Here is a 69,199-nt window from a genome sequence, read left to right on the forward strand (position 1 = left end):
GCCGTTACTGACAATCAAGGAATCATAAACAACCCCCCACCCCCTTTCCTTCAGGCATGATGGAGCATAATGTATACCGAGCATATGCATTTGAATTTTTTAATATAGCGTGTATATGAACGAAACGCCAATAGATTATGTGTAATATGCGTCGGGCCTATAACTCGCGTTCTAGGAATTACTGCTATACACTCCAAAAACATACTTATATTCATGACGGTACTAACACGACAATGTATGAATGGAAAAATATAACGTTCCCACATCCGGAACGATAGATACCTGATGTTGAATGGGCCATAGTAATGTCGATATAGCTATAATATTAAAAACATTATAGCCCTGCAAAGAAGGTGAGCGACTCCATAGGCGTACTGGCAGAGAGTGGTATAAGATGGGCAAACTGCGTGGCACAGAATGTTTTTAGAGGTTTTCATTCTACATAGTAGGGATGGGCAAAACTCACTAAATTACTATTCAATAGTCACTGGGAACTATTCGATTACTAATTGAATATTTTTTTTTATGGGTTTGTTTTTACTTAACTCAATCAGCGCCAGACCCGAGGATAGTCGGGTTAACTCGCCAACCGTTCAGCGCCAGACCCGAGTATAGTCGGGTTTTCATCGTTATTTCTTTTATTCGATATTTCTATTCATTTCAGGCACACGGACCTCAGGGTTACCATATGGAATCACTTTGAGATCGCTAGAGTGCAATACCGGCCGCATCCTGCTAGGTGGCAGTATCGCCCCCCCTCCGAAACCTTTTTTTCACACCCGGTGTTACGTTTAATTACCTCCGGGCGCAGTTTTTTGGGTCAGGCGAGTCTAGCGGTTCACCCGATCACATTGAAACGCGTCCAATGCCCCCGATGCATGTGTTGTGGTGGTTATGTTGGCGACACGATGGACACCAATACTGGAAATCACGATAAGACAATTGGAATATTCTTTTGGGGATACCTCCGCGTAAAGGTAAGGACTATATGACATCAATCCTGCTTTGATCCAACCATGTTTTCACATCGATCGCAACAATCATGTAACATACTCCAAAACGTATGCCGTTGGTGACGATCAAAGCATCAAAAAACGACCCCCCCTTTCATACATTCATGATGAAACATAATACCTATTATATGCATTTGATTTGGAAATAGTAGTGTGTCCAGGCAAGAAACACCAACGCTTATAGCAGAATTCATGTAGCGCCCTATAACTCAGCTTTTCAGGAATGATCCCGGATCACTCCTAAACTATACAATATTCACCACTGTGTTACACGCGAACGTATACATGAAAACATTTATTATTTTTCACATGTTGAGCGGAGAATAGTTGATGTCAAATGAGCTAGTATTGCCTCCATATCCATAATATAGTGTTGAGATCAGAGGCTCTGTGTAGGATTGTTAGTAACTGTCTAACTGTACATATGGCTGTTTACACTAGTAACTGTTTACCTGCATATATAATTGTCTCCACCAGTGACTGTCTAGTTGCATATATATCTGTTCCCACTAGAGGGCGCTCTAGGCGGAGCCACCCAGGTACTCCACCTTATGGCGAGTATAAAAGCAAAGGTATACTCCCACTTCGTTCTCTCCCCCAATGTCTCTCAGTAAGAGAAGACCATGTATGTTACTGCTGCTCGTTCCATGTGAATAAAAAGAAACCACGCCAGTTCAGGCTCAAGATAGAAACCATGCCTCTTGACCACATTATTGTCGCCCTATAGCCGAATTCTGTTAACATATAGAATATAGATATAGCCATGCAAACACCGCCACACATCCCTATCTCTTAGAGCGTTGGCGCAGTAGGAACTAGGAACAAAGATGGCTAGACCCGCCGGCGCTGAAAGAGTTAACTATAGCGAACAAGCTAGCGCGTATTTCAGGAACAAAAGCATTCATTCTGAACGCTACATCACTGATGCTTGAAATGTGTGGGCTTTGTTTTTATTTTCTGTTCTCCCATGCTACCAGGCTAGCTAGCAAGCTGTACCCAGAATGCCGTTCAGCGGTGTAACAGTTAATAGGGTCCCCTCTCAATACACTACACATTGTAGGTGCCGGTAAAAACAACGGGAAATATATTCTTTGAGACAAAACGGTATTTACATAAACTAATCGATTGTTTATAATTGAATGACTATTCAAATATTTAAAAATCTATGCCCATTCCTACCACACAGTGATTAAGAATAGAATAATCTGTCATCTTTGAGGTTGTGAGTAGTACTTGACAGTGAAGTGGTACCTGAACAATAAGCCAAATTGCAAACTGTTGGAGCTACAAGTTTATAGACATAGTAGTTTCCAAAACAGGCTTTGGCGTGGATGATATTGGACCATCTGCAGCAATTGCTGTCCCAGGATGCACAGACACTGCACTGGACAATCCCATCTATCGGCCTGGGGTTGGGCTTTGTGATCCACATAGTAGCCTGGGTCCCACACCGGGACTCTGCCACACAGCTCTCTGGAATCTGAGCGTTGCCATTGCGTAGGAACATCCGATACCAGCCTTGCCATTGGACAGATTGATCGCAATTACTGCTGTATCCTGTATTATCGGTGGCACGCCAGTCGTCATCCAATATGCTGTGGTGCTGGCAGGGGTCCGCACAGCGAAGAGAACCCTTGACGCTGATACAGTCCTGCCCTAAGGGACAATTCACACCAGCACACTGGAACTGAACGGACCGGGAGGCGGGATTGGAGGAGCCCAGACTGGAGACCAGAGGCACACGGCAGTCGAAGGAGCCGGGGGTGTTCACACAGGTCTGAGGCTGGGCACAGTGTGGTTCGGGGAGAGAACACTCGTCCACATCCACACATCCCTCCTCTGAGGACCAGCGGTAACCGCGGCTACAGCAGTCGTTGTTGTCACCACAGAGGTTCACGTCGTAGCAGTGGACGCCGTCACCCACGAAGCCCTCTTCACAGACACAGTACGGGGATTGTCTGGCGAAGGTGCCACCTTCCTGCGGGTAGACTTGCGAGTCCAGGCAGCTGGCTTGGTCATGGCACGCCTCACAGCTGGTGACTCTTGAACCTATGGAAAATAGAATAGAATGTAGAATTGTACATTACTATGGGCTTGATGATGATAATAAATAATCAACATAAATCACCAATTGCCTATATGCATCGAGTGTCAGTTGGCTAAATCAACAAACACCACAGTGGCTCAGGAGGTAGAGCAGTCGTCTCCTCCCGGGCAGCGTGTCGAAGTGTCCTTGAGCAAGACACTTAAGCCACCTAATTGCTCCTGATGAGCAGGTTGGCACCTTGCATGGTTGCCTCCGCTATGTGTGAGTGAATGGGTGAATGTGAAGAACAAAATTGTAAAGCGCTTTGGATAAAAGCACTATATAAATGCACCATTTACCATTTACTCCGTAGTACCACCACCACCACTATTACTATCACCACCACCATCACTACTACTACTACTACTACTACTACTACTACGACCACCACTATTACCACTACCACCACCTCTACTACTACTACTACTACTACTACTACTACTACTACTACTACTACTACTACTACTACTACTACTACTACGACCACCACTACTACCACCACTACTACCACCTCTACTACTACTACTACTACGACCACCACTACTACCACTACCACCACTACCACCACCACTACTACCACTAGACGTACCACTAGAATAATACAAATAATATATAGGTATGTAGACGACTACTAGAGGAGCACGACGTGAGGCGGGTGCTCAGGGCAGTGAACCCAAGGAAGGCGGCTGGTCCAGACGGAGTACCTGGGAAGGTGATCAAAGCATGCACTGACGAGCTCTCCTACATCGTCACTGTCAATGTCACTTCAACCTCTCCCTGGCACAAGCACTCATCCCACCCTGCCTTAAATCCGCCACAATTATCCTGGTACCCAAGAAAGCTGCCACAGTCAGCCTCAACGACTATCGCCCAGTAGCACTCACACCTGTCATCATGAAGTGCTTTGAGAGGCTGGTCCTACACCACATCAAGGCCTGACCCCCCCCCCCACCTTAGGCCCACACCAGTTTGCCTACCGGGCAAACCGATCCACAGACGATGCCATAGCTATAGCTCTCCACTCTGCGCTGAGCCACCTGGAACACCGGGGGAGCTATGTCAGAATGCTCTTCATCGACTACAGCTCAGCCTTCAATACAATCATCCCAGACATCCTGGTCACCAAACTGCTGGATTTAGGCCTCCCCACACCCACCTCCTCCTGGATTAAGGACTTTCTGACCAACCGACCCCAGACGGTGAAACTCGGCTCCCACCTCTCCTCCTCCCGCACACTCAGCACCGGCTCTCCCCAGGGCTGTGTGCTGAGCCCCTTGCTGTACTCCCTCTACACCCATGACTGTAGTCCAGCCCACCCGGAGAACATCAGCTCCGGGAACTGCCATCTCCAAAAGTTATCTGATGACTCCTCCATCGTTGGATACATCACCGACGACAATGAGGAGGAGTACAGAGCTGTGGTGGATAGCTTCACAGAGTGGAGCAACGAAAACAACCTACAGCTCAACATCAGCAAGACGAAGGAGATGGTGGTAGACCATCGGCGGAGCAGGTGGAAGCCCCCAACTCCCATCATCATCCGGGGGGTGGAGGTGGAAATGGTGGATAACTACAAATTCCTGGGTGTTCTTATGAACAACAAACTGGACTGGACGGACAACACTGAGTGTAACGTTCGGGGTTCTGTCCTACCTTAGGATGGTATCCTACTGTCTGTCTGGAGTACTTCACATTGTTATTTGGGGTTGCACTGTTGTATGTCACTTCTGATTTGCTGTCTCGCACTGATTGTCTGTCACATCTGGAAGCTGTCACTGGCTGTCATTCTGGCTGTCACTAATTGACACGTTGGTATGTTGAGAATGTGGCCTTATAATGATTACTCTGTTCTCTTGTTCCCTGCTAGAGCTTCACAATTACCTACGAGCAGTACTGCCTGAACGAGTGCTGACCCGACTCTCTTTTGTCTGTTATCTGTTGACGCTAGGCGTCTGTGTATTCTACTACGGCTTGTTCTCATAATAAAGAGAACACAATTTTGAAGAGCAAACACTTCTCCGTCTCTTTTCCTCCACCATTGGAACTCCCACTTACCTGCTATCGTAACACCGATGTCAAACTGCTGCAGATGTTCTACCAGTCTGTGGTGGCTAGTGCCCTCTTCTTCGCTGTGGTATGCTGGGGGGCAACACCAACACAGACAAAATAAATAAACTGGTCAAGAAAGCAAGCTCTGTGGTAGGAGCGGACCTGGGCAGTCTGGAGGTGGTGGCAGAGGGGAGGACGAAGAGGAAGCTGTATGCTATCCTTGAGAACCCTGCCACCCCCTCCATGATGAGCTGACTGCAATGCGGTCCACGTTTAGCCACAGACTTATCCTCCCCTGACATACCACAAAGCACTTCGGGCAGTCCTTTGTGCCGGTAGCAATCAGGCTCCACAACCAGGCAGGGCCAGGACGGGCTAACTGCCATGGACTGGAGGAGTTGGGTTGTGGACTGTAACTAATTAATTAATTAACATCACGATTGGACTTGTTTCTTTTTCTTTTCTTCCATTCACCACTTTTAGCTCTATTTTAGCCCTATTTTAGCCCTATGTATTTGTCCATCTTTGTTTTTAACACATACTAAATAAGTGTATGTTATGTATTAACTGTTTCTATTAACTGTTTTTAAATAGCTGTTCTGTATCGTAGTGGATCCGCTCGGCATCACTCATGCACTCCCTCGCGTACGTGCACGTGCACTGAATAAATTCCACAATGTACCTTTATCCCAGTATTCGTCTGACCACACCCCTCGTTAGCTTACCTACATAAGCAGGTGTGTGGTCACCTGCTCTCCTCCTTCTTGCTTTCACCACAAGGAAGTGCTTGGAGATCCCCACTTGACGTGTTGCTAGTTGAAAGAAGTGAGACGTGTTTACATTGTGCGTAGTTTTTTCTTCTCTCATAACTGTTCAATAAGAAAAAGCTAAGTCATAATGTCTACCTCGGAGAGTAGACCCACTCTTCACCAGCGGTTCTCCATTCCCGCCTCTGTCGTGCGCCTGGTTGCAGGGCTGCTGCCACGCTCTTGGTTGCCAGCCCAGCTCCAGAGACAGCCGATGGATTGTTTGCCTCACCGAAGAGCCGGTGCATCGGTGCCGCTGCTCCGGCGGTGGCCTGATCCCGACTCTGGTTCCTCTGGTTCCGGGGAATCATCCGTCCGTGAGACGCGGCCGGTTCCTTTGGTTCAGGAGGATTTGCGACGCAAACTTGTCGCGTCTGCCCGTTCACGCCGCAAGGTGGTGTCCTGCAGACGCGAGCGGCCTGGGTTTGGGGAATTGCTGGAGTCCAGCGAGGATGCGTCGGTCTCTGCGTGCCCAATGGAAACAGAGGATTACATGGAAGAGGCAGACGGATTCTTGTTTGAAGGCCCTGTGGAGACGAGTATCCCTCCGGTCCAGGTAGCGCTGGAGGGGGGAGAAATGTCTCCTTGGGGCGCCTTGTTCGAGGATGTCGGGGAACCACCTCGGCCTCGTCAGCAGGATGCCCTGCTATCAGCCACATCAGATTGTGGCTCCTCAACCGGTCGTAGCCTGCTGCATGTGAGGGATGCGGGTTCGGTGGACGACGGTCTGCAGGGGGAACTGCGGGCGTTGTTCCCCGAGCTCATGGCGGTAGCCGCCGCTGCAAACGGCGTGCCGCTGCCGCAGCCATTGCCTGCTCCTGTCCCCGATGACCTCATAGGCCATCTCTGGCAGCGTCGCCCGGTGAGAGGGGTGGACGTTGTCTACCCATTTTTCCCCTCAATGGGGGCCTATGTTCGTCGAGGTCAGGTGGTGTCCCACATCATGGGACTTACCCCCGCCTACGTACCAGTTACGAGGGTGTCGGGGTTGGTCGAAGGTATGAGAGAGGGCGTGCCACGGCTTGATAGGCCGATGGCCGCTCTCCTCTGTCCGGATGTGGTGTGGGAGCCGCTATGCAAGCCGGTTCTCCATGGAAGATCGGCTAGGCGATTGGCATTTTGGGGTGACCAGTCATTTATCGCCGGTACACAATCGCTGGCGGCCGCTTCCAACGTCGCACAGCTGGCAAGATTTGTATCGGGGATAATGATGGGCGGCACGGATCTGACTGAGATACAACGTGATCAGATCACCCAGGCGGCCGGAGCTGTACTGCATCTTACTCAGGTGCAGGCCATCGCCTCGGGGAAAGTGCGCGCCCTGGCTACCCTGGTCCAGCGCCACCTTTGGCTGGAGCAGGCTCGAGTGCCGGAGAAGAAGAGAGCCCCTCTTCTAACGGCTGACCTCTCCGATGCTGGACTGTTCGGGAAGGCCCTGCAATTGATGACCTCAACATGCAGAGAGATGGCAGAGGAGCGATCTGTGCTCCAACCCCATTTTCCGCCTCCCGTCCTTGCCGGTGGAGTCAGAAGGCTTCCACGACGTCGAGCTTCCTCCGCCATGCCTACCACTGCCTCCGCCGCCACTGCTGGCCCTTCTAAGAAGGCCAGGAGGAGAGACGGCGTTTCTGCTACTGCCGGCCCATCCACGACCAGAGGAGACGGTAGGGAACGACGTGACCAGCCGCCGATTCACTACCGCCCCTCCGGGGCTCCTCGGGGTGGCAAGACTCGAGCGGCGCGAGGTAGCAGATGCCGCTAAAGTGACTTTTCCCTCTGTCCCCTCTCCTCTACACCCTCCCCGGCCCCTCATTATTGTGTTTTTTGTGCCCTGAAAATAAAAAGTTCCCCGATAAAAGGGGAACTGTATTATTGGCCAAACAAACTGTGTGTTTCTTCAACGAATCATATGATGGGGTTGCGTAAATGTGAATCTGCATTATTACATTGAGAGATGAGTCGTGTTGTTACGGGATTAAGCAAGGTCTGCAAACATACACTCAGTCATTGAAAGGTTCTATTAGCCTGACGCTCCACATGCAGGTAGAAACTGGTGGTATATTCCATTGCTTTAACAAAGTAAATGTGTTCCACGTCACTGTTGTGTTAGTTGCAGTAATACTCGTACACACACGTTCCACGGCCTGGCCGTTACTCTCTGTCAGCGTTGCTATGTACGACATAGGAAGCGGGTGTAGGATTCACACACACACGACTTGTTTTGTTGTAAATCCTGTTCACAGCTGTGGGTAGCGGGCATTGTATTAGCTTTTTGCTATACATTGGCGTTCTAACCAAAGGTCTCAAAATGCTATAGTTGTTTTTGGTGTGTAGGGAAACAGGGTTGTGTGAGGGGGTGCCGGATAAACCCCTCCTTTCCACTTGGTTGGTTTAGGAGATTTTTTCTTATTCTGTTGAGCCAGTCAGGGCCGAGCCGTTCAATGTCTTGGCAGGGAGGGGGGGGGGGGGAGGGTTGTCCTGACACAACTCCTATTACAAACAGGAGTCATGTACAGGGTTTCCCCCCGCCATGGCAATGTTGCTATGGCGACGGCTTCCGTGAGTTACAATCTTTACGTAAGGTTTGTGGTATTAAAGGTGTCGAGTTAGAGCGTAGGGCTTACGGGTCTGCTACGCTCGATTTATGTGTGAACTTGAGTCAGTTGGTCACGTGGCTCACAGTTGACATGTCTTTTTCATAACTACGACTCATGTGGGAAGGCTTCTGGGAAAGTTCGGTCTATACTCTCTGACTACAGGGGTGACTGGATGTAAAAATATAAACAGTTTTTACTCCCAACTGTGCAGTTGGGTTTATACGGTTGATGCTTCTTCTTTATTATTATTATAAAGGGTTGGAGTTGGTTGCATCCCGCCCCTCTTGTCGTTCCCCTGGGCGCCTTGAGGATTCAATGATGAGGTCTAAATAGCCTATTATTGATGTGGATATGCCCGACGCACACATAGTGCTAGCTCGGGATGTTCTATTGGACATTAAGCAACTGACTGGCGCGCCTTGATTGCTTGGGGTTAAAACAGCGTTTTTATAAAGCAATTGGGATGGGGGTTTTTCCTCTTCCGACGACCTGTGTGGTTGTCGACGGATTCTCGTTCATATCAGGGGATGATGACGGAATGGATCTGAACATACGTAGAAGGGTCTCACGCCCTGGGGGTGGGCCACTGGGCACGGTTTGCACCGAACGTCTGAGTGGCGCCTTCTTTTCATGTTTAAGATCAACACGCATATCTGCCCCTTCTCCTGGAGTTGGCATGTCGGCGTGGTTAGGGCATGGGACTGGTTCTGGTCACGCTGGTCCGGATCAGTTGAACCCGTTGTCCGCCGGGGATGCAGATCTGCTGTTCTGGTACCCTGAGGGACTTGGGCTTTTTTCAGGGGGAAAAATGCCAGGTCGGTCCGTGTGTCACAGGGTTAAGCGCTATGGAGCTCTTGTTGGGTACATTGTATTCTACACTGTCGTAATGGCTTACGGCCGTGCCAACCTGTACACGCCCGATCTCGTCAGATCTCGGCCGCCACGCAGGTTGGTCTTGGTTAGTACTTGGTTGGGTGACCTCCTGGGTATACCAAGTACGGGGTGTTTGGGGCTGGTTCTCCATTTCTTTCGCTCTTCTCTTACGCATGGCGAAGAGGGGCCTGTTGGGGTGGTCTTTGTCCTCCTCGGGGGACCCTGTGCTCCCCGTATCGCCCGGCCCGGTCCGAAGTACTGTTTTCGTTGACCCGTAGGCCCGGGATAACCCTGTTGGAAACTGAAACAGGGTACTGCGGTAGTGCCGCAGGTACGTTTTGGAGTTTTTTCCTGAGGGGTTATGGGACCAACCACCGCATAGGGTTACGACTGGGTGGTTGGTTCTCTGGTGTGTCGATGCAGTGTCAACTCCCGGATTGCCCGGTTGAGTGTGCCCCTGCACGTTCATGACGTCTGCCAATTGTGTCAGCCTTCGCTTTGAGGGGGGTTTGTCATGGTGACGACAACGCCAGCATACGCCCCTTCCGCCGGGGCGGCTGTGTTCAGCTGACCCCTCTGGCGCCTGTCTCGTCCGCAGTCTCCACGCTCGGATTAACAGCCTGTTGCCTGGTTTTCCCCGGTGCGCTGACGGTCGTGCTGACTGCCTGTACTGCAGGGTCAGTATGCCAGGCGGTGTACTATTGGGGGGACAGGGCCTGCTCGGCTGAGGGGCCTTTGTCTGAATACGCTGGCGATGTGGGGGGCGGGGTCACTAAGTGACCACCTGGTGGGGTCTTGATGCTGGCATCATGGACTTCTCCGGGCTCCCGTTCCAGGGGGTCCAGTCCCTTGGTGGGTCTGGGCCTTCCTGCGCGCTCCGCTGCTACGGCCTTGCCACGGGGTTGGGTTTGCCCTTGACCCCGTGATTCTGGGGGCAGTAACGAGGTTGTTCCCTCCATTCGTTCCCGGGTGGCATGCGGGTTGTGCGTGTGTGTAGTCGTAGGGTCAGGCCACGGTCTGCTCACCCTGTGCGTTGAGTGGCTTGAGTGCCTCTTCGCACGGTCGGGTCCGTCGCCCTTCCGGGAAACCTCTAATAGGGGGGGGTGCCCTCCATTAGGGGGGGTCGGGGGGGCTCGGCCCTCCCTGTTCTGATGGTTGTGGGGGGCCTTCAGCGGGGTGTATTTGTCGGCCGGTGGCTCCGCTCGGCCTCCCTATGTGCATGAGTGATGCCGAGCGGATCCACTACGATACAGAACGATAGGTTATGACTATAACCAAGTTCTGTTAGTAGTGGTGACGCTCGGCATCCGACGCCGCTGCAGCCCTTGATCTCACCTTGTGGTGAAAGCTTGGGAAGGAGGAGAGCAGGTGACCACACACCTGCTTATGTAGGTAAGCTAACGAGGGGTGTGGTCAGACGAATACTGCGATAAAGGTACATTGTGGAATTTATTCAGTGCGCGTGCACGTACGCGAGGGAGTGCATGAGTGATGCCGAGCGTCACCACTACTAACAGAACTTGGTTATAGTCATAACCTATCCTTATGCTGTGATGGACATCTCAATCTCCCCTCTGGGATAAATAAAGGTTTTCAATTCAATTAAATTCAATCATCGTCAAATTGGCTGACGACATGGCGGTGGTTGGACTTATTGCAGGGGGGGATGAGTCTGCATACAGAGATGAGGTCCTGAAACTAACAGCGTGGTGTTCGTTGAATAACCTAGCACTGAACACCACAAAAACCAAGGAACTCATCTTGGACTACAGGAAGAACAGTGCAGACCTCACTCCCCTCTGAATCAACGGCGAGGAGGATGTGGAGAGAGTCAGCTCCTTCAAGTTCCTCGGAACCCTCATATCTGCTGACCTCAGACTGCAAACACAAATGCGGTCATCAAGAAGGCCCAGCAGAGACTTCACATCCTGAGGGTGTTGAGGAAGTACAGAGTCCAACAACACCTGCTGGTCCAATTTTACACTGCCATAATTCAAAGTATCCTCACCTCATCCATCACAGTCTGGTACGGTTCCACTGACAAACACACCAAACACAAACTCCAACGCATCATCAAGACAGCCTTCAAAATAATTGGCTGTCCCCTCCCCTCTCTGGACTCCATCTACACCTCACGCACAGTCACCCGCTCTGTTAAAATAGTCAACGACCCCTCTCACCCAGCACACCACTTATTCCAGCACATGCCCTCAGGTCGCTACAGGTCCATCCTAACAAGACCCCCCTTTGCACAGACGGACAAGCATCTGTCACTGACTGACACTGTTACCGTGACTGTCCTATATGTATTTATGTATATATGTATTTATTGTGGGATTGGGAGGTGGGAGGGGGGCGTTTTTGACGTTTTTAATGTTTGATGTCTGTTTCATGTTTGATGTAACCAGTGCTTAACAATCTGTACCGAAAACAATTACCACCAACCATTGTTGTGTGGCATTAAAGTATCTTGTATCTTGTATCTTGTATCTTGTATCTTGTAGAACAGACTGGAGGAGCAGCTGATGGTGACCTTCTATCGCTCTGCTGTTGAGAGCCTGCTGACGTACTGCATAACAGTGTGGTACGCCAGCTGCACTGAAGCGGACAGAAAGGCGACTCAGAGGGTCATAAACTTGGCACAGAGAATCATCGGCTGCACCCTCCCCTCCCTGAAGGACTTACACAACTCCCGTTGCCTCAACAGAGCAAAAAACATTATCAAGGACAGCTCACACCTTGGCTTCCACCTGTTCGACCGGTTGCCATCGGGCAGGCGTTACAGGTGCATCAGAGCCAGAACAAACAGGCTCAGAGACAGTTTCTTCCCCAGAGCCATCACCACCTTGAATTGTAACATGCACCAATAATTCACCCTGTCCCCCTCCTCCCACACTGTGCAACATGATCCTACCCCTCAAGTGCAATATCCACAAGTGCAATACCCACCCACTACCGTCTGCCACTGTGATTGTTATTTTGTATATTGTTATTTTGTATATTGTTGTTATTTTGTATATTGTACAGTATTGTAACATTGTTTTATTGTATAGTATTTTATGTTTCTCTTTTATTACTTGTGATTTTATATTTGCTTCCACTACTGCACCTTAAGTTTGAGTCCCACATCTTGTTATATAATAATCTCAAATATAATGACAACAACAATAATGAGAATAAGATAAGATAAGATATTCCTTTATTGATCCCCTAAAGTACAATCTAATCTAACCACCACTACTACTACCACCACCACCACCACCACCACTACTACTACTACTACTACTACTACTACTACTACTACTACTACTACTACTACTACTACTACTACTACTACTACTACTACTACTACTACTACTACTACTACTACTACTACTACTACTACTACTACTACTATACTGCTACTGCTGCTGCTGTGCTACTGCTATCCATTGCTCTCCTAAGGACTGTTGCTGGCTGAGTATGACAAGATGAGGGACAGTTTACCTGAGCTGGGTCCAGTGAGAGCTTGTATGCAAAACAAGAACAGCAACCCCGCTGATAGACTCATGATGGCTCATAAACACCTCCGATGAACCTGGAAAGACACAGAGAAGAGATCATGCATGAAGCAAAGCGGTGTCTGAACACGGATGGCTCTGTGCAAACGCACAATATTCATTATAGGATCGTCTTAACTAAAATGTTTATCTTTTTTCCCTTGACTATTTAGCTAAATAAGCTGTAGAGAAAGAGATTTGGCTTTTTGAGATAACCATTTTGAGATGAACCACTTAATAAGCAATAAGCAAATAAATAAGCCTGAGTGATTTGCCTTCGTATGCCTTGCTTGAAGTTGGCAGGCTTAAAAATTGAAAAAGAAAATACATACTCATTGATATTTGCCATACTTTCTATATAAAACATTTTCTTCAAAGTAACTGATGGCTTCAGATAAATGTAGTGGAGTAAAAAGTACAACATTTCCTTTGAACTGTAGTGGAATACAATTTATATTAATACACTGATCATTTTCCATATCAGCTACTGATAAAAAGCTGTAAAGAATGGTTTAGCCAAGTGTCAACGGTAGCAATGTGCTTGATGCACAAGTTACGTATGAGGTCTGGTATTTAACAGTGTCACACATCCCACATCCTTGTCTTCTTACATAATAATAATAATAATAATAATAATAATAATAATAATAATAATAATAATAATAATAATAATAATAATAATAATAATAATACACTTAATAATAATAATAATAATAAATAAGCACCTTTCATACAAAAATTGCAGCTCAAAGTGCTTCACAGCAGCAGAAAATACAGGCACAAAATGAGCACACAAAGTGCAGACATGTAAAAAGAAAACCACATTACAACACAATACAATCACAATTCACATTAGGATCCAACATCCCAATAGGCCACCTTGTTTATGGTTTGATTCTATGGCCGTTTTAAAATAGACAATAATAAAAAAAATAGTAAAATAGAATAGATAGTGCAATAGTGCAGTGCAATACTATAGTTTATATATGTTGTTTTATAAAATTGGCAAAAAAACATGAACCATTATAGAGACATACAACCAAATACTGAGCCCAAACGGCCATGCTAAATACAGAGATGCCCTTGTCTTACCTGGCAGAAGCTGTGTTTGGGAAACCTCTGGTCCTGAACTTACAATTGGGTGTCCACTGTGCAAGACTGAACCTTCTTACAAGGATGTGGGATGTGTGACACTGTTATATACCAGACCTCATACGTAACTTGGGCATCAAGCACATTGCTACCTTTGACACTTGGCTAAACCATTCTTTACAGCTTTTTATCAGTAGCTGATATGGAAAATGTCAGTGTATTATTAATATGAATTTTATTCCACTACAGTTCAAAGGAAATGTTGTACTTTTTACTCCACTACATGTATCTGAAGCCCTCAGTTACTTTGAAGAAAATGTTTTATATTAGAAAGTATGGCAAAGAAAGTATGGCAAATATCAAGTAGCACCTGATTACATCTACAACCTTCTTCAACACTACACTCCCTCCCGCTCACTCCGCTCATCCAACTTAGCCCTTCTGAGCACACCACACTACCGCCTTAAATCCACAGAAAACAAATCATTCTCCTCCGCTGCTCCCCGACTCTGGAATCAACTCCCATTACACATCAAAGAAGCCCCATCTGTAGAAACATTTAAGTCCCACCTCAAAACCCACCTGTTCAAACTTGCCTACCCACACTGTAGTGTAGCGGCCTCTGCTTGGGTCCGCTTCTAGTGGCAGTCGGGGAGGTATTCCATACGCGCTTTTTATTTATTTTTTGATCCACTTTTTCTCCCATTTTTCTATATTTTTTCTCCCATCCCAATTTCGTATCATCCAATTCAACCCTCCCCTGTCACGGACGCTGTTTCTTGCCTCCCACAAGCCGGCTGCAATGTGGACTAAGTCATACATAGCACAAGTCCCCTCCGGTACTTGAGGTAACAGCAGTCGCATCTTTTCACCTGCGCAGCTCGATCTCTCAGTGGCGAGGAGTAACGCGTGGGAGGCTCACGCTGCCCCCGACACTTCCTGATTCTACTGCGCAGGCGCACCAACCGACCTGTAGGAGTCGCTGTCCACAACGCCCGATCCCCACCCATCAGTTTCCCACCCCCTAATACGGCCAATGTGTATTAGTACGGACGACCAGCTAAACTGAAAGCAAATGTGGAGCGCTGGGCTCGAACTGACGAGCCCAGAGTCTCCAGCATTTCGTGGCGAGCGCCTTGCCCACTACGCCACGTAGCCGCCCCCATACACGATTTCTTATCAATAATAGTCTCCACACTTTCAGTTCCGTTGTCAGATATCAAGTGGATATCCGATTTATTTAGAAAAGTATTTTACATGGAAGATGGGACCAAAGCGATCCAAAGCGTTCCTAAGCGTGGTTCAAAGCATTCCTAAGCGATCCAAAACTATCAAAAGCGGTCAGAAAACTGTGTGCCCTTTCCCCGTTCTACACCCCCCAGCTGATTCCCATCACTAATTTATGCCCTCAGCTGCGCAGTGTCTGGTCCGCCTCGACAGGTGAACCACCCACAATACAACTGAGTTCATTCAATTTTCCTCAGAATAGGCCAACACCTTTTAGCTACACAGATAAATCATATCATTCTATTTGATATAATAATAATAATAATAATAATAATAATAATAATAATAATAATAATAATAATAATAATAATAATAATAATAATAATAATAATAATAATAATAATAATAATAATAATCCATAACCAAAACACTCATATGGCCCTTACACCGGCCCCTAATTGTGTCTACACAATTACAAAACGAAATTCTGGAGCCAACGCTATCCCATGCGGGAGCTGATCGCAACGAGAAAGGGGTAGAAGAAGCCGGGGAAGTCCTTTGTTTTGACTAGAGCTTCAGAATCAGTGGAAGCGGACGGCCATTTTGGATAATCATGCCGAATTAACGCCGGTACACACATTACAAAAAACTTTGTAAAACACCATTTTCCCCTGGGATTGTTATAAACGTTGGACCTGTACTGTAGATAAGACTTCAGGCTATGGAACCATTGTGTTTTCCAGCTCCTACCTCTCAGCTGGAACTTAAAAACAGGAATCTGGCAACAAGTAAACTGAAATGTGAGTACACAAAACGTTTACTTCAGTGTGTTCAAACTTCTGTAACTCTATTTCATTGACAGGATTCTGTATTCTTACCGGTCTCAGTATGCTCTCCTGTGAAATGTATCGCAATCCACCTTCTTCAGCCTCTCTCTCTTCCCATCCATCTCCTGGAGCTCCGCGTCCGTGACGTGTAGCCAGTGCTGTCAAAGTCAAAATCTAATTCTATGTCTTTGTAATCATTATTATAATCCATCATCCAAGTTGTTTGCTGCAGGTAAACATACTGCTCGCTTAAATCCAGCTTTGTAAACAACTAGCACACCTTCCCGCTCCTTCAACCCGACACATAGTGCTATGCAGGGGAGCGTGCCTATGTTCCCACAGCCCTATGTTCACAGCCCTATGTTCCCACATTTCCTTTTTTCATACATTTGTATCTGATTTTATCCCCCTTTCCTTCTTAATTTGGTAGCCAATTAAACCCAACCTATTATCCAATTGTCCTCTGGTAGTAGAGGGTTTGTCCGGGAACATAGGGCTTCATTTTGAGAAGAATCTTAGAAATGTGAGAACATAGGGCTGTGGGACCATTGGGCTGTGGGTACATAAGATAAGATAAGATAAGATATTCCTTTATTGATCCCCTTGGGGAAATTCAGGCATCATAGCAGCATGGGGGAAGGGGGGGGGGGGGTGGTACAGGTAGTAAAAACAACACAAGCAGTGTAAACAATAGGGCCTAATATTGAGAAGAATCTTAGAAATGTGGGAACATAGGGCTGTGGGAACATAGGGCCTAATATTCTGAAATGTGGGGAAATAAGGCTGTGGGAACATAGGGCCTAATTTCTTAAAAAATCTTAGAAATGTGGGAACATAGGGCTGTTGGAACATAGGGCCTAATCTTTTGAAAAATCTTAGAAATGTGGGAACATAGGGCTGTGGGACCATGGGGCTGTGGGACCATGGGGCTGTGGGAACATAGGGCTGTGGGAACATGGGGCTGTGGGACCATGGGGCTGTGGGACCATTGGGCTGTGGGAACATAGGGCTGTGGGAACATAGGGTTGTGGGACCATTGGGCTGTGGGAACATAGGGCTGTGGTACCATTGGGCTGTGGGACCATGGGGCTGTGGGAACATAGGGTTGTGGGACCATTGGGCTGTGGGACCATGGGGCTGTGGGAACATGGGGCTGTGGGAACATAGGGCTGTGGGACCATTGGGCTGTGGGACCATGGGGCTGTGGGAACATAGGGTTGTGGGACCATTGGGCTGTGGGACCATGGGGCTGTGGGAACATAGGGTTGTGGGACCATTGGGCTGAGGGAACATGGGGCTGACCCCCTATGCAGGACCAGTGAAAACAAGCTCCAGCCCCAGGGAATGCTAATGTCCATGCCGACGGTAGGAGTTAAATAATTTTGTGTCCTGTCCTGTCAGTAGTTATGCAGGGACTGTGCTGCTCCACTAGGGGGACAGGCTGTTCTCATTCACTGTTAAGCCCCCTTTCTAACAAACTTTCCCCCCAGAACTATAGGGACATTTTGGGGGGAAAGTTTGCATGTGTAATTTCCGTGCAGACTCTGAACACATCATTCATTCCTTCACGATGCATACCACGTCTCTGAGAGGTAAGTTACTTATTAAGAGGTTATGGCTATACAAGAAATTTAATCATAATTATTTCACAATGTCTCTCGTAAACCTGAGGGTAGAGTAACGATCACTAACAATCAGTTGAGTTTTTATTATAGCCCATTCAGCGTATGGTTGCATTCTAGCTAGCTATAGGTTAGCATGGCCGTAGCCAGCTATAAGGTCACCGAGGTCCGGACCTCGGTAACTATTTGCGCATGGGCCGTTTGGTCAACGACCGGCCCATTTGGTACTGACTGACACTGGGCCGGCCCAATAATCACATCTCTTACTAAGCCCCTCCCCCACTAGGCTGGGAACAGCGGCTATTATGCGTGCTGCGGCCCAATCACATCTCTTAATAAGCCCCCCCCTCTCTCACCTGTTTCTCATGTGGCAGTCGGGGAGGTATTCCATACGCGCTTTCTTATCAATAATAGTCTCCACACTTTCAGTTCCGTTGTCAGATATCAAGTGGATATCCGATTTATTTAGAAAAGTATTTTACATGGAAGATGGGACCAAAGCGATCCAAAGCGATCCAAAGCGATCCAAAGCATTCCTAAGCGTGGTTCAAAGCGTTCCTAAGCATCCAAAACTATCCAAAGCGGTCAGAAAACTGTGTGCCCTTTCCCCGTTCTACACCCCCCAGCTGATTCCCATCACTAATTTATGCCCTCAGCTGCGCAGTGTCTGGTCCGCCTCGACAGGTGAACCACCAACTGAGTTCATTCAATTTTCCTCAGAATAGGCCAACACTGGGCAAGCATTCCCCTTTTGGCTACACAGATAAATCATAACATTCACATAAATCATATCCTTCTATTTGATATAATAATAATAATAATAATAATAATAATAATAATAATAATAATAATAATAATAATAATAATAATAATAATAATAATAATAATAATAATAATAATCCATAACCAAAACACTCATATGGCCCTTACACCGGCCCCTAATTGTGTCTACACAATTACAAAACGAAATTCTGGAGCCAACGCTATCCCATGCGGGAGCTGATCGCAACGAGAAAGGGGTAGAAGAAGCCGGGGAAGTCCTTTGTTTTGACTAGAGCTTCAGAATCAGTGGAAGCGGACGGCCATTTTGGATAATCATGCCGAATTAACGCCGGTACACACATTACAAAAAACTTTGTAAAACACCATTTTCCCCTGGGATTGTTATAAACGTTGGACCTGTACTGTAGATAAGACTTCAGGCTATGGAACCATTGTGTTTTCCAGCTCCTATACCTCTCAGCTGGAACTTAAAAACAGGAATCTGGCAACAAGTAAACTGAAATGTGAGTACACAAAACGTTTACTTCAGTGTGTTCAAACTTCTGTAACTCTATTTCATTGACAGGATTCTGTATTCTTACCGGTCTCAGTATGCTCTCCTGTGAAATGTATCGCAATCCACCTTCTTCAGCCTCTCTCTCTTCCCATCCATCTCCTGGAGCTCCGCGTCCGTGTATTTTAGCCCCAAACCTGTAGCCAGTGCTGTCAAAGTCAAAATCTAATTCTATGTCTTTGTAATCATTATTATAATCCATCATCCAAGTTGTTTGCTGCAGGTAAACATACTGCTCGCTTAAATCCAGCTTTGTAAACAACTAGCACACCTTCCCGCTCCTTCAACCCGACACATAGAGGGAACATAGTACAATTAAAACTCTTGACTTGACTTGACTATGCAGGGGAGCGTGCCTATGTTCCCACAGCCCTATGTTCACAGCCCTATGTTCCCACATTTCCTTTTTTCATACATTTGTATCTGATTTTATCCCCCTTTCCTTCTTAATTTGGTAGCCAATTAAACCCAACCTATTATCCAATTGTCCTCTGGTAGTAGAGGGTTTGTCCGGGAACATAGGGCTTCATTTTGAGAAGAATCTTAGAAATGTGAGAACATAGGCTGTGGGTACATAAGATAAGATAAGATAAGATATTCCTTTATTGATCCCCTTGGGGAAATTCAGGCATCATAGCAGCATGGGGGAAGGGGGGGGGGGGGGGTGGTACAGGTAGTAAAAACAACACAAGCAGTGTAAACAATAGGGCCTAATATTGAGAAGAATCTTAGAAATGTGGGAACATAGGGCTGTGGGAACATAGGGCCTAATATTCTGAAATGTGGGGAAATAAGGCTGTGGGAACATAGGGCCTAATTTCTTAAAAAATCTTAGAAATGTGGGAACATAGGGCTGTTGGAACATAGGGCCTAATCTTTTGAAAAATCTTAGAAATGTGGGAACATAGGGCTGTGGGACCATGGGGCTGTGGGACCATGGGGCTGTGGGAACATAGGGCTGTGGGAACATAGGGCTGTGGGACCATGGGGCTGTGGGACTCGTGTCAATCTTCCATCTTTTCGCTATAGTGTCTGCCTTATGTCTCTGATCTTGTTTTGAGTTTATTTTCTAGACCATGTTTACATGTATTTCGTTCATATATGTTTATGGACAATGGGATGGGAGTGGAACTTTGTAAAGCCCTTTGGGCTTCGTTCCCTCCTACATGTAGCACTGTTTTAATGTGCTAAATAAATAAACTAAACTAAACTATAATAGCCTAAACTTTCCAAAGTGCTGCATTTATTTATACCTCTGAAGGGGCTTCAGTTCAGCTTTCTTTCTCATCAGACTGCTTTAAAACGGTCTCCCTTTCATCACTTTCTGACGTCTTCCCCTTCTCTTTCTAACCAAATGTATTGTAATGTATAATATAACTGGCATACAGACCCTATATTGTTTACACTGCTTATCTTTACTTTTCTACTGTATAATTGTATAATAATATTGCCTGTATTTATGTCTTCTAATATTACCCTGCCCATACCTGTACCCCTCCCCCATGCTGCTATGATGCCTGCATTTCCACAAGGGGATCAATAAAGGAATATCTTATCTTATTATAAGACTGGATGGTGGATGAAACTTACCACATAGTAATATATTTTTTGACATTGGTCAACAAGTATTTTATTTGAATTAATTTCAATCATTGACCATTGTCCATTGACACACATAATACAGGAAAAGTTACACCTTTTGAACACATGAGGGCGATACTACTAAGATTCGCTGCTCAGAGTCTCAGCTCTCTTGGACCTATTGGCATTGCTATACCGGCTATGTATTAAAAACATTTATGCATTCATTAATTTCCACCATTGTCCAATGAAATAAGCCACACCTCCTTGGAAACCAAGGACCTCCACATGAACCCCCTTGACTTCCTAAGCAGCAGACCCCCAGTTTGTTAGGATAGATAGACAATCTCACCTTCTCCACCCTCACCCTGAACACGGGTGTCCCGCAAGGCTGTGTGCCTGAGCCCCATTCTCTACTCCCTCTTCACCCACCACTGCACTCCTGTACATCATGGTACCACCAACACCATTATCAAGTTTGCAGACGACACAGCAGTGGTGCATGGGCCTCATCAAAAACAAAAGCAAAAACAATGATGAGTCGGCCTACAGGGAGGAGGAGGTCCAACAACCTGGCCCTCAACACCAAGAAAACCAAGGAGCTCATCGTGGACTTCAGGAAGACTACAGCTGGCACGTGTGCCCCCATTTATACTGTGTGAACTTTGAACTCCTGCCTATACTCAATTTATACTTGCCTACTGCTTTCACTGTCGACAACTGCCTTACACTGTAATCATAGTATCACAACTATCTACCTCAAACTATTGTCTACACCTTTAACTCTGTATGATAACATATACAATAATGCGTTATATACCGTGTATATATATATATATATATATATATATATATATATATATATTATATATTTACCGTATATATATATATATATATATCCATATCTGTCTGAATATACCTGCACATAATCCTTTCTATATACCCACTTACAGTATACACCTGCATATGACCCATAATAACTCTGTATGATAGCATGTACAATAATGCTGTATGCTACATCTATATATATATATATATATATATATATATATATATATATATATATATATATATATATATATATATATATATATATATATATATATATATATATATATATATATATATATATATATATATATATATATATATATATATATATATATATATATATATATATAATGACAATACATTTGAATCTAATCTAGTTTGATCAACATTTTTCTGAGCCAAACCAAGCTGTGTATTATATACGGTATAATATGTAGCTAGAGATCTGTAATATGAATACATTTAACACATAAAGAATTAAGAATCGAGAAGTTTACATTTGTATTTAATGGGAAAATGTGTACCGTTACACCTCTACTAAACAGAAAATGTGTACTGTTACACCTCTACTAAACAGAAAATGTGTACTGTTACACCTCTACTAAACAGAAAATGTGTGTATCGTTACACCTCTACTAAACAGAAAATGTGTGTATCGTTACACCTCTACTAAACACAAAATGTGTGTATCGTTACACCTCTACTAAACAGAAAATGTGTGTACCGTTACACCTACAGAAAATGTGTGTACCGTTACACCTACAGAAAATGTGTGTACCGTTACACCTACAGAAAATGTGTGTACCGTTACACCTCTACTAAACAGAAAATGTGTGAACAGATTGGTGTTTGAATGTCATCTCTATTGGCTCAGACTCCCATCTGTCCTGTTCAGGTCCCTGGAAGACACAGAAAAAACAACCACACATTTCATCATAAAACACCATTCGAACTGTTCATTCTATGTTCAATACTCTTTCCACAAAAACTGTGTGTGTGTGTGTGTGTGTGTGTGTGTGTGTGTGTGTGTGTGTGTGTGTGTGTGTGTGTGTGTGTGTGTGTGTGTGTGTGTGTGTGTGTGTGTGTGTGTGTGTGTGTGCGTGCGTGCGTGCGTGCGTGCGTGAGGGGGGGGGGGGGGGGGGGGGGATCCAGGGAGGAGGGTACTTTTTTAGAAGTAACTAATCAGGTATCCTACTCACAGATAATTGGTCCAATGGTGGAGGGCTTGATGGGTAGAGCCTGGGAAGAAGAACGATATACCCTCCCAGAACAAATCTGTGTGAGAGAGGGGAAACCAGAGGGTTGAACAGATTAGAAAGAGTTAGTAACTGTGTTCAGACCACTAGATTCTAGAAGATAAAGAGTTAGTAACTGTTTTCAGACCACTTGATTAGAAAGAGTTAGTAACTGTGTTCAGACCACTAGATGAGAAAGAGTTAGTAACTGTGTCTGTGTTCAGACCACTAGAAGATAAAGAGTTAGTAACTGTGTTCAGACCACTAGATGATAAAGAGTTAGTAACTGTGTTCAGACCACTAGATGATAAAGAGTTAGTAACTGTGTTCAGACCACTAGATGATAAAGAGTTAGTAACTGTGTTCAGACCACTAGATGATAAAGAGTTAGTAACTGTGTTCAGACCACTAGATGATAAAGAGTTAGTAACGGTGTTCAGACCACTAGAAGATAAAGAGTTAGTAACTGTGTTCAGACCACTAGATGATAAAGAGTTAGTAACTGTGTTCAGACCACTAGAAGATAAAGAGTTAGTAACTGTGTTCAGACCACTAGATGAGAAAGAGTTAGTAACTGTGTTCAGACCACTAGAAGATAAAGAGTTAGTAACTGTGTTCAGACCACTAGATGAGAAAGAGTTAGTAACTGTGTTCAGACCACTAGATGAGAAAGAGTTAGTAACTGTGTTCAGACCACTAGAAGATAAAGAGTTAGTAACTGTGTTCAGACCACTAGATGATAAAGAGTTAGTAACTGTGTTCAGACCACTAGAAGATAAAGAGTTAGTAACTGTGTTCAGACCACTAGAAGATAAAGAGTTAGTAACTGTGTTCAGACCACTAGAAGATAAAGAGTTAGTAACTGTGTTCAGACCACTAGAAGATAAAGAGTTAGTAACTGTGTTCAGACCACTTGATTAGAAAGAGTTAGTAACTGTGTTCAGACCACTAGAAGATAAAGAGTTAGTAACTGTGTTCAGACCACTAGAAGATAAAGAGTTAGTAACTATGTTCAGACCACTAGATGAGAAAAAGTTAGTAACTGTGTTCAGACCACTAGAAGATAAAGAGTTAGTAACTGTGTCTGTGTTCAGACCACTAGAAGATAAAGAGTTAGTAACTGTGTTCAGACCACTAGATGAGAGAGTTAGTAACTGTGTTCAGACCACTAGAAGATAAAGAGTTAGTAACTGTGTTCAGACCACTTGATGAGAAAGAGTTAGTAACTGTGTTCAGACCACTAGAAGATAAAGAGTTAGTAACTGTGTTCAGACCACTAGAAGATAAAGAGTTAGTAACTGTGTCTGTGTTCAGACCACTAGAAGATAAAGAGTTAGTAACTATGTTCAGACCACTTGATGAGAAAGAGTTAGTAACTGTGTTCAGACCACTAGAAGATAAAGAGTTAGTAACTGTGTTCAGACCACTAGAAGATAAAGAGTTAGTAACTGTGTTCAGACCACTTGATTAGAAAGAGTTAGTAACTGTGTTCAGACCACTAGAAGATAAAGAGTTAGTAACTGTGTCTGTGTTCAGACCACTAGAAGATAAAGAGTTAGTAACTATGTGCAGACCACTAGAAGATAAAGAGTTAGTAACTGTGTTCAGACCACTAGAAGATAAAGAGTTAGTAACTGTGTTCAGACCACTAGAAGATAAAGAGTTAGTAACTGTGTTCAGACCACTAGATGAGAAAGAGTTATTAACTGTGTGGTCTTCAGTAATAAAATTACACTGGCCTTGTCTCTTAACCCTTTCACTACCACATAAAATGGTTAACCATTTCACTGCTACACTACAGAAGGTTAACCCTTTCACTGCCACAAGACAAAGGGTTAACCCTTTCACTAACACACTACAGAAGTTAACGGTTAACCGTCTGTAGTGTGGTAGTGAAAGGTTCTGTATCGTTAGTGGCTTAGCTTGGCATCACTACTGCACTATCTCGCGTACGTGCATGCGTACTGAATAAACCACAAATGTACCTCTAATACCAGTATTAGTCTGACCACACCCCTCATCAGCTTACCTTCATAAGCAGGTGTGTGGTCACCTGCTCTCCTCCTTCTCGCTTTCACCACAAGGAAGAAGTGCCTCGGTAGATCCCCACACTTGACACCATGATGGAAGAAATTGGATTAGGAACAGCTTGGGAAACAAGGATACGTTGACATCATATCTTTATTTTCTCTCTCACTATTTTCGAGAAAATACGGCGATATTGTCTTCGTACTGGAGTGTCTAGAAGATGATGATCATTCTAAAAACCCTCCACCGGTTTTCGTATTGGGAGCACGCCGCTGCATGCTTCTCAACTGCAGTTCCTTGCTGTGTTTGTTGGGGTGAAACCTGTCAGGCTACAGCTGAACTGTCGGACATGCCGCTGTTGTGAGGAGCGGTGCGTTCCAGGTTGGGTGAGTAGTGTTTGCTGGCGGGCTCCACTTGTCTGTTAGTGCTATGGGGGCTACTTGACAAAGTTTATGGAAACCGGCCCCAGGCTAGGGTCCTTTGTTTAGCCGCCTAGGCGACAGAAGGCCTTGGTCTGGAGACCATTATAGTTTTAACTAGTGGGCCGCGACCATTGACACTGGTGATCCCTGTGTGTTCTGGACGAGTGGATTCTCTCTGTCACCGTGTTAAGACCCCATCTTTCATATCCAAATGAGAGTATTCCTTCACGAGGGGATATGTGCATGTAATGTGCGATAGCGGCAGATTCATGTTCAAAGTCAGCTATACAGGCCAGTTGGTACTGTGCTGATTCCGCCGGATGTGGTAAAGTCACCGTTGTGAAGCGGTGTTGACGTCTTGTTTTCTCTTTTCTCTTAAAAAGTGAGGAGAGGTTCAGAACGGCGGCCTGTCTGGGTGAGTGTTATGTCATTGTTTACATGTTCATAGCTTACGGTTAGCCAGTCAGCTGTTAACTGCTGCGTTAGCCTGCTGGATCGCTGCATGGCCTGCTTAAGGCCTACTATTAGCCAGTCAGCTGTTAGCTGCGGGGCTAGCATGTCGTGGTCGCTAGGTAACGTTAGCTTGCTGCTATGGCCATGGCTGGCGCAGGGTAGCTTAGCTTCTCGCGCGCCGCCGGGAGCTCGCTTCTGATCGCCGTTAGCTTGATGCTATTCTGTTGAACGTGCTTTGATTTTAACATGTTTTACACTCTTGACCGCGACGTCATCCTTGACAGGGGATGTTTCGTCGACCCTGCCCTGAGCCTGGACGGGGATTGCGTCAACAAAGAGGACTGTAGCGACTGGTTGGAGCGGCGACGCTGCCCGGATCGAACAACACAGGACGGCTGTGTTCTACGGTGTCTTGTGACTGCACTTCGCTGATCTGCGTTCCGGGTAGGAACGGGGTTGACCAGACCTCATAACACGTCTTCTGGTTTTACTTTGCTAAATGTATTGTGAATAACGGTGTTTTTTCCCAAAACGTGTGTTGTTGCAATGCATTTAGGATACGTTGCGGGTTATGTGTGAGCTGTTTTTGTCACTGGCAGTTAGCTTCTCCGTGCAGATCGTGATGTATTGATCTGGTTGTTGTGTGAGAAACATCATGGTGTTTATGTGTACCGTGTACTCACTACTAAGGCAACTAACCTATGAAGCTATGCTTGGTGACAAGTGAGTAAAAGAATGTTCTTTCTCAGACTGTAATGACAATGAACAGTGTGTTCACACATTAACAGGTTTTCCTGTTTTAACTGGCCGTATTGAGGGTAAAATAGGAGGATTGTGTTTTTCCCCCCCGGTTCCCTGGGGACTTTATCACCTCCTATCAGACATGTTGTGCATTAATTGTGTCTTTTGTGTGGTAGGGATACGATGTAACTCTTAGCTTGATTGCTGAGGTTGTGCTAAATCTGCTGGAGAAACTTATTTCCTAAAGGGAAATTGGTTTGGTTGCTGTCATGTGTGCTTAGCAAGGCCTGTGGTCGATACTAATCAAGAATGATGTATTCTCTCATTGTGAAAAAAACGGCGTTCCTCTGTTGAGTGTTTTTGCCATTTTTTGTAGGTGATGATGGGCTGTGTGTGTCATGTGACCTACAACTGGGTTGTACTGGCCACAGAAGCACATGTGTATGTTGGACCGGGGTTCTTAGAGCCCTCTCTATTCTGTGTTTTTCCTTAGTAAAAATCAGATAGCAGGTTAGCTCATGTGCTGTGTGGAGCTGTGAAACGCTTCATAGAGCTGACTATGACTGTGTCATATTCTCTTTTTGTCGTTACGTCGTATCATGGGTGTGGGGTCGTAAAGGGGTGAACTGGTAACCTTTCCTCTCCCCATTGTTCTGTCGGTCAGGGGTACACCCCCTGTCCTTCAAGGTTCCCGTCACGTGGCGGTTCGGCACGTTACGGGGGGGGGGGGGGGGGGGGGGAGGGAGTTCCTGGTCCCACGGCCTGGTATATTGGGCGTGTGCACCGCAGGAATTCCCCCGCCATAGAGTACGTCACCGTGCGCGTCTCTGTTGGTAGGACTTCCGTGTGCTGTTCAGGTCCATGTGATGGATCTGTTTTCAGGGGGGGTGGTCAGGGCTCCTCCTCACCAAGCGCCTATTCAGGCCTTCTGTGAGTTCGGACTCCTTCTTCCATGTGAGGAAGCCTCCATCAGAGTACAGAGCCTTCCTCCTCAGATTGTCAAAGTGAGTGGACCCTCTAGAAGGGTCCTTTTCTATTGTATGTATATTCGATTCAATTCGTTTATTGAGTGTGTATGGGTTCAGTGCCTCTTCCCCGGAGGCCCTAAAACCAGTTTTTTACATGGCTCAAGGTGCAATATATTCTTTTCAATCTGTACAGCTCGCGTGGGAAGTCTCTCTGGGGATCCCCGTCTCTTTCCTATGGGAGGGTGGTGGGATGTAAAAATGTGAAATTTTTTTACCCCGGCTGTGTAGACTGGGATACATACTGTTGATGCTTCCTTCTTTCTATTCCAGAAGTGTTGGAGTTAGGGAGTGTCACACCCCTCTTGTCGTTCCCCTGGGCGCCTTGGGGATTCAATGACAGGTCTAAATAGCCTGTTCATTGATGGGGGTGTGTCCCGACGCACGTATAGTGCTAGCTCGCTGTAAACAGGCGATTGACTGGCACGCCTTGGTTGCTTGTGGTTGAAACAGCGTTTTTATAAAGCAACTGAGATGGGGGTTTTTCCTCTTCCGACGACCACATCCCATGACCTGGGTGGGTTGTCGACGGATTCTCGTTCATGTCTGGGGGATGATGACGGGATGGATCTGAACATATGTAGTGGGGTCTCACGCCCTTGGGGTGGGCCACCAGGCGCGGTTCGTCCGAACGTCTGGGTGGCGCCTTCTTTTCGTGTTAAGATCAACACGCATATCTGCCCTTCTCCTGGAGTAGGCATGTCGGCGTGGTTAGGGCACGGGACTGGTTCTGGTCACGCTGGTCCAGATCAGTTGAACCCGTTGTCCGCCGGGGATGCAGATCTGCTGTTCTGGTACCCTGAGGGACTTGGGCTTTTTTCAGGGGGAAAAATGCCAGGTCGGTCTGGGTGTCACAGGGTTAAGCGCTATGGAGACCCTGGTTGGGTATGTTTTTACTCAGCACTGTCGTCATGGCTTACAGCCATGCCATTCTGTACGCGCTCGATCTCGTCGGATCTCGGCCGCTACACAGGTTGGTCCTGGTTAGTACTTGGTTGGGAGACCGCCGGGGAATACCAGGTACGGTGTGCTTAGGGGCTGGTTCTCCATTATTTTTCGCTCCTCTCTCACGCATGGCGAAGAGGGGCCTGTGGGGGTGGTTTTTTGACCTCCTCTGGTGACCCTGTGCTTCCCGTACCGCCAGGCCCGGTCCGAAGTGATGTTTGCGACCCGTAGGCCTGGGTTAACCCTTTTTGGAAACTGAAACACTTGTACTGCGGTATAGCCGGTGTATGCCCGCAGGTGTGTTTTGGAGTTTTTTCTTGAGGGGTTATAGGAACAACCGCCGCATTGGGTAACACCGAGGTGGTTGATTCCCTGGTGTGTTGGAGCAGTGTCAACTCCCGGGTTCACCGTTTGAGGGTGCCCCTGCACGTTCATGACGTCTGCCAATCGTGTCAGCCTTCTCTGCCTCGACCCCTCTGGGTGGGGGTTTTTAAATGGAGGCTTGGTCATGCAACACCGCCAGCTTACGCTCCTTCCGCCGGGGCGGCTGTGTTCAGCTGTCCCCTCTGGCGCCTGTCTCGTCCGCAGTCTCCAGGCTAGGGTTAACAGCCTGTTGCCTGGTTTTTCCCCGGTGCGCTGCCTGCTTCCGTTGGTTAACCTTTTTGTGTGCTTACGGCCATGCTGACTGCCTGTTCTGCAGGGTCAGTGTGCCAGGCGGTGTACTATTGGGGGGACGGGGCCCGCTCGGCTTACGGCCATACCAACCTGAACACGCCCGATCTCGTCCGATCTCGGAAGCTAAGCAGGTTCTGGCCTGGTTAGTACTTGGATGGGATTCCGCCTGGGAATACCAGGTGCAGTAACTGAGGGGCCTTTGTCCGAATACGCTGGCGATGTGGGGGGCGGGGCACTACGTGCCCACCTGGTGGGGTCTTGATGCTGGCATCATGGACTTCTCCGGGCCCCCATTCCAGGGAGTCCAGTCCTTTTGGTGGGTCTGGGTCTTCCTTCGCGCTCCGCTGCTACGGCCTTGCCACGGGGTTGGGTTTGCCCTTGGCCCCGTGATTCTGGGGGCAGTAACGAGGTTGTTCCTCCGTTCGTTCCCGGGTGGCATGCGGGTTGTGCGTGTGTGTAGTCGTGGGGTCAAGCCACGGTCTGCTCACCCTGTGCGTTAAGTTGCTTGAGTGCCTCTTCGCACGGTCGGGTCCGTCGCCTTCCCGTGAAGCCTCTAATAGGGGGGATACCCTCCATTAGGGGGGGTCGGGGGGGCTCGGCCCTCCCTGTTCTGATGGTTTTGGGGGGCTGTCAGCGGGGTGTATTTGTCAGCCAAGTGGCTCCGCTTGGCCTCCCTTGTGCAGTAGTGATGCCAAGCTAAGCCACTAACGATACAGAACGATAGGTTATGACTATAACCAAGTTCTGTTAGTTAGGGGCGATGCTTGGCATCAGACGGCCGCTGCAGCCCTTGTCCTCACCTTGTGGTGAAAGCTTGGGAAGGAGGAGAGCAGGTGACCACACACCTGCTTATGAAGGTAAGCTGATGAGGGGTGTGGTCAGACTAATACTGGTATTAGAGGTACATTTGTGGTTTATTCAGTACGCATGCACGTACGCGAGATAGTGCAGTAGTGATGCCAAGCATCGCCCCTAACTAACAGAACTTGGTTATAGTCATAACCTATCGTTAACCTTCTGTAGTGGTAGTGAAAGGGTTAAGTATGGAACGTATCCCTTAATCTGCATATAAAGATGAAGGCTGGATGGCTGAAAACGTTTGGTTCAACTTCAGACGGAACAATGGGTCTCATTCCCGAACGGATTTACGAAAAAAATTATGCAATTATTGTGAAATGATTGAAAATAATAATTATTTAATGTCTTCTGTGGAATTAGTTTGACTGTACTTATACTGTATGTAGGACAGAGCATATATATAGTATCTACTAAATCCTAATGAAACAAGTAACTAGAATAATATAAGCCTACTGTTAATTCATTAGACACGTAGGCCATACTGGTGCACACAAGACTCTGGCGGCCTTAATATGTGTATACTGTACTGTACACATATTAAGGCCGCCAGAGTCGGGCGTACCATGAGCGGACTGCATGGTTGACTGTATACGGTCTACGGGGCAGCGCAGTGTGTCTTTGCTGCTCTCCTAATGAAACAAGTCATTAATGGAATAATAAGCCTATACTGCGTTCTAGGGCTGTCCCCGACTAAGGATTTGGATGGTCGACTATGATTGGCCAAAATTTGACGTTAGTCGACTACTGGTTGACAAAAAATAATAATAAAAAATAAGTATAATATTCTAGTGTGTTCATTAGATGGGTGAAATCCTCTTTGAGTGCCTCTGTGCCTGTTTTCGTAGGCAGTTAGCCTCTGGTATGCATGCCATTAGCGTTAGCCACGCTTCTAGGCCTCTTTTCTTTTGGAAATAATAATAATAAAAAAAAAATATATATATATATAATAAATTTTTTGTTCAATATTTTATTTATATTCGACTAAGAGGTTGGCCAGTCGACTACGGCTCCTTTCGACCGATTAGTCGACTAATCGACTAATAGGGGTCAGCCCTACTGCGTTCATTCATTACGTGCGTAGGCTATACAGTACTGCGTGCGCGCGCGTGTGTGTGCGCGCGCGATGCGGCAGGTGCACCGAGCTGTACTATATATGATGACAATACAATTAGGGGGCTTTCTCACTCAACATCGGGGTCGAAATCAGCTCCGTGCCGTCCTCATTCCGAGTTCCGTGCCGAACTCCCCCCCCCCCTCTCCCCCCTCTAGTTTGTGTACACACTTCAGTCTGGGTGCGCTCTGGGTTTTGTTTACGGTTTGCGTTTTGAGCTTGTAAGCTTGCCGTAGTCGATGATGTCACGCTCGAAATGTAAACACAGGAAGTGTTAACACGGAGACTGGAGAATGGATGTTGATATAAAGAAACAAATAACTAATAAATATGAAGTTATATTTGAACCTCTGTTGTCAAGCCTTGTCAATATAACCCACCCCCCTTTTCTCACGAATGGAACTCTGTTGTAGAGTCCGCTTTTGATCGTTTTGCAGGGTTAACAATAACGCTAAGCTAACGGCTAACGCTAGTTTTACTAGTAACATTGCTCGCATCGATTATATTGAATGTCATTGATCTACTGGTCGACCGAAAATGTAAACGGGAATGTCTTAACACGACTGCGGACTCTGGATGTTGATATAAAATGAACAAATTGCCAATAAATATGAAGTTATATTTGAACCTCTGTTGTCAAGTCTTGTCAATATAACCCACCCCATTTTATCACGAATGGATGGTGTTGTAGAGTCCGCTTTTGAGCGTTTTGAGCGATCTACTGGTCGACCACGGCCGACTGGTTGGGCACCACTGGTCTAATAGAAATAAATGCATTCGAACAAGAAAGTATAGTATACAGCAATGGCTAACGGCTAAACGCTAGTTAGCTAGCCTGTTCAGAAGCTAACATTATCCCATCGCTTGTGGCAATTATATTGCATGTCATTGATCTACTGGTCGACCACGGCCGACTGGTTGGGCACCACTGGTCTATAGAAATAAATGCATTGAACAATGTATAGACATAGCAATGGCAAACAAAATTGCCAGGCCTAACCGCCCCCACTCAGCGCGCACCTGAGACCACCTATTTCAGGCGTCCAGGTTCAGCGCCCCCGGGGATGAATCAGCGGGGGGCGGGGACGGGGGACAGCGTTCTCACTCAGACAGACACACCATTTTCTGATGCGAGCCGGCTCTGATTCGACACAGAGCAGTGAGTGAGAAACCACCCTTAATCTAATCTCATTTCGATGGGTCGCAAAGCGCTTCCGTGTCCATTTTCACACGGCTGCATCATTAGTTGCCTTATAAGGAGCTCTGGAGGCGTTGTTTTGTATGCAAATTACCTAGAAGGGAACACGCGTTCATGTTTCAGACTGGTGCCATTCCCCAACGCAGATATCTCAGCTCAGATAGTTTGAGCCACTTAAGACATATTCCCAGCACGTTGGGGACTCAGAGTGAACTTGTCATTGATTCTGTCTCAGTCGGTTCCAAGATAAGACTTCCAAGAGAACTCTTTGGAAAATATTCGGTAATGAGACCCAATGAAATCAACTTGAATGATATCGAGTAGGACCCTCTCTTCAGAAACGGACCCGCGACAACCGTATCAAATTTGATAATGTACCGAAGGAAGTCACCGCAATTCTGGGCCTTTCCCCAGAATGGGGCCTTTCCAATGGCGTCATGGCTAATGCTATCAATCAGATGTCTTCCCATCTAGTGTCTTGGCAGTTGGACTCACAGGAGAGCAGGAGGATGTCCTCGGGTCACACAGGCTGAGGCCACAGTGCAGGAACATCTCCTGGTTGACCCCGTTGAACAGGAAGAACAAGGCAGAGAAACGAGCTTGGAGGGAGGAGCCACTCTCGTCCACTCTCACCTGGTGATGGTTGCTAGGACACCTGGGAAATGGAAAGGCCGGGGAGGTAAGGTAATTCAATTAAATGAAAGAACTAAATGGAATTAATAATTCATGGAATGAACTCCAACAGTTCTGGAGGCTTGAGATCCTCCCCTCTGTTGCTGAGTTTAAAACCTCGATCTCCAACCTTTGTCAATCAAGTTGTACATGTTTTAATGTTGTTATCCTTACTTGTCTAATTGTTAGGATTGTATATGCTGTGTGGTTTTATTTGCCTTTTTTTTGGTATGTTTTGTATGTATTGCTTAACTCTGTATGTACACTTGACGTGACTGTAAATGAGGGAAACCTCAGTTGACTTTCGAGTTTAAATAAAGGTTTGAAATTAAATGAAATTTACGAGTGGGATTTTCAATGCTATTTCATCACATTTTGTAGGAAGTACACTGGCTGGCACTAGTTGGTGGAAGTAAACAACGAAGGAAACTATAGTCCAGATGTTTCTGGATGTTTTCCAAGGATCAGCGTAAATCACACGTGCGCCCACGTTGTGTTATTGTTTTGAGACATTAACACATTCCGAGGAGAACGAGAGGGAACCTACTTGTTCTGAATGAGGAAGTGCCTGTTGGGGTCTTCGTGGTCTGAGGAGGGCGTAGCATAGCAGTCGTCCAGGACAACCACCAAGCTTTGATACGTTTCTTCTACAGCCACGCCCACATGCAGGGCAGAGCCCAGGGGCAGCGTGACAGGGCCGTCTGGGTAAGACCCTGTGTAGCTAGAGTTCGGATACAGAGACATGGAGGCTCTGGCTTTGGACCCCACGCCTGACATGCCCTCTTCAAGCCTGTGGAAGGAAACATGACACTTGGCTGAATTCACGTACAAACACATCTTTGGGATTTGCGTCAGTCATTCAGATTGGGACCAATAAAGCTCTAATTCGGGATGGTTCCAGGGAGATAGTGAAAATAAACGTCAGCTCTGTTTATGGTTCTGAACCGGTTAACCTTCAGTAGTGTGGTAGTGAACGGGTTAACCTCATGTAGTGTGGTAGTGAAATATTTTACCTTCTGTAGTGTGGTAGTGAAAGGGTTAACCGTCTGTAGTGTGGTAGTTAAATGGTTAACCTCCTGTAGTGTGGTAGTGAAAGGGTTAACCTTCTGTAGTGTGGTCGTGAAAGGTTAACCTTCTGTAGTGTGGTCGTGAAAGGGTTAACCTCCTGTAGTGTGCTAGTGAAATATTTAACCTTCTGTAGTGTGGTAGTGAAAGGGTTAACCTTCTCTAGTGTGGTAGTGAAAGGGTTAACCTCCTGTAGTATGGTAGTGAAAGGTTAACCTTCTGTAGTGTGATAGTGAAAGGTTAACCCTTTGTAGTGTGACAGTGAAAGGGTTAAACTTTTAAAACTGTACATGTTTATTTGTTACAAAGGTGTTTCTGTATAAATGAAACACCAGAGACTTTGAAAAGTGTTTCTTTACTGTCGATCAGGCATGATGACCACGTCCAGGCTGGCCTCTGTGTCCAGAGGATACGCGCAGGAGAAGGGAACACTCACAGGAGAGTCCATTGACACGTTATTCACATGGTAAACAAACAACACGTTGGAGTAGATGGCATGGGTACGGTTGATCTGAAGGACACAGGACACAACTGGTTAGTTGTTCAGTCAATTAATCAATCAATCAATCAATCAATCAATCAATCAATCAATCAATCAATCAATCAATCAATCAATCAATCAATCAGCCAACCAACCGACCCACAAATCAATCAATCAACCAATCAATCAGCCAACCAACCCACACATATCAATCAATCAATCAATCAATCAATCAATCAATCAATCAATCAATCAATCAATCAATCAATCAATCAAGTAATTAATCAATCAAGTCAGCTGAAGACAACATGGCAATTATGTACAAACTAAATATAGGCTAAACACTGATAATATAACTGTATACAACGTGATGATGATGATAATGATGATAATGATGTTACATTAAGCTGAAAATCTTTTTTATTGAGTGTATATTATCCTACTGCCCCAAGACAGTTCAGTCTGTATTTGTGAATATGTGCCACTCTCTCTAGCTAGAATTCAGGGAGAGAACTCAGGGATTTTCGCCTGGATGTAAAATCTGGGGCTGCTCCACAGACAATGAAAGGGGCACTGACTTTAAGGGCCAGGCACGTGCACAGATGGGGCCCAAGGGGGGCTCGAGCCCCATTTTTCAGCATGTTGCCGCGTTGCCAGGTACCCAGGTGGGGTATCTCCCAGGCCTTTCTGTGTGGAGTTTGCATGTTCTCCCCGTGCTCACAAGGGTTTCCCCTCCCAATAAGATAAACCCAATGGTAAAACATGCAGAACAGATCTCTAACGCTGTCGCGTCCCTGACGAAGTACCACTACTTGATAATTTTAGGATGCATGACTTGTTGTAACATGTAATGTATTTTAATAATTTTCAAATAAACTAAAACAAATAAAAACTTCTTCTTCTTCTCTCTCACCGTCAGTGTGTTTCCACACTGGTCCGCCCGGCGCTCCGCCTCGTACCAAACCTTCCCGTCCTGTTCTCTGGAGGCAGAACAACTGGGGTCCGCAAAGTGGGCGGAGGAGACATCCAGACCGCTGGAACTCCACTCGGCCGATACCAGACCAACTTTCAGTAGGCTCCGCCCACACATGAGCTCAGGAGAAATGAAAGGAGGATGCTGCTGGACTTCTGAGGCAAACAATCAGAAAATAACAACAGGCAAAAAGGGAAATGGAGAACGAGTGAAGGAACTAGTTAACATACGAGAACCGTATATTTATTCCTACTATGAAGAAATGCAAATACATTTCAGTCCTGGGTATAGCACAAAACATTCAATATTAACACATCCTGCGCCAAAAACTAGTTTACTCGTTATTGCCCGCCAATCTAATAACGCCAACAACGAGTTTACTTGTTTTTATGATCGTTATTTCCTTTATTCGCTATTGGCATTCATAATTCATCCAGGGAGCCAGCTGGACGCTGTCTGATATTTTCAACGCCTCAATACCGCCGCCTGGTGGATTTCGGGCGAGTTGCACTCCACTCTAAACCGGATGTGGCGCTCTGTGCATCGGGGAAAATCCTCCGGCAGAGATATCTTGTTATGTTGATCAAGACACTCGAGTGCATTTGATCGCTTTCGAGACGCAAGAATCAATATGCTTTCGGCGTTTATTGCGTCATACAAACGGAAAATGGATCTAGCAGATCAAATAATTGGAATTTCTTTTCATTTATTTCATTGCAATCCATCTGCTCAACGTATGATGTCTTACTAAGGAAAGCCGTTACTGACAATCAAGGAATCATAAACAACCCCCCACCCCCTTTCCTTCACCCATGATGGAGCATAATGTATACCGAGCATATGCATTTGAATTTTTTAATATAGCGTGTATAGGAACGAAACGCCAATCGATTACGTGTAATATGCGTCGGGCCTATAACTCGCGTTCTAGGAATTACTGCTATACACTCCAAAAACAAACTTATATTCATGACGGTACTAACACGACAATGTATGAATGGAAAAATATAACGTTCCCACATCCGGAACGATAGATACCTGATGTTGAATGGGCCATAGTAATGTCGATATAGCTATAATATTTAAAAAGTTATAACCCTGCAAAGAAGGTGAGCGACTCCATAGGTGTACTGGCAGAGAGTGGTGTAGAAGCCAAAACTGACATTATTAGAGGTTGTATTGCCTTATGTTATACTTTATGCATTTGTTTGGATTTATGTATTTATGATGAATTCTACCTGTAATACATTGTGCCTGCCAGCCTGCCAAATTGAGTTTGTGGCATCAGTTCCCGTTGCTCACCAGTAGGTGACATACGTAGCTACTTAATGAGTAACGGGACTGATGACAGGCAGGTGTGTTTTGTTACCGGTAGAGCCAAACAGTTTTTGACTGTCAAGTCATCAAGTCGTCAAGTCGTCAAGTTGTCACGTCGACACGGCACGTTGTTTGTTATCGTTTTGTTTGTAGGGTAAAGTGTTTGTTTGTTCTTTTGAAAGGTATCGTTTGGCAATTGCTTTGTATCACGTTTGTGTGGTAAATAAACCCATTTGGGGTATTAGTGGAACGAACCTTGTGGACATTCATTCCTTTCACCAGACGGTTACAACAGCGGCCACAGACGCGTCAATTATAGGTTTTTTAGCCGGTAGCAGCCTCCTCAAGGGCTTATAGTTTTATTGTTTGTTAAGTCAAGTTTGGCCCTTATAAGTGGTATAAGATGGGCAAACTGCGTGGCACAGAATGTGTTAAGAGGTTTTCATTCTACACAGTAGGGATGGGCAAAACTCACTAAATTACTATTCGATAGTTTTGTTTTTGTTTTTACTTAACTCAATCAGCGCCAGACCAGAGGATAGTTGGGTTAACTCGCCAACCGTTCAGCGCCAGTTTTCATCGTTATTTCTTTTATTCTATATTTCTATTCATTTCAGGCACACAGACCTCAGGGTTACCATAGGGAATCACTCTGAGATCGCTAGAGTGCAATACCGGCCACATCCTGCTAGGTGGCAGTATCGCCCACCCTTCGAAAACCTTTTTTTCACACCCGGTGTTACGTTTAATTACCTCCGGGCACAGTTTTTTGGGTCAGGCGAGTCTAGCGGTTCACCCGATCACATTGAAATGCGTCCAATGCCCCCGATGCATGTGTTGTGGTGGTTATGTTGGCGACACGATGGACACCAATACTGGAAATCGCGATCAGACAATTGGAATATTTTTTTTGGGATACCTCCTAGTAAAGGTAAGGACTATATGACATCAATCCTGCTTTGATCAAACCATGTTTTCACATCGATCGCAACGATCATGTAACGTACTCCAAAACGTATGCCGTTGGTGACGATCAAAGCACCAAACCCCCCCCTCTTTCATGCATTCATGATGAAACATAATACCTATTATATGCATTTGATTTGGAAATAGTAGCGTGTCCAGGCAAGAAACGCCAACGCTTATAGCAGAATTCACGTAGCGCCCTATAACTCAGCTTTTCAGGAATTATCCCGATCACTCCTAAACTATACAATATTCACCACTGTATAACACGCGAACGTATACATGAAAACATTTATTATTTTTCACATGTTGAGCGGAGAATAGTTGATGTCAAATGAGCCATAGTATTGCCTCCATATCCATAATATAGAATATAGATATAGCCCTGCAAACACTGCCACACATCCCTATCTCTTAGAGCGCTGGCGCAGTAGGAACTAGGAACAAAGATGGCTAGACCCGCCGGCGCTGAAAGAGTTAACTAGCGAACAAGCTAGCGCGTATTTCGGGAACAAAAGCATTAATTCTGAACGCTACATCACTGATGCTTGAAATGTGTGGGCTTTGTTTTTATTTTGTTGGGGAAAATGTGTATGGGGTGGACTAGTTTAATATAGGTCAACTAGCAGTGCTGAAAGACGGTCTGGCTGACGTTCTTAAAACAACTTGGACAGAGGGACATTTCAGTACGGCACGTTGTGTGCTGGTAATCTCGGACATCGTATCGCTTTCATATCTTGTTCTTTTCTCTCTTTCATACATACACAGCACACACACACAGACACAGGCACAGCACACACACACAGACACACGGACACACACATACACAGCACACACACACAGACACAGCACACACACACACACATACACAGCACACACACACAGACACACGGACACACACATACACAGCACACACACACAGACACAGACACAATACACACATACAATACACATACGTCTGTACGCAGACGCACACACACACAGACACACACACACATACACACACACACACACACACACACACACACATCTCACTCTCTCTTCAATGTTCTTAAATGTTTTACATCATATCGTGTGTGGACATCATATCTTGTTTATCTCTCTTCATGTTCTTAATGTTCTTATCTCTCTCCGATGTTAAATCTACGTATCATCTTAATGTACGTCATGTCAGATCTGACATGATATGATACGTCATCATATCTGTCATGGGGGGGCAGGACTGAGAGGGGATTTAGGGGACAGGCAGAGGGATTGAGGGTAGAGTGTTTTTTGTTCAAGCTGTGGTGATCCTCTGCTCGACCCATAGCTCTTGCTGTTAAGAACTTCTTTTCTTAAATAAATTACCTACTTGTTACAATTGGAAATATCGTCTCCTGCTGTGTTAAACAACCTTCAGCTACAACAATTTTCTGTTCTCCCATGCTACCAGGCTAGCAAGCTGTACCCAGAATGCCGTTCAGCGGTGTAACAGTTAATAGGGTCCCCTCTCAATACACTACACATTGTAGGTGCCGGTAAAAACAACGGGAAATAATATTCTTTGAGACAAAACGGTATTCACATAAACTAATCGATTGTTTATAATTGAATGACTATTCAAATATTTAAAAATCTATGCCCATTCCTACCACACAGTGATTAAGAATAGAATAATCTGTCATCTTTGAGGTTGTGAGAATAGTACTTGACAGTGAAGTGGTACCTGAACAATAAGCCTTATTGCAAACTGTTGGAGCTACAAGTTTATAGACATAGTAGTTTCCAAAACAGGCTTTGGCGTGGATGTTAGTACTGGGCCATTTGCAGCAACCGTTGTTGGATCCACAGACACTGCGCTGGACAATCCCATCTATCGGCATGGGGTTGGGCTTTGTGATCCACAGAGGAGCGGAGGTCCCACACCGGAACGCTGCCACACAGCTCTCTGGAATCTGAGCGTTGCCATTGCGTAGGAACATCCGATACCAGCCTTGCCATTGGACAGATTGATCGCAATTACTGGTTACTCCTGTATTATCGGTGGCGCGCCAGTAGTCATCCAATATGCTGTGGTGCTGGCAGGGGTCCGCACAGTGAAGAGAACCCTTGACGCTGATACAGTCCTGCCCTAAGGGACAATTCACACCAGCACACTGGAACTGAACGGACCGGGAGGCGGGATTGGAGGAGCCCAGACTGGAGACCAGAGGCACACGGCAGTCGAAGGAGCCGGGGGTGTTCACACAGGTCTGAGGCTGGGCACAGTGTGGTTCGGGGAGAGAACACTCGTCCACATCCACACATCCCTTCTCTGAGGACCAGCGGTAACCGCGGCTACAGCAGTTGTTGTTGTCACCACAGAGGTTCACGTCGTAGCAGTGGACGCCGTCACCCACGAAGCCCTCTTCACAGACACAGTACGGGGATTGTCTGGCGAAGGTGCCACCTTCCTGCGGGTAGACTTGCGAGTCCAGGCAGCTGGCTTGTTCATGGCACGCCTCACAGCTGGTGACTCTTGAACCTATGGAAAATTGAATAGAATGTAGAATTGTACATTACTATGGGCTTGATGATGATAATAAATAATCAACATAAATCACCAATTGCCTATATGCATCGAGTGTCAGTTGGCTAAATCAACAAACACCACAGTGGCTCAGGAGGTAGAGCAGTCGTCTCCTCCCGGGCAGCGTGTCGAAGTGTCCTTGAGCAAGACACTTAAGCCACCTAATTGCTCCTGATGAGCAGGTTGGCACCTTGCATGGTTGCTTCCGCTATGTGTGAGTGAATGGGTGAATGTGAGGAACAAAATTGTAAAGCGCTTTGGATAAAAGCTGCTATATAAATGCACCATTTACCATTTACTCCGTAATACCACCACCACCACTATTACTATCACCACCACCATCACTACTACTACTACTACTACGACCACTACTACTACTACTACTACTACTACTACTACTACTACTACTACTACTACTACTACTACTACTACTACGACCACCACTACTACCACCTCTACTACTACTACTACTACTACTACTACTACTACTACTACTACTACTACTACTACTACGACCACCACTACTACCACCTCTACTACTACTACTACTACTACTACTACTACTACTACTACTACTACTACTACTACTACTACTACTACTACTACTACTACTACTAATACTACTACTACTACGACCACCACTACTACCACTACCACCACTACCACCACCACTACTACTACCACTAGACGTACCACTAGAATAATACAAAATAAATAATATATAGGTATGTAGACGACTACTAGAGGAGCACGACGTGAGGCGGGTGCTCAGGGCAGTGAACCCAAGGAAGGCGGCTGGTCCAGACGGAGTACCTCCTACGAGCTCTCCTACATCGTCACTGTCAATGTCACTTCAACCTCTCCCTGGCACAAGCACTCATCCCACCCTGCCTTAAATCCGCCACAATTATCCTGGTACCCAAGAAAGCTGCCACAGTCAGCCTCAACGACTATCGCCCAGTAGCACTCACACCTGTCATCATGAAGTGCTTTGAGAGGCTGTTCCTACACCACATCAAGGCCTGACCCCCCCCCACCTTAGGCCCACACCAGTTTGCCTACCGGGCAAACCGATCCACAGACGATGCCATAGCTATAGCTCTCCACTCTGCGCTGAGCCACCTGGAACACCGGGGGAGCTATGTCAGAATGCTCTTCATCGACTACAGCTCAGCCTTCAATACAATCATCCCAGACATCCTGGTCACCAAACTGCTGGATTTAGGCCTCCCCACACCCACCTCCTCCTGGATTAAGGACTTTCTGACCAACCGACCCCAGACGGTGAAACTCGGCCCCCACCTATCCTCCTCCCGCACACTCAGCACCGGCTGTCCCCAGGGCTATGTGCTGAGCCCCTTGCTGTACTCCCTCTACACCCATGACTGTAGTTCAGCCCACCCGGAGAACATCAGCTCCGGGAACTGCCATCTCCAAAAGTTATCTGATGACTCCTCCATCGTTGGATACATCACCGACGACAATGAGGAGGAGTACAGAGCTGTGGTGGATAGCTTCACAGAGTGGAGCAACGAAAACAACCTACAGCTCAACATCAGCAAGACGAAGGAGATGGTGGTAGACCATCGGCGGAGCAGGAGGAAGCCCCCAACTCCCATCATCATCCAGGGAGTGGAGGTGGAAATGGTGGATAACTACAAATTCCTGGGTGTTCTTATGAACAACAAACTGGACTGGACGGACAACACTGAGTGTAACGTTCGGGGTTCTGTCCTACCTTAGGATGGTATCCTACTGTCTGTCTGGAGTACTTCACATTGTTATTTGGGGTTGCACTATTGTATGTCACTTCTGATTTGCTGTCTCGCACTGATTGTCTGTCACATCTGGAAGCTGTCACTGGCTGTCATTCTGGCTGTCACTAATTGACACGTTGGTATGTTGAGAATGTGGCCTTATAATGATTACTCTGTTTTCTTGTTCCCTGCTAGAGCTTCACAATTACCTACGAGCAGTACTGCCTGAACGAGTGCTGACCCGACTCTCTTTTGTCTGTTATCTGTTGACGCTAGGCGTCTGTGTATTCTACTACGGCTTGTTCTCATAATAAAGAGAACACAATTTTGAAGAGCAAACACTTCTCCGTCTCTTTTCCTCGACCATTGGAACTCCCACTTACCTGTTATCGTAACACCGAGGCCCTCTACAGGAAGGGATAGAGCAGACTGTTCTTCAATGTCAAACTGCTGCAGATGTTCTACCAGTCTGTGGTGGCTAGTGCCCTCTTCTTCGCTGTGGTATGCTGGGGGACAACACCAACACAGACAAAATAAATAAACTGGTCAAGAAAGCAAGCTCTGTGGTAGGAGCGGACCTGGGCAGTCTGGAGGTGGTGGCAGAGGGGAGGACGAAGAGGAAGCTGTATGCTATCCTTGAGAACCCTGCCACCCCCTCCATGATGAGCTGACCGCAATGCGGTCCACGTTTAGCCACAGACTTATCCTCCCCTGACATACCACAAAGCACTTCGGGCAGTCCTTTGTGCCGGTAGCAATCAGGCTCCACAACCAGGCAGGGCCAGGACGGGCTAACTGCCATGGACTGGAGGAGTTGGGTTGTGGACTGTAACTAATTAATTAATTAACATCACGATTGGACTTGTTTCTTTTTCTTTTCTTCCATTCACCACTTTTAGCTCTATTTTAGCCCTATTTTAGCCCTATGTATTTGTCCATCTTTGTTTTTAACACATACTAAATAAGTGTATGTTATGTATTAACTGTTTCTATTAACTGTTTTTAAATTGCTGTTATGCTGTGATGGACATCTCAATCTCCCCTCTGGGATAAATAAAGGTTTTCAATTCAATTAAATTCAATCATCGTCAAATTGGCTGACGACATGGCGGTGGTTGGACTTATTGCAGGGGGGGATGAGTCTGCATACAGAGATGAGGTCCTGAAACTAACAGCGTGGTGTTCGGTGAATAACCTAGCACTGAACACCACAAAAACCAAGGAACTCATCTTGGACTACAGGAAGAACAGTGCAGACCTCACTCCCCTCTGAATCAACGGCGAGGATGTGGAGAAAGTCAGCTCCTTCAAGTTCCTCGGAACCCTCATATCTGCTGACCTCTCCTGGACCGCAAACACAAATGCTGTCATCAAGAAGGCCCAGCAGAGACTTCACATCCTGAGGGTGTTGAGGAAGAACAGACTGGAGAAGCAGCTGATGGTGACCTTCTATCGCTCTGCTGTTGAGAGCCTGCTGACGTACTGCATAACAGTGTGGTACGCCAGCTGCACTGAAGCGGGCAGAAAGGCGATTTAGAGGGTCATAAACTTGGCACAGAGAATCATCGGCTGCACCCTCCCCTCCCTGAAGGACTTACACAACTCCCGTTGCCTCAACAGAGCAAAAAACATTATCAAGGACAGCTCACACCCTGGCTTCCACCTGTTCGACCTGTTGCCATCGGGCAGGCGTTACAGGTGCATCAGAGCCAGAACAAACAGGCTCAGAGACAGTTTCTTCCCCAGAGCCATCACCACCTTGAATTGTAACATGCACCAATAATTCACCCTGTCCCCCTCCTCCCACACTGTGCAACATGATCCTACCCCTCAAGTGCAATATCCACAAGTGCAATACCCACCCACTACCGTCTGCCACTGTGATTGTTATTTTGTATATTGTTATTTTGTATATTGTTGTTATTTTGTATATTGTACAGTATTGTAACATTGTTTTATTGTATAGTATTTTATGTTTATCTTTTATTACTTGTGATTTTATATTTGCTTCCACTACTGCACCTTAAGTTTGAGTCCCACATCTTGTTATATAATAATCTCAAATATAATGACAACAACAATAATGAGAATAAGATAAGATAAGATATTCCTTTATTGATCCCCTAAAGTACAATCTAATCTAACCACCACTACTACTACCACCACCACCACCACTATTACTACTACTACTACTACTACTACTACTACTACTACTACTACTACTACTACTACTACTACTACTACTACTACTACTACTACTACTGCTACTGCTACTGCTGCTACTACTGCTACTGCTACTGCTATCCATTGCTCTCCTAAGGACTGTTGCTGGCTGAGTATGACAAGATGAGGGACAGTTTACCTGAGCTGGGTCCAGTGAGAGCTTGTATGCAAAACAAGAACAGCAACCCCGCTGATAGACTCATGATGGCTCATAAACACCTCCGATGAACCTGGAAAGACACAGAGAAGAGATCATGCATGAAGCAAAGCGGTGTCTGAACACGGATGGCTCTGTGCAAACGCACAATATTCATTATAGGATCGTCTTAACTAAAATGTTTATCTTTTTTCCCTTGACTATTTAGCTAAATAAGCGGTAGAGTAAGAGATTTGGCTTTTTGAGATAACCATTTTGAGATGAACCACTTAATAAGCAATAAGCAAATAAATAAGCCTGAGTGATTTGCCTTTGTATGCCTTGCTTGAAGTTGGCAGGCTTAAAAATTGAAAAAGAAAATACATACTCATTGATATTTGCCATACTTTCTATATAAAAAAATTTCTTCAAAGTAACTGATGGCTTCAGATAAATGTAGTGGAGTAAAAAGTACAAAATTTCCTTTGAACTGTAGTGGAATACAATTTATATTAATACACTGATCATTTTCCATATCAGCTACTGATAAAAAGCTGTAAAGAATGGTTTAGCCAAGTGTCAACGGTAGCAATGTGCTTGATGCACAAGTTACGTATGAGGTCTGGTATTTAACAGTGTCACACATCCTTGTCTTCTTACATAATAATAATAATAATAATAACTAGACAATTCCGCGCGGGGGAAATTGTGAAAGTGTGGGTGACGCCTGTGCACCGCCGGCCAACGGGGGAGAGGGTCTCTCGCGAGTCTCTATGACAAACGGTTCAAAGGATACAAAAAGGGGGCGCGGCCTAAGGATCGGGGGAGTGGTCAACATAGACCAATCAAAGAGGATATCCCTACTGTGTAGTGCAATGACACTCTCTCTGCAATGATTCTCTTTCTAATTTCATGGCCGTCAAGATCTATATGACTACAGATGTGATTTTATTAACTATAACACAAACTCCCTTTCGTGTTGTATTATTTAATACTCACCCTTTCTCATGGCACCATGTGTCCAAGAAGTGGCAGATCAAAGGTCTCTTCTCACTCAACAATTACTGAACCCCAGGATGCGTCAGTCACCATACACCGGCTGTTTCCATCATCTGCAAAAGCAACGCAAAACATCTCTGATCAGTGCTGCATAGTCAATTCAAGGTGCATCACGATTGCATTACCACAATTACATTATCACAAGTAGCTTTTATACAATGCGGATGTAGCCAAAGGATAAGATTTCAATTCTCCTTACCTAAACCAGTTGGATATGCAGACTTGTTTTGATGTTGACGTCTGTCATCACATAGCTACTGAACTTGGCACCGTGCCCTAAATTCACATAAACATATTTGTAATTAAAGAGTTTTGTTGCTGTTGTTAGTCTGACCTCTCACCTGGGACTAGTACAGCAAGGTAGAACCTTTGAGGATCTGCTCATGCTGGCATAGTACTCAGGATCATTGGGGCACACAAGCTTTCCCACCACGCCAAGGTCACAGCAAAAGGGAAAGAACTAGAGATGCACCGAAAATTCGGCTACCGAAAATTATCGGCCGACAATGGTTAAAAAGGCTCTTTCGGCTCATACTACACTACACGTATGAACTCGACATAACGTTAACGTTACTCCGTTTAAATGAAGTGTTTAATTAGCAGCAATCTGTTGTTGAAAATGTATTATCGTTAAACCGGAAATGGAAATGCGAGGACAGGAAGTCGTCATCAATCGTTGTAGTCTTTTAGTCTTAACAGTCTGGAATTAATGTATGCATTCAAAAGTGCTGAATAAATGTTTTATGGGCCCATAGTGATTATTAATATTATTTAAGTTAAGTTTAGCCATAATCATGTATTTTGCCATAATCAGGTAGCTAAAAAAAAATATATATATATATATATATATATATATATATATATATATATATATATATATATATTATATTAATCATTTTCGGCCTTTCGGCATTCGGTTTTCGGCCAACTGTTTCCTATTTTCGGTATCGGTTTCGGCCAAGAATTTCCCATTCGGTGCATCCGTAGAAAGAACTAACTCAAACAGTCCACTCAGGTACATTCCACTCGAGGCAGTTTATACGAGTGGCAGAGATGAGTGTTCGACTAGGCTTAATCAAACCATGACGTCTTTAATTTTTTACGCCAAACGGATATTTAGTTACATTTTTATTAGAGGTCATGCAAAGCTCGATCTCTCGGTGGCGAGGAGTAACGCGTGGGAGGCTCACGCTGCCCCGACACTTCCTGATTCTACTGCGCAGGCGCACCAACCGACCTGTAGGAGTCGCTGTCCACAACGCCCAATCCCCACCCATCAGTTTCCCACCCCCTAATACGGCCAATGTGTATTAGTACGAACGACCAGCTAAACTGAAAGCAAATGTGGAGCGCTGGGCTCGAACAGGCAAGCCCAGCGTCTCCAGATTCCGTGGCAAGCGCCTTGCCCACTACGCCATGTAGCCGCCTTCCATCTCATATTTTTTTTTTATTTATTATTATATATATATATTTAACAAACATAAACAAACATGTTTTTTTTTTTTTTTTTTTTTTTTACAAACATATAAACAAGCATGACAACACATGATAAGATATACAAGCATTGGGGCACACAAGCACACAAGCTTTCCCACCACGCCAAGGTCACAGCAAAAGGGAAAGAACTAACAGTCCACTCAGGTACATTCTTTGTTTGGCTAGGCTTATCCAAAGTTTATATTAACACAACAGAACAGAATGAGAGAGAGAGAGAGAGACCACGGCAGCTTTATATGAACACAACAGAATGAGAGCGAGAGAGAAGTTGATGATAACCTGTACTTTTATAAGAGAAAGAAGGGAGGTTATAATCGTAATAATTTTGACTACGGAACACATTTTGTTCGTTTTGTAGATCTATTAATAGATCCATCTGATTGATGATAACCTGTACTTTTATAAGAGAAAGAAGGGAGGTTATAATCGTAATAATTTTGACTACGGAACACAGTTTGTTCGTTTTGTAGATCTATTAATAGATCCATCTGATTGATGATAACCTGTACTTTTATAAGAGAAAGAAGGGAGGTTATAATCGTAATAATTTTGACTACGGAACACATTTTGTTCGTTTTGTAGATCTATTAATAGATCCATCTGATTGATGATAACCTGTACTTTTATAAGAGAAAGAAGGGAGGTTATAATCGTAATAATTTTGACTACGGAACACATTTTGTTCGTTTTGTAGATCTATTAATAGATCCATCTGATTGATGATAACCTGTACTTTTATAAGAGAAAGAAGGGAGGTTATAATCGTAATAATTTTGACTACGGAACACATTTTGTTCGTTTTGTAGATCTATTAATAGATCCATCTATTTAAACGTGACGAACGGGGTATTTCGGGGGGGCCGTCCGGTCCCTGCGCGGTGTACTTTTTTCTTCGTGTACTTTTTTCAACAACCACAGTGGTTTCAGCCAAAACCACTGCACCCACCACAAGTTCACAGACTACAATCACTCCCGACACCAACCACAACCACAATGGCTACATGGAATGACGCAAAGTTCTAAGTAGAGCTCAAAATACAGTATACAGGATTGTGGTAACTCCAATATGTGCGTAATACTCCAGACTGTAGACATTGCTGCGGTCTTGAAGTGTAAATGTGATCCAACAATGTGGTCTTGTCAGTGGTGGCTTCTCGGACCAGTTGGGTATATCCTCTGCTGTTAAACAGTTCAGATATGGGCTTCCTTGATCCGGAAAGTAGATCCTCATTAAAATCTCCACAGACTACGACTGGCTGATGATTCATAATTTCCAAAGTGTCCAAAAGCGCCTGCAGTTTTGGTATGAATTGGCAAGGACTGTAATCTGGTGGTCTGTACACGGCAGCGATTAAAGCTTTGACAGGGGCCTCAACCTTCACAACGACACACTCCAGGTCAGTCACATTTTGCAGGAAATGCCTTTCAAATGCCTGGCAATGGTCCCTCACGTAGACGGCGACACCACCGCCCGCTCTTTTTGCCAACCGAGGAAGGTTTGTGTACGACTCATGTCTGTTGCGTTTGAACATGGTGTACCCTTCCAACTGCAGACTGTCGGCAACAAAAGAGCCAGAGAGGTGAGTTTCGGTGAGGCACAGAACATCGGCAAGTGGCAACTCGTGATGCCGTTTGGTATCCTGGATATGAGCCGGTAATCCTTCCGTGTTGTGGTGGACAATTGTTAATATTTGGCCATTTTCTTTTGGCTGTACATAATTTAATAGTGGCATAACCGTGTCAAACGAGGCTTTCCTCATCGACTCCAATGAAGCGGTGATTGCAGGATCAGCAAATATCTGTCTCTCATTGAAGTCGATGATGTGAAGTCCTTGCAGTGAAGTCGTTCTACTCAGAGCAACGTAGGCCATGCCTGGTGCAAAGATACGTTTCAAAGAAACCACGGCAGATTGTGTCGTCATGCCTTGGACTTTATGAACGGTGCATGCGTAAGCCAGCTTGATGGGGAACTGCCTGCGAGTCACTTTCTTGAATTTCAGCCTTTCCTCTGCCCTCTCGATGTAGACCAAGTTGTCACCACGACCAGATGTCCTTTGGCGGCATCTCTGTCCTGTATCTGCATTGTCCAGCACAAGCCCAAGCATGGTCACCTCAGTAGCACCGTTGGCCGTCTGGGTGACTATTCGACCAATCGTGCCAAATGTTCCATTGACTAGCCCATCTTCAACGTCGACGTTCCGCATGATCATGACACAGGCACCCTCGGCAACTTGAAGTATGTCTAGCAGATCGCTTTTATCTCCCTTACGCGGCCTTTCTAGTCTGTCCATCTCACCCGTCATTGGATCTCTCGTGTAATCCTGTGCATCTATCTGGGTGATGTGGGAATGGAGAGCAGACAAAGTAGCGGCATTGTGCTTGGCAACCTCTTTGTTGGTTGCAAAGATGTGCATGACATCCTTAGGGCAATGGGCGGGGTTACGCACAGCCCGAACAAGCAGAGCTTTGTCCATGTGGCTTATCGGATGCGTCTTTTCCCTGACTCTGATTCTGTTCAGAAGCTCCGCAAATGGAAGGTCGTCTCTCTGTCGCATGATCTCGGTCAACGTGATCATCTCAAAGTGGCATTGCCAGAGGTCGATCGTGGCCTCCTCAAGTACGCAGAGCGGTTTGTTTTTCCCCAATGGGGGGAGCTGATAGAAATCGCCCAGCGCTATTACACACATGCCACCGAACGGTTTCTTATTGCCTTTGATTTGTTGCAGTCTCCAGTCGACGTAGGCAAACAGTTGCTTGGAAATCATTGAAACCTCATCGATGATGATGATCTCTGCATCCGACAGCTTTCCCCGCAGCACATCCAAGGTATTTCCTAGTCCTTGGTAGGGTGGCTGTAGGCTTCTTGGCAACTTCAAGAGCGAATGCAAAGTGTTACCAGAGATGTTGAAAGCTGCCGTGCCTGTAAATGCAGCCAGTATAACGGTTGGCATGGATATGTCATCATCATACAGTCTGGGGAGTTGCCGGAGTATCCTTGTTGCCTCACCGTGGATGCACTTTATGAGGTGGGATTTCCCAGTGCCAGCACCACCGGTGACAAAGTAGAAGAACTGTTGGGGGGTTTGCTCATGTTGTTGCACGCGGTCAATACACCAATCGCGAACAGAGTAAAAGATGGATGCTTGTGCCCGGTTGAGGTTCTGACACATTGTGCGCAGAAAATCGGGGCTCATCTGGGGAGCGTCCATGACTGGAATAACTCCACCAATGTACGCCGGTACATCATCTTGTTCCTCCTCATGCAGCTGAGCGTCACTTCGCTCAGCCATGCATTCCAACTGGACCACCTCACTCTCGGGGTCAAATCTGCCCCATGCATCCTCGATAGGACCATCCTTGATGAACTTGTCCATAGCTTTCTCCATCACTTTACTGTGTTTCTCAAACTTCTCTCTGTTGAGTTTAACAAATTCTGAGACTTTGACCATGTCGTGGATCCCGGGTATCGTCACCCAGGCCTGGTCGTGAAACGCTTTGTGTGTGGGTAAAAGGTCGGTTTTCAGTTTGGACACGTCACGATGGGGGAGGTACAGTTTAAGCCAATTGCCGTAGAATTTCTCTGGCTCCTTCTTCTGAGAAAAGTGACCGTATCTGATAATTGCAGGTTTCCCCCTTGTGCGTTTCTGAATGATGCCCATGTCGTTTAACAGCCTATGGCAATTTCCGCTGGTCCCCTGCTCACGGTAGAGCACTCTGTAGTGGGATGTGAAAATGGCAAGGCACATGGGTTCAAACTCCAGTGTTCGTGGTCTGGCTCTGTATCTGTCGGGAATACCCGTCATCCATACGTTCTCGTCATCCTCTGGTCTGTACTGAAGCTGGCTGAGCGGGAGACTCATTTTCAGTCCATTCTCATCAGTTTGTAGGAACAAAACCTGACGTGAGCATTTTCTCATTTTCAAACTGCACGTACGGGCCACAGCCTCCTGAGCGCTGACCTCTCTGTGTTTTGAGTAGGCTTGAAGGATTTGCTTCATTTCCTCTCGTTCAGGCACACTCTCTGGGCTGAGCTCACGGATGATTTTCGCCAGGTATTCGCTCATCTCGTGCTCCGGTTTGGTGATGTAGCTGAGCATGTACTGAATGAGCGCAAACTCGTCGAGAACGTACTGGATGTCCATGTTGGCGTTCCAGGCCGTCAACAAATATGGATTATAGTTATTCACCCAGCAGTCCTTGACATCACGCTTCATTACCATGACACTGGCATTTGTCATTTCCTGGACACATTTGGTGTACTCCGCATAAGTCAACTTGCACTGCGTCAGTAGCTGTGTCAGGTTGTCCACTTGCGCGCTGGAGTCGTTCAGTAAAGCCCACACTGGTTGGAGTTTACGTTTGGCTGCTTGCGCATCCATTGTCTGTAGTTTGCTGCTGACCTTTGCACGCTTACGTTTTTTGCTCGTACCTTCACCCGCGTTGCTCGTACCTTCACCCGCGTTGCTCGTACCTTCACCCGCGTTGCTCGTACCTTCACCCGCGTTGCTCGTACCTTCACCCTCATCGACGCCATATGATGCCGACGGATAGGTTATGAACGACATTGGCATTGGTGGTTTTGGAAATCCAAATCTGCATGCTTTCTTACCTTTCTTGCAGCTCTTGGAATGGTTTCTGCTGTGCATTTGAAGCTCTGTGACACTCTTGTGAAGCAACGGTTCCTTGTCCTTGTCAGGCAACTGGCATGAGATGTAGCGGTCCACAAACTCGCATAGTTTGGCGTCATCGGTGACGCCAAACTCTGGGGCATTTTCTACCCAACAGAGCATGTGTATGTGAGGGCTCCCTCTGGCCTGGAATTCTACCCGGTAAAAGTAATCCACAACCACACCAATTGGATGAGCCGGAGACAGCAGCAGCTCTCTCATCAGAGCATCCACCCGCTTGTCAAACATGCGCATGGTCGTCACCGGGTTGCTTCTGAGAATGTCACATTTTTGGGCCCAGTCCAGCTCATCGAAATTAACCCGTTGACCTTCTTGGGATTTTATCGCATTGACAACTTCTGGCCAACGGAATTCTGCGGCCGAGAAGGTCAGAAAAAAGGTAGGCGTCCCCAGTTGTCTGACCATGGCAAACAGATCCTTCATCGTTTTCGACCAGTAAGCTGGAGTCCCTCTCAGCGGTTGCATGAATCGGGTTGCATCTCTGTTTTTCACCAGCCTCTCGACCTCCACCTTGTCCTGTAACATCTTGTTGCATATTTTGCGTCCATCTCGGCTAAAGGGTTTGCCTTTCCTCAACTGGATGGACATGCTGTTTGTGGCCAACTGTGTCTCGGTGACAAACTGGGCAAAGAATAGGTAGCTCTGGTCTCTCGCAAAACGATTATCGACACAGAAAAGCCTTGCGTTGAAATACATGCTTGGAGACAGCCGCACTGCTCTTTCAGCATCCAATGTATTTTCTCCGGTAGGAAACTGGACAGGGAAAGCCATTGCTTCAAGTCTGGGGACCTTGAAGAAGCCGACGGGCTTGTTTCCTTGTGCGGGGGCAATGCTAAATATGCCATCACCATACGTCAGCGTCTCTTGTCCCATGTCTAGAGGTTGCAAGCAACTATCTAGGCCTAGTCCAGGTCTGAGTGCCTCTTTCTCATTCTCTGCATTGGGTGGTTGCTGCTTTTCAACACAGTCTTGTATCTCCATCATTTCTGGCTCATCACAGCTGTCAAACTCCGTGTCTGCTTGCATCTCAAGCATTTCCGAGTCATCACAGCTGTCAAACTCCATGTCTGATTCAAATGTCACTTGCATGAAGTCAAACTGCATACTGTCAAACGTGTCAGTATAGTTGTGCAGCGAGAAATTCAGCGTGTAAATCTTGTCGAACAGATCATCCAACTGTGTGAATGTCATCATTACAGCCTTTCCATTAGGCTCAGATAGCCCGTCAGCATTTCTGCTATGAGAGTCAAACAATCCATACCTCCCAGACTGGTCTCTAAACACGGCAATGGTGTATGGTGATATAGTGAGCAGAGCATGGCTCACATCTGCAGACAGACACTGAAGTCTTGTGTGAAGATTCAAAAACCAGTCCTCTATGCCAGACCTTCCCTGGTCTTTCATATATCCCATTTGCACAGTGGATCTATGCACACTGTACGCATGGTGCTCAGTCTCGATGGCGAGTGGCGTTTCTTCCATGTGTAAATGGTAGAGGCCACGGGCACGACCTTGATCCCTCAGCGCTTTGAGGGTTTTTTTGTACACACTGTGTCCCTTATCTAGTATTTTATTAAGATCAGCCTCCTTCAAGTCACAGCCCTCATTCTGGTGTTCATTCGCGTATGCTAGAAAACTCAGTGCCATACAGGCACACTGTTTATTCCGGAACTCACCGTCATATCGGTCATCAGCTTGGCTATAGGACGCCTGCACGGAGATCACAGGCGGTGGTGGGATGCGTGCTTCCTGCTGCACAGTGTCCTTTTCCAAAACCTCTAAGACCTGTTGAACCTCACACTGCATTTCTGGCAGATCACAGCTGTCAAACTCTGTGTCTGCTTGCATCTCAAGCATTTCCGAGTCATCACAGCTGTCAAACTCCGTGTCTGGTCGATTTATTGGTGCATCAGTGGGTGGGTCTTGTAGCAGGTCTTCAATAATTTCTGTAAACATGTCAGCATCATCTCTGATCGACACCTCTCTATAGTCTGGGTGTGCCTCAATCAATTTGGACAGGCCTGCAACTACATGTCTCATATTGACCGTGTGAAAGTTCTGATAGCCTTTGTAAATAAGACGTCGCTTCAGCTTCACTCTATACAAGTGGGATGAGCTGGGCAGTCTCGGTAGGGTGTTGACTGTGGTTTCCACCTCAGATGGCACGCACACTACAGCTCCATGTACAGCTTTCTGTTGACCTTTTGGAAGTGTGACAATCTTGGCAAAGGGCAGAACTTTGGCCAAAAGTTGTCTTTCCAGCACATTCAAATTGCAGAGCTCTGGGGGAATGGGTGCCAACTCCATTTTGTTTGCCACAGCTATGGACGAAGGTCTTCCTCTCTTTAAATGCAAATCACACGTCGGACAAATCCACTCAACTCTCCTTTCCTCAGGCACAGTGCATTGCTCAGGGCCTCCACACTGACCACCACACACATGAACAAATTTTCCTGTCAAACAGGCAGTAACCACATGTGGATTGTTCTTGTAATTAGTTCGCCGGCAAACCTTCACCTGATTGGGGAAAAGAGCACGGTGACACACTGTACATATAAAAGTTGGCCCCGCTTTAATGTGCTCCTGGAAAGTGGCCATTGCCATCTGAAGTAGCCAATTTCCTTCATCGATTTTGTTTAAAAGCTGGAATCTTTGGACTTTTTTGTATTTGCCTCTTATTTTCAATGAACAGCGCAGATTATGGGCCATTCTGAAATGCAAATCTGTTCTGTATCTCATGCGAAAATATCGCTTCCTATTGGCCCTGTAAATGGCATCAAACTGGTACCTTTGCACCATCACCTGCTTCTGCTTCTGCCGAAATTGTTGATCATGCTTGTACCTTTGCACCATCACCTGCTTCTGCTTCTGCCGAAATTGTTGATCATGCTTGTACTTCTGCTCCTGCACCTGCTTCATCACCTGCTTCTGCTTCTGCCGAAATTGTTGATCATGCTTGTACTTCTGCTCCTGCACCTGCTTCATTGTCTGCTTCTGCTTCTGCCTATATTTTTCATTATTTCGGTACTTCTCGATTATGGTTTGCTGCTTCCTCTTCCTGAACTCTTTATCCGTTTCATATCTCTGCCTCCGAGATATTTTCTTTTTGGGAGCTTCAGACAGTTGTGAGCTTTTTTTTTGATTCCTAATTGCTCTTTGTCGCTGTCTTTTGCTTAATTTATTAGACATCTGTGGAGCCTCTTCCGTTACATTTGTGGATGGTGCATTGACTGACAGCACACACCGTGTGCTGATTGGGAGTCCAAATTCAGTTTTGGCTCCAACAGTCACCGTCACAGGCCTTTTGTCATGCAGATCCGCTTCAGACAGTTGTGAGCTTTTTCTTTGATTCCTAATTGCTCTTTGTCGCTGTCTTTTGTTTAATTTACTAGACATCTGTGGAGCCTCTTCCGTTACATTTGTGGATGGTGCATTGACTGTGCTGATTGGGAGTCCAAATTCAGTTTTGGCTCCGACAGTCACCGTCACAGGCCTTTTGTCATGCAGATCCGGTTGCACTTGTGGCACTTGAGGCAAATGGTCTGACGGAGTCTTTGTAGGTACAAATGTCACTTGCATGAAGTCAAACTGCATACTGTCAAACATGTCAGTATAGTTGTGCAGCGAGAAATTCAGCGTGTAAATCTTGTCGAACAGATCATCCAACTGTGTGAATGTCATCATTACAGCCTTTCCATTAGGCTCAGATAGCCCGTCAGCATTTCTGCTATGAGAGTCAAACAATCCATACCTCCCAGACTGGTCTCTAAACACGGCAATGGTGTATGGTGATATAGTGAGCAGAGCATGGCTCACATCTGCAGACAGACACTGAAGTCTTGTGTGAAGATTCAAAAACCAGTCCTCTATGCCAGACCTTCCCTGGTCTTTCATATATCCCATTTGCACAGTGGATCTATGCACACTGTACGCATGGTGCTCAGTCTCGATGGCGAGTGGCGTTTCTTCCATGTGTAAATGGTAGAGGCCACGGGCACGACCTTGATCCCTCAGCGCTTTGAGGGTTTTTTTGTACACACTGTGTCCCTTATCTAGTATTTTATTAAGATCAGCCTCCTTCAAGTCACAGCCCTCATTCTGGTGTTCATTCACGTATGCTAGAAAAGTCAGTGCCATACAGGCACACTGTTGATTCCGGAACTCACCGTCATATCGGTCATCAGCTTGACTATAGGACGCCTGCACGGAGATCACAGGCGGTGGTGGGATGCGTGCTTCCTGCTGCACAGTGTCCTTTTCCAAAACCTCTAAGACCTGTTGAACCTCACACTGTACTTCCTGCTGAGCTGTGCAAACCACAGGTAGACTACATAGCTTGCTGTCACTTACCTCCACGACGTTAGTGCAGCGTCGTTTTGCAGCCGGAACTTCCTGCTGAGCTGTGCATGGGAAAGGTGGACTACATACCTTGCTGTCACTTACCTCCACGACCTTAGTGCAGTGTCGTTTTGCAGCCTGAGACCTCTTCCCCTTGCGTGGCATGCTGTTCTTCTCACTAAATTTTGCGATAGATAATGAACAAATCAGATGGGGTTTCAAATATTCACACAGACCAGAAAGTTAAAGGAGCGCTTTACTGAAAAACAATCCAGATTTATTTTGCACATAATCTCACGTAGACCAAAACTGTAAATAGTTTAGCACACATTATTTTAGTTATGTAGACTATAATATAAGCTTGTATATGTCCTCCAATCATGTCACAGGATTATATAATCTTTGTGCTGTGTGAACTACAGGTCAATTAACCTCTTGCACCCGACGGGACCGGTCCCGAAATGACATCTGGTCATAAATCAATATTTTGTTGACTGTTGTATAAAAGTAGCGGTTTTTATTTCAAAACGTATTCAAGTATTAACAGGGCTCTACAGTGCGACCATATTGCTCGCATATGCCCCTAGAAATATGTGTGTGCGAACCGGAAAAAATCAATTACTCGCACGGTGTGCGAGTGAAGATTACAGCCTTTACCGGGAATAAAACAGAAAACAATCAAAAACACACTTAATTTCTAGAAGGTATTTTTGGAAGAATCTATGAATGAAAAAGTATAACGTTCCTACATCATCCTCGTTGGCCAGGTCCTAGTGTTTAGGTTATTTGTTGTCAGGTCATGTCTAACAAGGTTTTTCCCTTTTAAGAGGTAAAATCCCCTGACCCATGGTATCAGAGGTCTGACCTCCACAGTGAGGTAGCCCCAGCTCATTTGTATTAAATTAGTTTATCCCAATATGATGTCCCCTAATACACTGTGTAAATCCTCCCCTCCCTCCCTGTGGTCGTGCAGGGGCCTTCTCACTACGTTATGTGCTAGTAAAGGGTATATCCTCTGTAGAGAGGTTAAAGAAAGGTCAGACCAGTTTATTGATGGCCCAGGAGGCCTCATACCACTATTACTTTGGAGGAGGTCTTAACCCATGGCATATGCTTGTGTACATTGATGTTACTTTGGAGAAGGTCTTCTCCCATGGCATATGCTTGTGTACATTGATGTTACATTGATGTTACTTTGGAGAGAGTCCTCTCCCATGGCATGTGCTTGTGTGCTTGACGTATTGGTTCTGGATGTCGGATGACGGTGGGTACCAGAAGAGAGAGGGGTTATCGCTCCAGTACCATCTGTATAAACAATGTTAAAACATTGTTCTCATTAATAATTTTTTTATTTATTTTTCACTACTAACACTGCAGTCAGTCTGATACTACATCACACTGTCATTAGAACCATTGTAGCCATACTCACTCTCCTTTATCATTATGAATATTTACCATTATGGATCTTATTGATCCTGTAGTTTGGTCATAAAACAAAATTCCAACCACTGTCAGTAGCAGTGAGGGGGTTGCCCCTTTGCAGAGCGGTGGTGTGGGTATGACCTCAAATCCTACCAGGTCACCTTGTGTTGTTTCAAGACACACTATATCGCATTGGGCCCTTTGGTAACAGTATAATTCAAAGGTCCACTCATCATACCTATTACAGTTAAGTGGACCCTGCTATTTCCCAGTAAACCAACTACATGTTGTCTGTCAACAGTGTGGTAGTGGAAAGTCTCCCTCCCTAATGTATGGAAATGAGTTACACCATGGCTTTCAAACCGTCATGTTGTACCCCACCCCCCAGTCGCATATCAATCACTTGGAGTGTGGTAACGGAAGGTTCGACACCTGTAGCAGGGCAGCTAGAGATCAACCATCGTCTCACGACAGTGAAAGGTCAACCCCCCATTGTCTGGTACTTGAGAGGGCTGATCAACTGTTATGTGGTAGTGGAACAGGGTTACTCCAGAAGGTTCCTAGATTAATTTTGATATGACAATTAATTGGTTGATTGAATGAGTAGTTTAGTCGTCGATTGATTGATTGATTCGTTGTTTGGGTGTGGTTGATTGATTAACAGATTGATTGATAGGTTAAATGAACCATTGATTGATTGATTAATTGATTGATTTATTAGTTAGCTAGGGTTAGAGCTTAAGTCAGGATCAAGGTATTGAGGCCCAGTCAGGGTCTCAAGAGCCTTTTTTGGGGGTCTAAGGGTTCAAAATTGTCCGTCCCTAGTAGTCGGATCAGGTTGGTGCCTAGGTTAAGGCCCTGGTCAACGGTAAGTATAAGGGTTTTATGAATTATTTGGGGTCTCTAGACTAGGCTTCGGAGTTCATCAGTGGCTAATTATGGTCAGCGTCTATGTTAGGGTCCAGGTTATGAGGTAAACAAAAGAGTTCCCCAATGTAACCCGGGGTAAGCGAAGTGTCAGGGGTCAAATAGAGTTCCAGGGAGGCAAGGGAAAAGGAAACGGGTGTGGTCAGTATCTCCAAGAGGGATTTCCCCAAAGTATTTGGTTCATTTCCGTCCTAAAATGGAGTAACATCATATCCACTACCTTTAATCGTTTAACCTTGCCCCCCCTGAATATGTTCCATAAGATCATGCCTTGTAAGAAGGTTTCATGGTCCTCTGGAACTTAGTCTATGTTTTATTTTTAAAAATTAATATTATTGGTGATTGCCCGTCCCTTCAGGGGGTAGGAGGGGTTACACCCTATCTTGACCGGTACCGTTAAAAGGGTAGGGGTCTCTGTTTTTGTTTTTATTTTTTAGAAGAGTTTTTTTAAAACATTTTTTTAATAGAGAAAAAATTATGTATATACACACACATATATATGTATATATATATACATCCTTCCTCCTCCTTTTTCTATATATATATATTCTTTTTTTTATATTTTTTTCTTTTTTGAGCACCTTTTCAGGGTCCCTAAGTTCTGCGGTGTGTCCGGTAGTGGTTCGCCACTTCTTAAGTCCTAGGCTACATAACCTACCTGAAGGGTGCTCTGTAGATACTTACCCAAAATACTTACCCGCACTATTTTGCGATTAAAATAGTCCCTGTCCTATTAATGCTGATGATAACCTGTACTTTTATAAGAGAAAGAAGGGAGGTTATAATCGTACTAATTTTGACTCTGGAACATATTTTGTTTGTTTTACAGCTCTATTGATAAATCTATTTATTTAAACGTGATGAACAGGGTCTTTTGGGGGGGGGGGGGGGCCCCCGAGTAGTCCGGTCCCTGCGCGGTGTGTTTTTTTCGGGGGAAATTTTTACATGTGTCGCTCTAGTATACTTTCCCACAGTGCCCACATGTGGATCCCTGTTTGCAGGGTCCAGTGGATGTGGTCACGCTGTGTTTGGAATAACCTCAGTCCCAGTAACGGGATGTGAAGTATGTTTTCGCGTATGGCTTCATTTAAGCTATTAATGTTGACTAGCATAGAGTCTCTTAGGCGGTAGGAGGCGTTTATGCACGCCATGTATACGAGTGCCTCCGGGAATGCCCTTTTGGCCACTGCATTCAGTCTTTTTACGTTCCTGGCTGCCAAATGCCCGTTGCAGGTTTGCTTATCGTTGATACCGAACGACAGAAGTACTGCCTTAACACTAGGAGACGTCTCAAGGTGCTCAAGTATTTGAATCGCGTGATGGATTCTGGCACCCGGGTAGCTATCTACCTGTATTAAGTTATTATGGATGGGGGGTAACAACCTTAAGTTAGAGTCCCCCATGATGACTATATTCCTATGTATGTTTAGTCTCCAGTTCTCTTTAACCCCATGGCATTCATGTCGTTCGTACCAGGGTAACTGTGGCGTGGTTTCGGGTGGCGGTGTTTCGGTTTCGGATTCTATAGGGGTTGAGTGCGCGGTAGGTCCTAGGTTATGGGTGGGTCCGGGTCCCGGGGACGGGTTGCGTCCTGGGGTTTCACGGGTCCGTCTAAGGCCCAGCGAGAGCTCTGGGGAAAGGGGTGCGTCCATACGAGGCGCCTCGAATATAAAATTAAAGTCGGATGTCTCGTGTAGAGTAAGGTCGAATATCGAGGTGGGGTCAGGCTCGTACGGTACCATGGCGTGGCCCGTGGTTCCTGATGTCCCCTCGTCACCGGCATCTATGTGTGCCGAGGATGTCGTGGTTGTGGCCACGGTTCCCCCATGGGCTGCGTGAGCGTAGACGGCGCCCCTACGAGTGCTCATATCGAGGTCTACGTGGCCAACGAGTGAGGCCTGATTAATAGGCAAAACTCTCTCCGTTCTGGCCGTATTAGGGTCACTGTCAACATTCTGGGGTTGGTTCCCCCGGTTTTGGTTCTGATTTGTGGTAGGTGAGCGTCTACGTTTAAGCGTGTTACCGCACCCAATTGTCTCTGCAGATGGTTGGGGTGTACACGTCATTTCCGTCTCAGGGGCAGGTCTGGGTTCGTCACCTGAGGACGATGTTGCTGCCTGCGTCTGTTCCGGCTCGTGGTCTAATCTAATTTGTAGAACCTGTTGTTCAAAGACCCTAAAGGCCTCTGGAGTCATATGTTTGGTGCGGTGAGTGGACCAGCTTATGGCTTTGCCCAGGGCCACCTTCCAAAAGGCTACGCTAAGCGTGGTAAAGGCCTTAAGGGCCGTGACGGTTCTAGCGCGGCGGAACCGATACTCCCTTTTCAAGTGGTCCAGGGTATCTCTCTGCCAGTTGGAGTTCCTGTCATCGGACAGTCTCCTTGTGAGTTCGGTCTGTTTCTTCTCCTTTTTAGCCAATTTTCTAATATGCACTAAGCGAGACGCGAGGGCCCTAGTGATGGGCTTTTCAAATTGGAGACTCTGGTAGTCCGCTATTAGGAGCAACTGTATCGTTTTAATCAAGTTAAACTCCTCCTCACTCCATTTTGGGTGGGCAGGTACTTTCGGGGGGGGAGGGGGGGGAGGGGGAGACGCCATATTTGTTTTGAACCTATTAAGTTAAATTCTATTTAGTAAATCGCTAGTGCTATTACGTTCTATGAAGATGGACCGGAGCTCCTGGATTGGTCCTCTGGCGTAGTCTTCGTCGGTGTATTTGTTCTGTTGAGATTAGCCAGTGGTCAGTTGAGAAGCCTCGAGTGGGTCCTGTATTTCTATTATATAATATATATATATATATATATACACATACATACACATATGCATATGCATATATATATGCATACATACACACACACACACATATCTACGCCTCCATCTAAAAACCATTGTGTTTAACCCCACATTTCCCCCTAGTTACATGGTGTCAATATGGCTCAGAGGCCCAGATATTGCACCAGCAACCAGAATTAGTATCACATTATACACTATTGTTTCAGCGAAAAGAAAACAACACTGAGGGCAAGATTCCATGTGAAGTCAGATGCAGCAGTCAAACATTTTAAACCATGCAAATTATATCTTTCACCATACACTATGTACAAGTAGCCTATACGTTTCAACGGGAGGCATGTTAAAGGTGCTGTACGTGATATTTCTTTGTTAAAATAAGTGTTAAATAGCTCTACATTATGACAGCCATCACTGATACAGAGTGTCTGGTCTTCAATAGGCTACTGTATTTGTAAATCTGGTATGTCATAAATGTATAGATGTAGCAGTATTGTCTATCTGTATGTCATGTGTGTCATATATGTTATGATGAATTGAAAATGGGGGACCCTGATGTAAACAAGACGAAAGTCTCTCTCTGGTCTGCATCCCCTTAACAATTGTGTGTATTGAGCTGTACTGTATTGTACCCATTCTGCAATCTGTTAATAACAACCAATCAATATTTAACAGATTGCAGAATGGGTACAATACAGTACAGCTCAATACAGACAATTGTTAAGGGGATGCAGACGTAACGTTAGCCCATTGCATGTTATTAAATGCCCGCACTGGTCTGTCTAATGAAATTACAACCGGTTTACATCCATTCATTCTGCTAGCATTACTGATTGGCACTGCCACATGCCACTGGATAACATGAGCTAGTGTTAGCTATCAAACCCCGTTAGCTCAAAGCTCCTCTTTCAACTTAAGCATTAAACAAAATGGCCCAGTCATCTATTCACCTTTGTTTAATACACACAGCGTTGTCTCTAATGTTATCTAACCACTGATAGCTCCCGATATGTGCTGGCTAAGTAGCGTGAGCTAACTGCTATACTGTTATAATGGCAAGTTCCATTGCGTTAGCATGCAGTGTGTAGCGTAGCATAGCATGATTCTAACGTTCGCTAATACATCGAAAGTCTTGGCTTGTACACTAAGGCATGCTTGTACACTAAATTAGTAGTCTGTTGTAGTTGTGATACAAACATAGCTCTCACCACTAGACTAAGCATGTCAATGTATTAACTAACGTTAAACTAATGCGGTAGTAGCTACTAGCGAGCTTAGCCACAATGCAAACACACAGTGACTGTAATTGTAATTCCATCGTGTATTCTGCATCACAAACCTGTTTCGGAGTCAGCTGGAACTGAAATCTGCGGTCTGTGTATATAGTTTTCGAATGAAAAATAACGAAAATGCGTAATCCGTTGTAGGAATAGTATAGAATCACTTTAGGTATGAAGTACCGGTCTTTTCTGTTCGAAGAGCAGAGAAAGACTGGCTGGCCGGGCCGGGGTCGAGACGTTTGATGTACGTCACTCACTGGGGCTTTGAAGTGTGTGACTACGGGAAGCCGTCTATTCTTCTGCTGAGCTCGAAAATACACATACCGCCACCTACTGCACTGGCAGTGTAAAAGTATGCGAGCTCACACGTGGAAAACCGTGGACGTCAGCGAATATTATGTGTTTAGTATATGTTGCGACGGTCGGATTGTTATTAAAAACGGAGCGATACTAGCTATGATGTGTAGGAGTTGGCGAAAATGAATTGATTGCTTTAAAAACGAAGAGAAATGTCATATTTACGCTGTTTAAAACGGGATGGCCAAAATCTTCAGTTTGGGCTTAACGTGTGACGTTAGATTCAATTTACGTGCGGGGAAGTGGTTTACGTAAGGATTAATGACATGACCTAAGGTTGGGTGAGAGGTGTGAATGTAACTGTGAAAGCAGATTTTAAAAAATCGAACTGGTTTGGCATATAATGACGAAGTTTGCCGATAAGAATGAACGTTTTCTACTTCCTGGTTTAGTTCAGTGGGGAATATCGACGTCTCTCATTGGTCTGTGTGCCTGGTATGACTCCTGGTATAACAATGTGACCTCCCATTGGCTTAGATGAATGAATGACGTCAGCAGAATAGTGACGTGCTACACTGGTTTGCGTGAAAGCAAGTCGGATAAAGTTTGAATGAATGAATGAATGAAAACTTTATTTAACAGATTGCAGAATGGGTACAATACAGTACAGCTCAATACACACAATTGTTAAGGGGATGCAGACCAGAGAACTTCTATATGAATTGAAAATGGGGGACCCTGATGGAAACAAGACAAACGTCTTTCTCAGGTCTGCATCCCCTTAACAATTGTATGTATTGAGCCGTACTGTATTGTACCCATTCTGCAATCTGTTAAATAAAGTTTTCATTCATTCATTCATTCAGAAAGACTTTCGTCTTGTTTACATCAGGGTCCCCCATTTTCTATTCATCAGGACATATATGAATGAATGAATGAATGAATGAAAACTTTATTTAACAGATTGCAGAATGGGTACAATACAGTACGGCTCAATACATACAATTGTTAAGGGGATGCAGACCTGAGAAAGACGCTTGTCTTGTTTCCATCAGGGTCCCCCATTTTCAATTCATATAGACATTTATGACATACACAACATACATGACATTTATGGCATAGGGACATATAGGTATTTAGTACTGATACATTTGTGACATAAACGGTATTCAAATATACAGTACTGTTACCCCTAGATCCTGACAGAGTATATATGATGGGGAGGGGACTGTACATTAGGAGGGGGTGGGTGGGTGGGAGAGAAATATACATACGGCGGGGAGGGAATATATACATGCGGTGGGGAGGAGACTGTCTATTAGGAGGTGGTGGGGGTTTTGGGCATTTACGGTGGCCAGTTTCGAATTGCAGCCTCCCGTAGGTGCTCTTTTAAGAGCGGTTTTGAATGTGGGTTGTGATTCACATTCCTTTACAGCTTTGGGTAGGGCGTTCCACATTGTTGTGGCATAATTGCGAAACGTGTTTAGTCCCTTGTTTGAGCCGAATCTGGGTTTAACATGATTTGTGGAGCTACCTCTGGTGTTGTGATCGTGGTATTCACTGACCTTTGGGAAATATTTTGCCATGTACATGGGTACCTTGGTCGTGTAGTGTGTCTTGTAGACCAGGCCCATTGCAAGTTGCTGTACTCTGTTGTCTACTCTAAGCCATCCTAGGTTGTCAAATTGGGCAGGGGTGAGGCGGGTTCTAGGAGTAAGGTCAAGCAGTAGTCTGACCCGTTTGTTTTGAGATGTTTGTAATTTTGTTTTTAGCGCCTTTGAGGTGCTTTGGTACCATGAGGTGCAAGCATAGTCATAGTACCCTTGAATGAGTGCTCCTGCCAGAGTCTTCAGGGTATTCTTGTTTACCAGAGAGGAGATCCGGTACAAGAATCTAGTTCGTTGGTTGACTTTTTTTTTATTACATTGGATGCCATTTTGTCACAGGAGAGATTAGCCTCTAGGATGGAACCCAGGTAGGTAATTTCATCTTTCCTTGTGACAATATTGTCACCCACTGTAACTGACAGAAGAACTTGACAGAAGATGTCGCAGATGACAGAAAAAGCAACTCAAATTGACATGCCATCCTTTGCATTTGGATCATACAGATGCGATCAGATTAGGCACAGCAAGTTAGACATTACAGCAAGCTTATATGTAACGGAGATGATAAATATTGTAATAACAGGACCAAAATCCAAACTATTCAGTCAGATAGCGATTTATTATGAAAATGCAATTACAATTTCAACAATAACTTTCCGGCACTTTATACACAATTGAAGCACATTTAAAACCTTGAAAACAGCACATTGAAATACAAGCATTTTTCAAGGATTTCCAGCACCACGTACGAACTTGGCTAGCTCAGGACAACGCTGATCAATGTCACTAAGAATTGCAAAATGGGGGACCTTGATGTTTTGAAGAGAGTGTCTTTCCTCAGCCTTGGAAAATAGCCAAAGTAACTCCACTACCAAAGAACTGTAAAGAGCCATTTACAGGTTCAAACAGTAGGCCCATTAGTATTTTACCAGTAATAGGTAGAATTGGAAGTAATTGGAAGGAATTGTGTTCAAGCAGATTCAAAAGTATTTAAACGAAAACAACATTAATTCTGATTTCCAGCATGCATACAAAGTAGGATACTCTACAGGAACTGCTTTAACATCTCTTACAGATAGCTGGCTACAGCTGATCGATAGGAAGTTAGTTGTGGGTACAGTGCTCTTGGATTTCGACATCATAGATCATGACCTATTATTATTGAAATTACACTGTACTGTATTGTATTGAAGACACTGCCATGGAATGGATGAGAAGCTACTTGTCTAATAGACAACAATGTGTTATATTTAATGGTTCCATGTCAAATATGGTAACACTCCAGTGTGGTATTCCCCAAGGAAGTTGTCTTGGACCCCTCCTTTACTCTATATTTGTAAATGATATGCCTTATGTATTGGAAAGTGCAGGTACAGCGATTTATGCTGATGATACAATTGCAAAATGGGGGACCTTGATGTTTTGAAGAGAGTGTCTTTCCTCAGCCTTGGAAAATAGCCAAAGTAACTCCACTACCAAAGAACTGTAAAGAGCCATTTACAGGTTCAAACAGTAGGCCCATTAGTATTTTACCAGTAATAGGTAGAATTGGAAGTAATTGGAAGGAATTGTGTTCAAGCAGATTCAAAAGTATTTAAACGAAAACAACATTAATTCTGATTTCCAGCATGCATACAAAGTAGGATACTCTACAGGAACTGCTTTAACATCTCTTACAGATAGCTGGCTACAGCTGATCGATAGGAAGTTAGTTGTGGGTACAGTGCTCTTGGATTTCGACATCATAGATCATGACCTATTATTATTGAAATTACACTGTACTGTATTGTATTGAAGACACTGCCATGGAATGGATGAGAAGCTACTTGTCTAATAGACAACAATGTGTTATATTTAATGGTTCCATGTCAAATATGGTAACACTCCAGTGTGGTATTCCCCAAGGAAGTTGTCTTGGACCCCTCCTTTACTCTATATTTGTAAATGATATGCCTTATGTATTGGAAAGTGCAGGTACAGCGATTTATGCTGATGATACAACTATATATGCATCCGCTGAGAGCACAGAACAAGTGAATAAGATACTTCAGAGTGAATTATTTATGATTTCGAATTGGATAACTGAAAACAGACTCAAATTAAATGTAGCAAAAACAAAATGTCGCTTCTCGGGTCACATCTCGCTGAGGCGTCCGCGTGAGCCCACCTCGGATCGGAGGCTACCTGGTTGATCCTGCCAGTAGCATATGCTTGTCTCAAAGATTAAGCCATGCAAGTCTAAGTACACATGGCCGATACAGTGAAACTGCGAATGGCTCATTAAATCAGTTATGGTTCCTTTGGACGTTCACCTGTTACTTGGATAACTGTGGCAATTCTAGAGCTAATACATGCAAACATGACTCTGGTCCTCTTTGGAGCTCAACTGGTCCTGGATGTAAGTCAGCTGCTCTGGGACCGGCGGGTGTCCAGGGAGCTGCTCAGCCCCTTGCCCATGCCCAGCTCTGGGTAGGACTCCACCAGACTCCCAGGCTTCGGGGACATCAGCACTGGGCCTGGAGGTCACAGGGAAAAAAGGCAGAAACCCGTCATTAGTCATTAGGATGTGGTCCAGGGCGCCTGTAGCTGTTCCGCAACCATTGCTATTTCCGGGGTAGGCCTGATTGGCCACACTATTACACTATTACACACTATTACACTATTACACACTATTACACTATTACACACTATTACACACTATTACACACTATTACACTATTACACTATTACACACTATTACACTATTACACACTATTTTTCCGGTTTTCGGACTTTTCCGAGTTTTTGAACTTTTTCGGATTTTTGATGTTTCCGAGTATTCTGATTTTTCAGAGTTTTTGGGTTTTCGGACTTTTCCGAGTTTTTGAACTTTTTCGGATTTTTGATGTTTCCGAGTTTTCGGAATTTTCCGAGTTTTTGCATTTTTCCGGGTTTTCGGGTTTTCGGACTTTTCCGAATTTTTGAACTTTTTCGGATTTTTGATGTTTCCGAGTTTTCGGATTTTTCCGGGTTTTCGGACTTTTCCGAGTTTTTGAACTTTTTCGGATTTTTGATGTTTCCGAGTTTTCGGATTTTTCCGAGTTTTTGAACTTTTTCGGATTTTTGATGTTTCCGAGTTTTAGAAATTTTCCGAGTTTTTGGATTTTTCCGAGTTTTCGGACTTTTCCGAGTTTTTGAACTTTTTCGGATTTTTGATGTTTCCGAGTTTTCGGATTTTTCCGAGTTTTGGGATTTTTCGGAGTTTTGGAACTTTTTAGATTTTTCCGAGTTTTCGGATTTTTCCGAGTTTTCGGGTTTTGGGATTTTTCCGAGTTTTTGAACTTTTTCGGATTTTAGATTTTTCCGAGTTTTGGGATTTTTCCGAGTTTTCGGATTTTTCCGATCAACATCGACCAATGGCACAATCCGCAAGTCTCTACGACAAACAGTTCAAGAGATACACTGAGGGGGTGTGGCCTAAGGGGGCGTGGTCTAAGGATCGGGGGAGTGGTCAACATCGACCAATGAAAGGTGGTCAACATCGACCAATGGCACAATCCCCAAGTCTCTACGACAAACGGTTCAAGAGATACACTGAGGGGGTGTGGCCTAAGGGGGCGTGGTCTAAGGATCGGGGGAGTGGTCAACATCGACCAATGAAAGGTGGTCAACAGGGGGAGTGGTCAACATCGACCAATGAAAGGTGGTCAACATCGACCAATGGCACAATCCGCAAGTCTCTACGACAAACGGTTCAAGAGATACACTGAGGGGGTGTGGCCTAAGGGGGCGTGGTCTAAGGATCGGGGGAGTGGTCAACATCGACCAATGAAAGGGGGTCAACATGGACCAATGAAAAATGAAAGAGGATATCCCTACTGAGTACAATGACACAACCCACAAGACAGAGGGCGCTGTCAGCAATTCAGTAGTGCAACACAGTGATGGCCAATGATGGGTTAAGTGGATGATGTCATTGGCAGCTCAGCCACGAGCCACACAGCTGAACCAATCATGAGTGAGCCATGAGCCACACAGGTGAAGCAATCACTATGACTTGCATATTTTCTATCCAATGCATTTCTATGGAGGCAGATGCATGACTGCATTGTCACATTGATTAAAAGAAAACTATAAGAGATGAAGCGTTGTGACGCGCACATGAGCACTACAACGAGTAGGCGAAGGGTTGTGCGCGATATTGTGACATTCGTGCGATATTGTGGCACTCCTTCGGCGATCGGAACAGAAGGCTAAAAAATAGTGTGAAAAATGTGATTTCTAGAGTGCGATTGCATGGCGGTCAATGGGGAGGAGAACCTTCAAACAAATGGTCGTCAGTTGAGATAGAAATGTCCAATTCCATTTATTTTTCTTTTGTGAGCGGGTTGACAGCCGTGTCATCGTTTTGATGTGTTTGTTTTATTTCTACGTCCAAAATTGAGATCACACTCGCAATTCACCCAAGGTAGGGGGAAAAAGATTATTTCAGCTGCTACACTCTAAAATGCAATGCATTCCCAATGGGACCGATATTTTACCGTTTAAAGTCGATTCGTAGCCAGACGGTGCGGTGAAACTTTACGAGTTCGGAGACCGGTGTTGCCATAGGCAAGCCGCTCGTTTTGATACCTTTCACGTGTATGGGGCGCGAACGCTTACGTGTTGCAAAGTGTTTGCAAAATCGGTGGAATAAATAAATAATAAAAAGAGTATGGATATGTATAGTGTGGGTGGCAACCTGGCTTCGCCAGGTCACCCACACTAATAATAATAATAATAATAATAATAATAATAATAATAATAATAATAATAATAATACTACTAATAATAATAATAATAATAATAATAATAATAATAATAATTGTAACTGAGGGGTACAATTCCCTGACTGTATTGATAAGTATGGTATCATTAAACCACTACCGCTTTATGTACTTTAATTACTGGCCATACAGTACATGATATATAAATATGATGAACACTTCCCACAATGAATCGGTTCCAC

General features: G+C 45.2%; 1 protein-coding gene across 1 annotated transcript; it reads right to left on the reverse strand.

Annotated features, from left to right (window-relative positions):
• Nucleotides 1-12,980: 12,980 nt before the first annotated feature.
• LOC311225719 (uromodulin-like) lies at nucleotides 12,981-41,172 on the reverse strand (the record flags this gene model as incomplete). The annotated part of the gene is made up of 7 exons (XM_084311113.1): nucleotides 12,981-13,001; nucleotides 32,666-32,825; nucleotides 33,390-33,632; nucleotides 34,267-34,418; nucleotides 35,302-35,516; nucleotides 39,350-40,147; nucleotides 41,166-41,172. The coding sequence occupies 7 exons, from the start codon at nucleotides 41,170-41,172 to the stop codon at nucleotides 12,981-12,983; spliced, it is 1,596 nt and encodes a 531-aa protein (XP_084167239.1).
• Between the last annotated feature and the right edge of the window lie 28,027 nt (nucleotides 41,173-69,199).

This window comes from Notolepis coatsorum (genome assembly GCF_963971535.1).
Source record: "Notolepis coatsorum genome assembly, chromosome: 1".
Taxonomy (NCBI): domain Eukaryota; kingdom Metazoa; phylum Chordata; class Actinopteri; order Aulopiformes; family Paralepididae; genus Notolepis; species Notolepis coatsorum.